Raw genomic sequence first — 71,401 nt, forward strand, 5'->3', positions numbered from 1 at the left:
CCTGTAGACCTGCTATTCAACAACTTAAACCCTATATGGTTGACCGGAGTCCTTTATATTTTTATGATTTCTGTCAATGTGGGAGTAGCTTTTGCTGGGTTTGCCGATCTGCTGTTCTGAGCGAAAGCTGTCTCCACAATACGGATGCTGGAGGAGTGTAAGTGTTTAACTGGTTATAACAACTTAATTAGGTGTGTTTCCAGGGCCCACAGGGGGCTCATGTACTTTATGGAACGCCACGCGACACACGTGTGAAATCACAACAGGTTTCATCCCTGGAAAGGTTTTCCCATTGTTTTGTGACCTTTTTTCTTTTTTTCTTTTTTATTATTTACCAACCCACCACCTTGCAGCACTGCCCCGAGTGGGCGAAGTAAATCCTTTCAATAGCGGTTCCTCCGTATAGCTGCTGAAGTTGTCTACTCCAGGCACTGCGGGCTGTGCTGGAATTTGCCTTGCTTGGCTGCGGAGATTTGGGGAAAGGCCCTGTCCCCCCAGGGATATTAGTAGCAGTGGAATAATATGTGAAGGCTTGCCTGTGTGTGTGTGTGTGTGTGTGTGTGTGTGTGTGTGTGTGTGTGTGTGTGTGTGTGTGTGTGTGTGTGTGTGTGTGTGTGTGTGTGTGTGTGTGTGTGTGTGTGTGTGTGTGTGTGTGTGTGTGTGTGTGTGTGTGTGTGTGTGTGTGTGTGTGTGTGTGTGTGTGTGTGTGTGTGTGCGCCAGTGTGCAGAGTGCTGATATGAATGGACAGATGCTGTTTCTCCATTCAGGAAGCACCATCTGTGAGCTGAGATTAAAACAGTCACTATAGCTGCACTCCCTCCCTGCGCTGGAGTTTTGCCTCGGCGTGTATTGGAGTTTGTCAATATGCATTGTGTGTGTGTGTGTGTGTGTGTGTGTGTGTGTGTGTGTGTGTGTGTGTGTGTGTGTGTGTGTGTGTGTGTGTGTGTGTGTGTGTGTGTGTGTGTGTGTGTGTGTGTGTGTGTGTGTGTGTGTGTGTGTGTTTGTGTGTGTGTGGGTTGTTCAACATTGACCGGGCAGTTTGTGTGTGTGTGTGTGTGTGTGTGTGCGTGTGTGTGAGAGAGAGAGAGAGAGAGAGGATGTGTATGAATATATATGTGTGTGAGAATATGCATGTGTGTGTTTATGCCTGCTTGAGTGTGTATGTGTGTCTGTGTGTGTATGTGATTGTGTGTGTGAAAGAGAGACTACAAAACTCTGCGTGTGTGTGCGCGCGCACACGCGTGCATGCGCATGTGTGTTTGTGCATTTGTGTGTATGTGTGTGTGTTTACCTTTGCATGGCAACCAGCAAGGTGGGCTTGTTGTGTGCATGCTAGAGATGGTGCAGAGATTGAGTCTGTGAGGGAGGGCTGCTAATTCCCTTTTACAGCAGCAGGATTATGGGGCTATTTCTAATCCCAATCCCATATGGGCTGGGCGGAGGTGGCACAGCGATGATGTCACTGCCGGGGCAAGAATAGAAGCAGCAAATCACAGGGGTCCACAGAGTCAACACTCTCTGTGAAGGAGATTATGGCTGACTGGCTGCATGCTTGGCTGGACGTGGGGATAATTATATTGGAAAACCAATAGACTCTATATACTTCACCGTAGGCCTACAACAAATAGCAAGAATAGTATACAGTGCAACGAAATAAAAACTAAACAAAAACTAAGCTTTGGTGACTAAAACTAAGACCAAATATATTGACAATTTCGTCAACAAAACTAAAACGTTAGGGAGGGACTAGTGGAGAAGAGAGTCATTTTATGTTTGGTTGCTCTCAGGTGTTACGTGCTGAAAATAGCAGATCAACAAGCTGAGCTTGTAGATCTGCTATTTTCAGCACGCAACCAAGTGTAAAATCTGTCATTACGATGCCATCAAGCCCTGCCAATGTAAAACATTTTCACTGCACATTCTTGTTTTGAGTGAGTGACACATAGAAACTCTTTGAATCTTTACTTTGAATCACTGTAACATTTCAGATGGAGGAAAACCTTGTAGAACCATCAAAACAGGCTTCTGCAAGTGAAAAACAAATCACTCATCACATGATTGATGCCATGCACTTTTTAAGACATGGCCCCAACAGGAAGAGCGTTTGTCCGTATGTAATAATGTCCCCGAAATGTTGGTGTCCACTCTTGTGGCCGTCCATATCTGGGCACCATCAACATCATCAATATAGCATCAGAGATTCACATGAAAGTCTCCGTCAGGTGAAAACCTCATAAGTGTATTGTCCAAAACTGTTACTTTTCATAATTCAAATTCAAAAGTAGCAAAAGTAGGAGATCTACAAGCTCACTTCGCGCAGTGTTTCGAGCTTGTGGATGTGCTACTTTTGACGCTGTCGTTTCACCAAATGGAGGTTTCTGCCCGACAGCGACGATATACTGTATGATTTGTTTGGGCACTTTCTTTTTTTAAGAGATTGTTGGGGCTTTTTCAGCCTTTATTGATAGGGGATAGTGTAGATACAGGTATACAGTAAACAGGGAGAGAGAGGGGGGGGAGTGACATGCAGCAAAGATCGCCGGGAACAGGATTCAAACCCACAACACACTGTCAGGCTGCACAGAGCCTACAGTATACAGTATGTGGTATGCAGACTATGCACCTAGACCGCTAGGCCAGCCCAGCGGGCGCCCCTGTTTGGGCACTTTCTTCTTTATTTAGATAGGCCTATAGAAGAGTAGAGAGGAAGATGACTGTTGGAGACCTGGATGTGCAACACTGGTCTCCTGCTGTAATCAATCCTGGGCTGTCGCCGCACCTATCCGGCTGGCTACTGGCGCGCCCTAACACCCATGCATTTTACAACCTGTAGAGCCCGTTTTGAAGAGATGTCATTGGGGTTCATGTCATTCTTATTAATTTTAACATAGTATTAACTTTACTCAAAGGTACAGTGATAAAGGCGTAATTTAAGATTCACAATATCAATCAAGAAAAAAGGAAAGGGCTAAAAAATTAAAGAAAAAAAAACTTAAACGACACATTTGTCTTCATTACCTAGTAGCCAGTATATAAAGGATTCTGAGACTTCACACTTCAAAGTAAAGAACCAAACTGACGTAATGAGGGTTTCTCAGTGATACAGGTATAGGGAGGATATTTGAAGAGAGGAGCTGAGAGGAAAGTTTAAGGGGATTAGTATTTTATATATAGGAAGCACAAGTAATGCTGAATGCATGCTCCATCATACAACCACATATAAACCAACATTAACCACTTAAACCCTCTAGACGTAGACCCGAGTTGGGTCTGTACTTATACCGCTTTTACCCTCTGCACCAAATGTCTTCGCAAGTTAAGTATTAGATTGTCTATTTTCAGCTAACGTCTCTCCGCCCAGAATATGGATGCCGGGGTTTAAGTGGTGAATGCTTATTGCCATCTGAGTTCAGTGTCTCAGTTGAGTGTCTCCGCTGACGGACTGGGAATCTTGTTGAAAGGGATCTCCGTCAACAGTGAACGGTGTCAGTGGGTACACTAGTACAGTACAGTTACGTAATAACTGGCCCAGGAGGAACCCTTCTCTCCTCATTAGGGCGAAGGAGCTTTGCGTCTGCCTCTAACGCTATATGACAATCACTGGTGTTCAGGTTGTTGTTCATTAGCGTCACCAGCACAGCAGCCGGTGTGTGGTCTGTGTTGTAAGCACTGGAGGTGAACCTGATGCAACAACATTATTATTATTATAGGATCATACCAAGCTCTGTGTTGTAGGCAGACAGACGCATGCAGGGCGATCTCTCCCAGGATTTGACATTTTACGCTTATGACTCACCTTCTTCTGTTTCATCTGTAGTTTGACATTTTCTTTTTTCTTTCTGCCGGTCTGTGTGTGTGCGCGCGTTTGTGTGTGCGTGCACGCGTGTGTGCGTGTGTGCGTGCGTGCGTGTGTGTGTATGTGTGCGTGTGTTTGTTTGCTTGCTTCTCTCCAACATGGGGCTTATGAGTGGGGGGTAGGGTCACTTGTTCCCAAAGAGGCTCAGTGTGAGAGATTAAAAACTCCATACACACCCACCCACCCACCCACACACACCCACACACACCCACACACACCCACACACACGTACACACACACAAGCACGTGCATGCCTGCACACACGTATGCCGTACATACCCACACATAGGCACATGCATGTAGACACAGGCATACACACACACACACACACACACACACACACACACACACACACACACACACACACACACACACACACACACACACACACACACACACACACACACATGAATTTGGGTTGAACTGGATGCCTGCTGAGCTCTATAAACCCCACCCCATGTGCACGCACACACACATGCACGCACGCACACACACGCACACACACACACACACACACACACACAGAGCATACACACATGGGATAGAGACTTTAAACGGCGTAAACACCCCCCTGTCCCCCAGTGCCAGACAAACAGGAGGATGAAACAGATCTAAACGTTCACCACCTCACTATGGACGCTGCATAAAACTATTGTCCTGGACGCTGTAATAAGAGGGGGCCAGAGAGAAGCGAGAGAGAGAGAGAGAGAGAGAGAGAGAGAGAGAGAGAGATGCTGTACACAACTGAGTGAGTATCAGTGGATGCCAGCAGATCAGATGCCTCCCTCTGTCAGTGATGTGACTCGGATGGACAGAGTCTGAAGAAGAGCATGGGCCGGAAATGTCACTCACTGTAGTTCTTCAATAAAATAAGTTTGGCAGAGGCTCTCTACTCCTGCTCTTTGATCCCGGGTTCACTTCGGGGGCCAGCAGCACCTGTCTTTTTAAAGAGGTCGGACGTGCACCGCTGCTCTCTGATCCAGATGGATGGAGTGCCGGCCCACCTGTCGGAGGGGAGCAGAGGACAGAAGAGGACAGAGAGGATGTGTTCGCGAGAGGAGAGGAAGAGGAGGAGAAGGGCAGCGGAGGAAGAGGGGCTCCTCCTCGGCCAGAAGCAGAAACACCCCGACAACGTTGCCCACCACGGTAGTCCTTTAAACGTCTCGCACAATCCCTCTGTTTTTAATTGCATCACCTTCATCTCCATTCACCAGCAGCATGTTTGGAAGCATGGGGCCGAAATGAATACATTTGTTGGAGAGGCGCTAGACAGTAAAATCCTCAGTGAGACAGTAAAATCCTCAGTGTGAATTTATCTACTTGTATCTGTCTGTCGTTCCATCCGTCCGTTTGTCTGTCTGTCCATTTGTACACACTCTCTGAATTAGATTGAAACTCAAATATCGTCTCTGTGGAAACCTCATACTGTATGTCCAAAGCTGGTATCAGCTCTAGTATGATGTAGGGCAGTGTTTATCAAACGTTTACATTTCAAGGTCTCCCCTTAACTCTGACAGTATACAAATGGAACCAACCGGACCTGTTAGGGTCCATTTGGTTCCATTTGTATACTGTTAAGAGTTACAGACTTGTATGGGTCAATATAGATCCCCATAAAGAAAGTCCCTGGAAATCCACTTTGAGAAACACTGACATAGGGCATTCATTTACAAAAAAACAACAACACAAAAATTCTGAAAATGGAGATAAGAGGTTTCTGGCCGACAGCCATAACAATTTGACAGTGTTGTAGGCTAAGTTTCCACCCTGCTGTTTGATGTTGGGGTGTGGGGTCTGTCTGCTCTGCAGGGACCAGCTGTTCAGTGACCTCTTTACCCTGTTTTCCTCTGCGGGGAGCTGTTATGGGAATGGCCGGGGCAGGGCGGCGGGATTATGTTTAACAACTTGAACCCAGAAAAACAATAAATGTATGGTCCGTGTACTGTAGACCGACCTGCACTGTACACAGACAGGTTCCTCACGCAGGCAGGCCAGAGGAACATCGTTTGTGACCGTTTCTCATCCTAATAATGTTTTGCTCCTGTACCATGCAGGTGGGGGGCATTGTGTGCGGGTAATTGTTGTTTGTTGTTCATCATCGTATCGTTTGCCTTCACACCTTCACACCTGTTTTGACCTACATGTAGGTGCATGAAAGCTTTTTAGACGTGGAACACCTACATACCTTTCAAGCCGAGAACACCTCCGTGTGCAGTTGTTGCTTTACACAGTGGGCTATTTAGAAGGCGTTTTTATAATCGACCTCATGTCTAAATCGGTTAACAGATAACATTTTGAACCCAAGCATCCTTATTGTGGGAGGAGAGGGGGGGACATTAGCCGTAAATAGTAGATCTACAAGCTCACAAGGGGCCCTTGGGAATCCAGTCAACCATAGGGTACGGACATTTTGCTGACAAAAGTCTCCATGTGAAAAACTAGGTGATGTTTACAGTGTCCGCCGTCCGGTGTGCTGTGTGTACTTAACCTCCACTTGATTTATAAAGCATATTCAACATGCCCAGGTGAACCAAAATGCTGTGCAGGTTAGAGCAATACAATGCAAAATGAACAGACATTAGCATAACATACCCATAAAATAGACACAAACGGAACATTAGGACAAGTAAAGGAAAACGTAGGGTGCCAGGCTCAGCTGCCTGTCGCTGAAATCCAGGGAGAAGAAATTTGTCTTTAATAGAGGGTATGCACGTGACATCATCATCATACCCGGAGGTTATGCAGGAAGGCCTGCTGAGTGGCAAAAACTACTTTCTGGCATTGACAGCCCATACATCCAAACAGAAAAGGCCTAAGTGATTGCATTAAATGACGTTAAACTCACTTTTCCACTCGATTTGCCATTCACTTTATGCATGTGCATACCCTCTATAAAGATTTAAAAATAACAGTCGACTGGGCAGTGCTGATGTGTAGGGCCAAGTTATCACTGGTACTTTGTCAAACACTTTTTTGGCTATTTCTGAAACCGTTTAGCCTATAAGTATATGCCCAAACAATATAGCCTCACCAGGTTGAACGTACGTGATTCATGCAGTACTGGTACTGCGATACAAAGCTTTATGTTGCCATTTGAACGGAGCGCTCTGCATGTCTGTGTACATTATCTAGTGAGTGTTCATATTGTATGTTCTACACATTATCAAAGGTTTGCGAACTCCCACAGGTGCTGTGGCTTTCATTATGACTCAAATGGTGTGTGTGTGTGTGTGTGTGTGTGTGTGTGTGTGTGTGTGTGTGTGTGTGTGTGTGTGTGTGTGTGTGTGTGTGTGTGTGTGTGTGTGTGTGTGTGTGTGTGTGTGTGTGTGTGTGTGTGTGTGTGTGTCAGATTTTCATTTTCCACTGTCTTTGTGTGTGTGCCACAGTGCAGTGTGCGTGTGGCCATGTGTGAATGACTGCATCTCTCTCACTCAATTACCAGGTTAACAAGTTCTGTATTATTGAACATTAAAATCTGTTTCTGCATGTCTGCTGTCATATCTCCGTTAATTGTGTTTAATGAAAAGCAAACAATATAGACCTAAGGGCTGTCCACAAGCACTAAACTGTAACTAGAATTACAAAGGTAATGTTTTAATAATCATTCTAAATCAAGTGGATGACAGTACCCCAAATACAACGATAACGTTAAGTGCAGTGGTGAACATGTAGTATGGAGTTAGTCTCTGTGTGTGTGGACAGCCATTTACACACACTTCCTTTTGAGTAACGTGTAAAAAGCATCACATCATCACACATCATTCTTTATCAAACTTCCGGGTCGACAAGAAGTTTAAGGGATCTTTCTTGTTTTTTAGGTTTGGCTGTCACTAACCTTACACAGGGTTCGATGCCATTTAACCATGGACATACAAATATTACCAGAAACAGAGCTAGCTCTAAAATGTATAGTACTAGGAGTCCATTTGGTTCCATTTGTACACACTCAGAGTTATGGGGGTCCTTGAAAACAAAATGTTTTAGAACCACTGTTCTAGTGGAATCCTAATGTGCCACATAGTGTCAAAGTAAATCAGTGTCATATTCTGAAGAAAACCTGGAGACTGACATTCAAGCAAGGACATTATAAATGAAAACAAAATCTCAAATTTGCCAAGGACAAGGACGAGTCTTGCCACGGACACGTTTGTCTGTGTATGCCTGTATCTAGGGATGGAACGATACGCGTGGAGATTTAATTTATCGTGATATCGTCCTCTGTCGCATGCACTGGGATCAATTCATCTTTTATTTGCCGAGCTGCATATCCGGTACCACTTAAAACCTCTATAATTGGTAAAAGGTACTTATAATATACGTACTTGATACAGTCTTTTTTTCCCTCTCTATCAAATGTCTTTGCCAAAAAAATGCCGATCTACAAGCTTTTAGATCGGCAATTCTTTGGCAAATGTTCCGCCCTAGGATAACGGATTTTGATTATCGCAAATCGCAGAGCCTGTACGGAAATATTGATGACCCTAGAGAAGAATTAACCTCGTAAACCGACCAACTTCCGGGAAACGGATTGACATTTCTGGACATCCGGAAGTTAGTGGTTTACGAGGCTTATAGAGAAGAATCGTGAACGCACACACAGGACAATAACAACTGATCTAACCCAGTCTTCTTCTCCTTCCCCCCGTGCAGACGGCAGGAGCTCGACGGCCAGTGGTCTGGACGTGGCGGACCGCCTCACCTACCTGGAGCAGAGGATGCACATGCAGGAGGAGGAGATCCAGATGCTGAAGCTGGCACTGGCCGACGTGCTCAAGAGACTCAACATCTCCGAGGAGCATCAGGCCTCCAGGAAGGGGCCCACAGGCAAAGGTATATGAGGAGAGATGTGTTAGACAATTTTGGTTAGTTAATATCATATCGTTCGATTAATAAATATATATACTGTGCCATGCCACCTGCCACCTTCACCCAGAAGGCCTACTATATTTCCATGCTTACTGTATGTCACTCAGGGATTAAAGCAAAAAAAAATCCCAAGACTGAAATGTATTTTCAGACCATGTCCCAATGCGTGATTTTGCAGCGCACACCAATATTTGGGTTGTTTCCCTGAAGTTCTGAACTGCCTTCACTGAATATGTGTGTGCCAATCCATGCTTCAAGTATCTTCTGAAGTTCTGTTCTATTCTATTGCTACTCTGGACATTTCAAATACTCATATCTTGAAGAAAAGGCTTATGCACACCCAGTTCCTCTCTTAGCAGGTGCGTGGGTAATAGAACATTAGGAGGAGATCTGACTCAAAGACAGACTGACCCGCACACTGCCGCTTGTCCGTTTCAGAGAATGTATTAATAATGTAGCAACATTTCGGTCACCAGACCTTTCTCAAGCTCGTTGCTACAGTCAGTCTGTCTTTGAGTCAGATCTCCTCCTAAATACTCATATCTTGAAATTATAACTGCTTTTTAGTTTGGAGATCATTTGAATAGCGTTTTGCAGATCTGCACTGATCTCAGAAATAGCTCCTATGGAATCCTCAAGACTGAAATCAGTCCCCAGGACTGAGAACTTTAACCCTGTGTCACTGCTAGTGGAAATATACCGAGAGACGACCGTGTCTCTGTCTTGTTGTTATGATCTGGGGGAGGGGCAGGAGCTGAAGCAGATGCATGGACTCCATTTGGTTCCATCTGTACACTGTCTGAGTTATGGGGGTCTGTTGCCCTAGAAATTAAAATGTGTGAGAATCACTGCTATGTGTCTTTCCCCAGCTAACTGTACTCCCCCCCCCCCCCCCTTTCAATCATTCCACTGTTTTATTCATTTTACTCCCTAGGCTTAGCCTTTTCTTATAAATGTGCTATAGCCTATACATTTTTGATATTATTATTATTATATTAAATACAATTTGACTTAACTTGACTTGTGTTGTGTGATGGTCTCACACAGCCAGGCCTGCATCTCTGGCCCTCTCTGCCAGACCCCCCATGTCGACCCCATGCGCTGGTCCCCTGAAGAAGAGCAACACACTGCCCTCTGCTGTCACAACCAGGAACTACAGCGTCTCACCAACACCACCTAAGAGGTAGCACTAACCATAGTGTGTGTGTGTGTGTGTGTGTGTGTGTGTGTGTGTGTGTGTGTGTGTGTGTGTGTGTGTGTGTGTGTGTGTGTGTGTGTGTGTGTGTGTGTGTGTGTGTGTGTGTGTGTGTGTGTGTGTGTGTGTGTGTGTGTGTGTGTGTGTGCCCGTGTATGTGTGCGTGTGCGTGCATGCGCACACATGTTGCAGTGATACGCACATGCATATTGGTACACATACAGATGTGGGGACATAGGTTTATAATTATTTCCTATTAAGCAGAACAATTTACGATTTACAATTTAGGCATTTGGCAGACGCACTTGATCCAGAACACTATAGTGCTGCTTAATGCAGCCCTTATTGATCCAACCATCAATGCAACCATTCCATGTCATTAGTTTGATAGGATATAGTTTCACTGATGCAGAGTGAGTAGACAGTAGTTTGTGTACTGTTTACTTTCCCATTGTATTTTTAATTGTGAAACACTTCTGTTTTTTCTATTGATTTTTTGTATGTTGTGTAGCAATTTGGTCGACCCTGGTGGTTTTAAAATGTGCTCTAGAAATAACATTGACTTGAATATATGGATAGGACTTAAGGCCCACGCATACTCCACTTTTAGGTGATAATGTTATCCCCTTTTAGGTGGAAACGTTATGGCTAAAAGGATAACACAAAAAAAGTCCTGGGGACTTAACATTTTGCCATGTGCTATTTACATTTCTGACAACAGTAATCAATGAATAATATATTCAATTAGCATTAGTGAGGACCAATTATATGAAGATACGTTTGAGAATAGGTTACATTCAGCTTAACCAACTCCATGGCATGATAAATAACTGTTTATTTCGGATCCGTTGAACAAACGAAACGGATAAGAAGTTGTAAAATAGAAAATGGCTTGAAAAGGCGTATAGGGCAGGCTGAAGCCAACCCTATTTAAGCACAAAATAAAATATCAAAACGGAACAAAAGAACTCAGTTTCATACTTTGGTTTAACAGACTAATGTCTAATGTGAAAGAGGCAATAGACAGAAATGTTCTTTTTGCTTTATGCTTCAGTGCAGTGAGCGTGAAGAGCTCTGCAGGAAGTGGGAAGGACAGTCCCAAGACTGTCAAATCACGGCCCACCTCCGCAGCTTCCACCACAAAGAAAACCCCGGAAAGGTAACTGTCTGTCTGTCTGTCTGTCTGTCTGTCTGTCTGTCTGTCTGTCTGTCTCTCAATCAAACTGTCTCACTCTCCATCTGTCTGCCTCTCTGTCTCTCTGTCTGTCTGTCTGTCTGTCTGTCTGTCTGTCTGTCTGTCTGTCTGTCTGTCTGTCTGTCTGTCTGTCTGTCTGTCTGTCTGTCTGTCTGTCTTGTCAGTGATGGATTCTGAGCTACGGTTAATTCATTGGGAGTTTAGAAACATATATAATTTGGAAACAGAATCCAATAAATGTATTGTTCAAAAAGAAAGTAAGAAAGAAAAGGAAGCAAAATAACAGACATGGTTCAGTAGTAGTACATTCAACCGTCCATGACCCTTTCTGATTCAAATTTACAAGAGCTCTCTCTCTCTCTCTCTCTCTCTCTCTCTCTCTCTCTCTCTCTCTCTCTCTCTCTCTCTCTCTCTCCCCCTCCATGTAGCAGCAGTAAGACTAAGGAGCCTGCAGTGAGTGTGGGTAAGAAAACACTTAGTTTATTTCCTCGCAATCATCTTTTTTTTCTCCAGTCAGTAACTGGCAGCGTTCACAGCTTCATAAAAGGACCCTTGGGCAGCAAATGGCAAAAGTGAAATGGGAAACAGCTGCCGTCTACTTCAGCCTGGTGCTGTCAGATAGAAGTCATTTTTCATACAACTGACATTGCCTATTGCAGCTAGCATAAAAAACGACATGTTTCGCATTTATTGTTTCCTGCCGGAAAAATATTTTCACAAACAGAATTCACAAACAGTTTGGCCACACAAAAAGAATTGGGGATGTGCAAATGTGGATTATGAAATGTGACATGTATTTAAATTGTATTCATTGTATTGGCTGCCACACATAAACTAACGTATTATCTGCATGTGTGTGTGTGTGTGTGTGTGTGTGTGTGTGTGTGTGTGTGTGTGTGTGTGTGTGTGTGTGTGTGTGTGTGTGTGTGTGTGTGCGTGCACGCACACGTGCGTGCGTGTGTGCGTGCTTGTGTTTGTTATGTGCAGGATCGAGGCGAGTGACTCAGTGCAAAGGTAGGCCTCCTTCTTGACAGCATATAGGCCTACCTCCTCTGGCTACAACATTCCTTAATAATCCCCCCACCAGTACATGATTACAGGAAACAACCGTGACTCAACCTCCACATCTGTGCAACAATAAAAGGTTATTTGAGAGCATGAAGCATGTGACGTGACCTCCTGTTTCATTCTATTTCTTCATACGTGTCTACATCTCACTGTGACCTCTGTGCCCCCGGTCAACCCATGTGAACCCGCCCGTCACCCCCACCTGTGCTCCAAACATTACCCCCACTGTACCTGCATGTTCCACCTCTCCGCCAAATGACCTCCGCTTTCTCCGCTCGCTCCTCAAAACAACACACCCTCCCTTCTCTGTTCCACACACCCTTCTCCCCTTCATTTTACCTTCACTTAGTGACTATGCAGATTTATCTGAGCCCCCTCACAAGAAGGACTGGGTCTTCTGAGTCCGTCGTCGTGGTCCCCGCCGTGCCCGCCGGCACCGGGCCGGAGAGCGCGGCCGCCGCTCCCCTGGCCAAGGCGGGCGCCAAACCCCAGACGCGGAAAACGGCTCCAACCTTCACCTTGAACCTCCAGAAGACCACGACCAGTAGCCAGAGCACACCGGTGGACACGGCTAGCTACAAAAGCCCCCTCAAGTCCCCCAGCCAGTACTTCCAGATCTGTTACTGATGTTCCCCTCAAGTCCCCCAGACAGTACTTCCAGATCTGTTACTGATGTTCCCCTCAAGTCCCCCAGCCAGTACTTCCAGATCTGTTACTGATGTTCCCCTCAAGTCCCCCAGACAGTACTTCCAGATATGTTACTGATGTTCCCCTCAAGTCCCCCAGACAGTACTTCCAGATCTGTTACTGATTTGCAGCGACAGGTGGCAGGAAGTACTGTAGCGTTACACACACTAACTTAAAGGGGAATTTCAGACGTTTTACCACGTTAATCTGATGATGATGATATCCATGAACGATCCGTAATTCTTTTCCCTCAGTCCACAGCAGCTCTGACCACGAGCGGTGGGATTTATTTCTGAATCTTATTTGTATCCCTCGAATTATTATTATTATTATTTTTCATCTGACTTTCATAATGGCTGAAATGTCTCGGAAGAGTTTCTTGTCTGTGCTGCACCTATAACAAGGCGAACTAATAGTCACCTCCCATCTCCGGTCAGTTCTAACTCGGTAGAAAGTGTTTTTCTTTTCTTCGCCTCTACCACTTGTTAATGGATGGAATAACATCAGATTGCCATAAGAAAAGATTAAGAAATACTTAATTGTGTGCGTGTGTCTCGCACTGAAAATAGCCATTGTTGAGTGTGTGTGATGTATGATGTGATGTTGTTGTGAGCTTGTAGATCTGCTATTTGCGGTGCACGACACTGTATAGGCCACTCTTCAAGGAAGGGTTAGAGAGGGGGTGACACAGGGCCGGGCCCTGCATTCCAATGCACTACGAATTCACTTCCTCGACCACTTAAACCTCAGATGACATTCCTTTAGTAACCGGAAGTCGAGCCACAGAGTAGAAACGATACAGATACGTGATTTTTGTGTAGTCTAGTGGTTCTCAGTCAAAAGTGGGGTCCAGGGACGCCCATGATTCCTTGAGGGGTTAACAAACGGACCCTTACATGTCTGTAACTCTGAGAGTGTACGAATATGAATGGTTCCATTTGTACACTCTCAGAGTTATATGGGGTCTCTCGAGACAGACTGCTGGCTCACACTATGTTTAAATGCTTCCTCCAAGCAGTCCGTGGATGGATTTGTGTAAAGGTGCAACCCATATGCCCTGTACTGTATACAAATGGTGCTAAATATCACTAAAAGTGCAGGTTCTTTGGCTCCTAAACATAAGGTAGCCTCTTTTGATGTTATGACCTATCTAAACCACTTTCAACCTGGTGTCTCTATTTTGGGCATGTCAAGGTGAACATATTCTATGATGTTCAGACGTGAGTGAAAATATTCAAAAATAGCATGCGACGATCGGGCTTAGTAGTTAAATGTGCTTCATAACTCTAGCAACTCCAAAATGGTGCTATACAGAACCTTTAGAGGTGCTTAAACTGAGCTGAAGAGCCAGCAGAGAACCTCTAAAGAACCATACAGCTTCTTACAGTACAGCACCCAACCTCCCTAAAGAACCGCTGCAGTGTGTGTGTGTATACTGATGATGGTACAGTAGAACACACTTTCCATGCAGTTCTCATGCACATCCTCTTTCTTGTCCAATTTTCAGGTGAAGGATCCCCAAATGAATGAAAAGATATTGGGATAGGAACCCCCATCATTTGTGTTATTTGTATTGTTAAACAACAAAAGAAAAAGAAAAAAACGAAATTATTCCACATTTTACACTTTTTGATTATATGCTCTGGTCCGTTTTGTGTGTATCAGGTGGTTTTGTCCAGACAGAATGCCTGATTTGGTTTTGAACTGAACTTTTACCATGGATGTACATTTGTACAGTACGAGTGTGACCATTTTACAGCAGTGTGAAACTTATATTTTTTCTTTATGGTGTGAAACTGAGTGATTGAGATTGGCAATGTTTGAGGCTTTTATAGATTCTGATAATGGCAAGTTTGGGATGTTTTCACTGCATTTCCTGTCATGTTCATTGACTGCAGCATAGATCAGCCATATGCCTGTAGTCTTACCTGTTATTGTGATCCATTATGAGATGTCTGTCTGAACGTAATCCCCTCTGTATGTTATGTCTTTAAATTATATTTAGCATTCGTATTTGTTGTTGGTTGTCAATACATCCCTTGTCCACCGTGCAATGGATTGACCATATTCATACAGCGGCCATTTTGTTCTTACATCGTACTCAGAGGGTGGGGAAACTGAGTATGACATAAGAGCAAAAAATGGCCTTGGTGGGAAACAGTTGGAGTATTGTGTTTTTCATTACTGTGTGAATTTCTCTCTGACCCTTATTCGATTCACACTCAGTTTTCAATTCATTAGCTGGTGATGGTGCATCGAGGCTGTCCAATAAATGTTCCGAAATTAGTCCAAAAAGGCTTGTTGTCATTTGTACTTTTTCAGTAACAAAAACAGAACCCACAGGACGCAGTCACACATCAATCTCCTGTGCTATATGAATGAACAGTGGTGTAAAGTAACTGCGTACATTTACTCAAGTGCTTTACTTCAGTTTTTTACTTTGGACTTTTACTTGTAAGGGTGCATACACACCAAAGTACCTATGAGAGTGGATTCCCCATTCCGCCCATGCATTTCAATGAGAATGGAGCGTTTTTCTGCAGAAATCCTCTACTGGCATGAAACCGCTCCTTTCTCATTGAAATGCATTGGCGGAATGGGGATTCCACTCTCATAGGTACTTTGGTGTGTGTGCAGCCTAACACAAGTATCTACCTTGTGGCATTGCTACTTTTACTTACTAAATTTCCTTTTACATTTAAGTACTTTTTCCACGACTGAACAAACCCAGTCACAGTCACAGAACAATCAGCAGTATGACCGTGACTTAAGCATTCAGCACTGCTGAACAAGGTGACATGCTCTGGTTGTTATCTCGGGTCCATTCCCAGGGATATCTACAGCTAGGCAGCTGCCCAAACACAGGAGACAACAGAGAAAATGACAGATAGAAAATATTATTTCTATTATGGGGCAGGTACATGTCCTGTCCTGTCCTGTCCTGTCCTGTCCTGTCCTGTCCTGTCCTGTCCTGGCATGATATGTAAGCCATTTACCATGAGAGGGAGTGGGTTGTTGGCTGATTTACCACTGTTTCAGGGTTGTGGCACGAGGCGAAGCCACGACCCTCGAATGGTAAATTGCTTTTCTACCACTTCTACCACATAAATGAAAGAACACAGTTGTAACTTGCAAGGTTATTTAGTTACAATCGTTAATTGTTTCAGTGGGCGGGGTCCATAAGCCAACTCAAGGTTGTTGACTGATTTACCACTGTTTTAAGCCAATCAGAATCTAGTATCTGAACATGTGACTACAAAAGGTGGTCTGTTCATCACATACAAGATTAAACCATTCGTTGCTACCCGTATCACGATAGATAAATAGACATGGACAGACAGACTGGTCGATCCCAAAGGACATTCCAGTAATCGGTAATAGACATACACAGGAAAGGTGAGTATGGTATAACAATGCTAACTTGAAACAGAATAAGTAGAATATACAAGCACTAAAAAATGTAATAGAAGTACAACCCACTGACTGTAGGCATGTAATATGTATATAGGCTATATACACAATGCTAAGTAGATGAAATTAAGTAAAATCCAGAAATTATCCACCCCACCATCATAATTAAAGCATTGACCGAGCCCTCACGCGTCAAACTGTCCAAAGGTTATGGCAAATGATAGAATGACATATCGACCAATTAGAAGAGGGGGCACTTCCTGTTTGGTGAAGGAAGTTTAACGCTTCGCCACACGCTGTTTTACGAAAACTCACGCTTTTGATAGCTTTTCATTGTTAAGGTGTCTACACTGTCTTGTGTATGCTGAGCGAATTTGATGTGGATCGGATTATCCGAGGAGTTTGTTAAAGTACAACCCGTTAAAATGTGCCACTGTGGACTCATGTGTGTGCCATAGTGCCATAGTTAATCTGTGTCATACCCATTCTGGAGAAAACATAGAGACTGACATTCAGTAGTTGGACAAAACCAAGTCTTGCCACGGACACATTTGTCCGTACGGACATATTGATGACCCCTGTGTGCAGTGCTCGGGCCCTAAAAATGTTAACAGACTGCTATGTGTGTTGTCTGTTGTCCTGTATGCTTTAATGGTAGTGTAGTGCAGACTATAGAATCATACATGGGCAACTGGCGGCCCAGGGGCCACATGCCTCCCCCACCTTCACTTAATGCGGCCCACAGGTTAATATTGGAATACTGATATATTATTGATTTCAGCGGTTACAATTCCAAACATGCAAACACGATTACTTCAGTCTATATTAGTAGCTTAATGACTAGTAGGCCTACTAGTCTGTTATATGTCATATGTATTTGTATTTAAGTTCATAAAGTTAACATAAGAAGTAAGAACATGTAAATGCATTTGCAATTAAATACACATTTTACTCTTCAGGATTCCAATTCAAAAATAGCTAAAAAATAATTCAGGATTCTAATTCAAAAGATCTTGAATTGGATCTACAAGCTCAAAACATGTCACGTGCGCTTTGAGCTTGTAGATGAGCTATTGTTGACTGTATATGCATTGTGTCCCTCTGGAGTGATATGAGTGTGAAACTATAGTGAAATCATGAAAGTGCCCACACCCCTGCTATAGATGAATTGTTTAGTCAGGGAATTTTAGTTTTTTAAGTTTTTAATAAAACCCTGGGAATAAATTCCTTACCCAACAATTTCTTCACCAATGTGTTGGTAAAGGTGTCTAGTAACATATCTAACAAATATTGAAATTCAACATCCCTAGCAAAATATTTGACAGCTAGGGTAATTCTGGGTCTCATTCACTCGGTACTATAAGGGAAAAAAATCACTCCCAAAAATATGCTTTAAGTAGCATGTTAGGGGTCTAATTAGGTGTTTTTAATTATTCTGAATCCATTGCAAGCATTTGTTTTGCACGAAAAACATTCATTGGGCCAAAATCAGACGCAAAAAAACAATGGTTTAGTGATGAGTCATCACTTTTCACAAGGTGTATGGGGTCCATTTTTGGCCCAAGGAATGTTTTTTGTGCAAAACAAATGCTTGCAATGGATTCAGAATAATTGTGTGATTTTTTTCCCTTATAGTACAGTGTATAGTCAGTGAATGAGACTCAGAATTACCCAAACATTTTCCTAGAGATGTTGAATTTCAATCTTTGTTAGATATGTTACACCTTTACGAACACATTGGTGAAGACATTGTTTGGTAAGGAATTTATTCCCAGATTTGACAGTTATTCTGCTAATTTTCCCTCACTATTTATTATAAAACACACAATGTTTTGAGTAGAGAATAGAGATGGATAAACAGTGGGCCGTAGTAGTACCCAGGACCAACAGTAGGGGGCAGCAATACTCCAAACACCCAAATATACGTCCGGAAACTCCGAGGAAAAAGGACTCCAAACAAGAAAGGGAAAAGGTTGAAGTTGAGCCAGTTGAGTTTGACGTCCAAAATGGCGGCCGAACCAACTCGAGAGTGGAGCGAGGAGCAGCTCAAAAATGACGATTTGGGCAAAAAGGACATCATCAAGTTCATTCAGGACAACGCAGCACACTCGGTATGTTTCGCACTCTTATCATGTTTTACTCGCGTGTTTCCTTGTGGCGCAGTTTTAGCATGCTGCGTGCATGCACTTGCATGACTGGCAGCTGCGCCGAAAATGGCAGATCTGCAAGCTCACAGCGCCTCCCGTCCGACACGTGCTGTGGGCTTGGAGATTTGCTGTTTCCGCAAGGCTTTACGCCGCATTGCTGCACCCCAGCTAGCACGTAGCTAACGGCATGCTGTAATGAGAACAATGCTGCATCATACAGACATGATGTTCTTGTCCTGATGTTCACCCCAGTTAACCCCGGTGTGTCCCTATTTTGGGCATGTCGATGTTTTTGGTGCTGTGTACTTATTGTTCGAAATAAAAATAAAATGTGGACAACGTGTTTAATTTACCACCCCGTTCCCTTTTTTCTCTTCAGTTTCTTGTGGAGCACAAGTTGATGGGAAATATAAAGAATGTTGCCAAAACGGCTACTAAAGATCAACTGATTGAAGCTTACACCGCGTTGTTTGATTGCAAGGTAAGATGCAGATTGTGACAAAAGTGCATGCTTTTTAGTGTTTTTTTTCCTGGCAGATAATGTCAATTGTCATTTTGAGTCTGACCTGTGGTTCTGTGAATTATTTTATTGTCTTGTAGCCTATATTACAGGCCGGAAGTGAGTTTTAAGATATCACTCTTATAATGAGCAATAGAAGCTCAGTGTCACATCGCAATGCGTTGTGTATTTGTAAATATGCTATTTTTTTATGATCTAAATTAAAATTACAGTAACTCCAAAAGGTTTCATGAATGCAAAATCATGTTCCTTGATAAGGGTTATTTAATTGGTTAATTCAAATGACAAATCTTTAAAAAGGAAAACGGTTCAGAAGCTGGTTCATTGAACTGTTGCAAGTTGCAACCTATTCTGTTGCACTGGGTAGGTGTCATACTTCTTAATACCAGGGGTTAACGTTCTCAGTCCTGGGGACTGATTTCAGTCTTGAGGAATCCATAGGGGCTATTTTTGAGATTAGTGCAGATCTGCAAAAACATAAGGGGGAGTAGCAATGAATGACAAAGTCTTCAAAACGCTGTCAAGTGATCTCCAAAGTACTAAAAAGCACGTATAATGTAAAGACATGGGTATTTGAATTGGCCAGACTAGATATAGAATGGAATTGGCCAGACTAGATATAGAATGAATCGTGGATTGGCTTGGCGCGCACACAGTCAGTGAAGGCAGTTCAGAACTTCAGGGAAACACCCCAAATATTGGTGTTTCAAAGATCACATATTGGGATATGGTCTGACAATGTTAAGTCTTGGGATTTATTTTGCCTTTAACCCCTGTAATACACGTCGGAGGTAAAAGTAGTTAAGCACAGCTGATGAAAGTATATGTAAATATATGACTGTGTGCATTGTGTGTCACTTTGCAGAAGTTCAAAGGCACTGATCCAGTTGAAGACGTTTCTGAGCAGCTTAAAGCTGTGAAAGTGGAAGATAAACCCATTGAAGTCAAAGAGGAGGTTTATGAGGTACTGGTCCACGTTTGAGATGGCATGAACTCACGTGCACACATGATGTATAGTCATTATATAACATGGAGCCGGAGGACACATCTTGCGTGTTAATTTAGTGTACAGTGATTCTAGGACCCCCATTTTGGTATGCCCTCTTGGCCATGGACCCCCATAGCACCGACCGTAACAGACCATTTGTACCCTGTACAAGTTACAGATTTGTTAAGGGTCCATTTGATTTCATTTGGCTTGAGACCCCTCTGGAGGACCCTGCTTTAAGAACTACTGCTCGTAAATTCTGTTATCTGACTGTCTGAGCTAAAACCTCAAAATGTAATCTTTACATTGACATTGCTTTTCCCAGGGCCCACCCAGGTTCATCAAGTCGGTGCTGAAGAAAGGCGACAAGACCAACTATCCAAAGAAAGGTGAAACTGTGAGTTGCTGGTACACTGGAAGCTTGGAGGACGGCACCGTGTTCGACACCAACATTCCCTCAAGTATGACAACCTTTACATCTAGCAACTCTTCCTATTCTTTTATACATCTCACACTGTACATTTTATGTGATTGCAATAGGGAACATATTGTTACTGTCACAAAGGAAAATTAAAGATTTATTTTTGGGCTTTTTATGCCTTTATTTGATAGGACAGTAGACTGACAGGAAATGGGGAGAGAGATGGGGAATGACATGTGGAAATGGTCGTCCGGATCGGGAATCGAACCGGTGACGTCAGCAGGCCTAGTATGTGGTATGCGCCTTGACCACTAGGCCAGCGGGCGCCCCGTCACAAAGGAAAATTTCAGGTCATTTGGGACTCAACCTTAGATTCTTTACCCCTTATTTCATGTTTATAATTGTTCTACAGGTCGTGTATTCTTAATTACATTGGGCCTTCTTGATTATGGGCCTCTTAGTGAAATGAAGACTTAAAGAGATGCTTTACATGCAGCATACAGTTGTTGAAGTACTTTGATGTGTTGAACGTGGACAACAACCGATCATAAAAAAAACTGACGCTGAAAATAAAACTCGCCAATCCTTCTGATCTTTGCAGTCTCTTTTCCCTGGTGGCGATGGCCCCTATCCTGTTAATCGTTCTCTACCTTCTTTCACTGTCTGCAGCGGCCAGAAAGAAGAAGCAGAGCAAGCCTCTCAGGTTCAAGATCGGCATGGGACACGTGATCAGAGGAGTAAGTGATTATTTCGGCTGCTCGTCTGGCTTCTCCTCTGGGAAGTTTACAGTTGTTCTGGTTCAAATAGTTGATGCCCGATTTATACGTGTCGTGCACCTAAAATGGCAGACCTACAAGCTCGCAACGCGTCACCGTGTGAGACGACGTGAGCTTGTAGGTCTGCCATTTTAGGTGTGACACCTGTGCGCAATTAATGGTCTTTCGATATGCCCTGCCTTTAGTCATCGCTACCAATTCTTCTCTAACCACTTTGTGTTTCTATTGGCACTCGAACACCTCACACAGTACCTCCTCATCACAGGGTTGTTCATCATTTAGCGAAGCCCTTATTGTTGAATATCTTACTTTTCTGCACTCACTAGCATGTGGCTGCACAGGTGGCTCCTCAGATGAGCAACTTTATCTACCATAAGGGCAGGAAAAAAATAAATGTGGCAGGAAGCTAATGCTATTAAATAATATTTGCTTAATCTGAACATCCTCGTAAAAAGAAAGTGGATGGACGTAACAACAATCCAACTTGCGAGCTTCAATGGTCTGGTTGGTCAGGCTATATCTGCCTTGTCCTGCCCTGGTTCTGCCTTTTTTTTATGTTGAATTTGCTAAAACATAATTTTTGGAGAAATAAAAACATGCTGAGTCACTAATACTGCCACTGAGCAGCTTACTGAAACCAAGTTTTAAATTAGAATTAAACACAGAGAATAATAATACGAAGCAACTGAATTAAAATGGTAGTGGATGGAGTGTCCCACCAAGACACAGCAACCAATGGATGTGAAGAGGGGGCGGGACAACGGGCAACTTGGCAAAGGGTGAATTATCTGAGCAGTCTGCAGCGTCACACGTCGCCCTCTTGGTATTAACCTCTACTCCCCTCCTTTTTACCCAAGCCTCACTTTCAACAATGTTCAAAAGTGAAGGTTGCACACGTTCAGCTGGTTGCTGGTCCTGGACAAAGAGTAACATTTTATTTTTAATGAAAAGAATCTGCACCACTGCAGCTTTACTCCAACAAATATTTTGCTTGCCACAGTTTGGCCTCCAGGTTTCAACAATGCTCACCTTTTCATGATGTCAATAATAATTGTATACATTGTTTTTCGCAGTGGGATGAGGGCATCCTAACGATGAGCCGGGGAGAAACAGCCAGACTGGAGATTGAGCCAGAGTGGGCCTATGGAAAGAAGGGTGTTCCTGACTCAAAGTATCCTTTTGCTCAGTGGTGGAAAGAACTTCAGTACTGTACTTTGATGGTCCAATTTGTTTAAATTGCACATCCTCCCTTAATCAGATATGAACCCTCCATCTTCATAACATTTTGTTTTTGAGTGCCTCAGCTCTAGGAAAAAAAGCACATGCACTCCGGTAGCTGTCTATATTTAGATCTAAATAACAATATTCTGCACATTTCTTTTCATTTAGAAGTAGCTTTGACCATTCTAACTTCTGTGCTGCATTGTACACATTTAGATCTAAATTACAATATTCTGCACATTTCTTTTAGAAGTAGCTTTGACCATTCTTATGTGTTGCATTGTACATAGATTCCCTTTGCCTCCTTAACCTAGATTCCACCAGAATCCCCCCCAACGCAAAACTAATTTTCGAGGTGGAGCTTGTGGCTGTGGATTAGCAGAACAAGCTTCTCCAGCATGCAATACACGAAGGTGGAGGAAAGTTGTCACTAGGTGGTCATGCTTGAAAGATAAAAGAACTTTTTTTATTTTTTATTTTGATATGTTTTGCCAGGTTGCCTGGTTTGTTTCTGCCTTGTCTCATTTATTGTTACAGTATGTTATTATTTGACATGTTAGGCCATGCAAACTTAATTGACTGTTTAACAGATGCACGTAATCACTTGCACTTAAAGTAAATAAAACTTCCTCATAGCACATGGTCCACTGGTTAGTCTCTATAGCTGATGCACCATCCTGTGTAATGTAATGTTTGGGGCCCTGATTGCCTCAACAATCGATTGGCTTCATACATGATCATGCATGCCTTGTATTTCAGTTCTCATGATAGTCAAATTAATGTTTGCACACCTGGGGAACTTCAACACGGGTCATCAGATAAAAAGTCAACCTTGAATGGAGTGAAACTCCCACACAGTCTTCTGGCTAAATCTCAAACTTAATTGCTGACTTTCGGTCAGCAGACCATCAGATGGTCATTCCTGCTCCCCATGTGTCTCTCGGTCCATTGACTATTTTCTGGCCAAAAAGAATCCTTTAAGCAGCCAATAAAATGTGTATGGCCTTGGTTAAAGAAGAGGTAAACTGTGTTTATGATTGTCCTTTCTTGCATGGCCAACATGTGATGCTTGTTAATACTGTACATATGAGGCACTCTGAGAAATGAACCACGTTGTTTTTCCTGCCTTTTGCATGTAGACTGTAAAGACAAATACCTGTTTTTGGGACTTGAATAAAAATTGATTTTATTGCTGAAACGAAGCCACCGGTATCCAATGCTTCTCAAGACTAGAAATGCCATTGAAGAATTAATTTAGCCTGTTTCCCCCCCACCACCACCATATCCAGTTATTACACTGGCCTTCTTGACATTTAGCTGACCAGCCCACTTCCACTGGCCAAGGCTTTGCTACCTAAACAAAAGAATGATTTATATTCTACCCAGACCGCCATGCAACTCTCACCTAGCCTAGCCAAAGATATTTAATTTATGAAGATGGCTCAACTTCATTGGATCCACTAGAGTGCGACATTGTACACAAATCCTACAAATAGACTCCTAAGTGGGCAATCTCTTGCATGTCCTGTTTACTGGTCCTCCCACAAGAGTGTTGGGACAGATAAAGAGCAATAATAAAGTTGATTTTGTTGTGTCGCTGAAAAAAGCCACTTTAGTATGACAATTTTGTTAATATATGATGAGGCTTGTGATGATTGGGTCCAATATTTAGTTCAGTGACTCTTGCTTCTGAACTATTATTTTACGCTGTGTTCACATTAGCGCTCTCATTGTAAATGAATAGACTCCATGCTTCCGCCTCCTAAAAAGGTATCCACCTACGTCACGCAGAAACGGGAAGTACCGGTCTGTTCCGCCCTCTTGCTATCGCCCTCTTGGGCCTAGCACAGATAAACAATCCACCCATGTTAAAACAAGGTGGAGATCTACACTGCAGTTTGTTGGCTGCATTATAGTGTGGCCAAGCCAGGGTAACTCTTACCATGCATAGCCATGAGCCTGAGAGGCATCAACTAGCCTATTATAATGTATATCCCAGTAACCCAACGGTTTACGGTTTGAATCCTGTGTGCTGTGGCTGTTAACTGTTACCTACAGTATAGCTATATCTCACATTATTTCAGAGGAGAGAATTCATTACATTATTGTTATTTGTTTTAAGTCTGATTCAAGCTCTGGTGATCAGACTATCGGTCATATTGGGGTGTGTGTGTGTGTGTGTGTGTGTGTGTACGTTCAATAGAGGTATGTGGTATCTCAAGACTGACACTGTCACCCAGGGCCTAAATAGACTATTTCCATACCATAAGTAGGCTACACCAGTGTTTCTCAACCTTTTTTCTGCATGGGCACACTTTTCATGTCCCAAGAATCCATGGGCACACCAACTTAATACAGGGGTGTAAATATCGTCACTGTCGGGAAGAAACCTTGTATCTCCAAGTTTCAAATGTGCAGTGAAACCAGCAGATCTACAAGCACGCAACGCCTCGCACCACAAGGCGTTGTGTGCTTATAGATCTGCTGTTTTCACAAGTTTAAATCATTTTTAAAATGATAAATACAATACTGGCTTTCAAGCAGTTTCAAGGGGCACACTTGACCCTTCTCAGGGGCACACGAAAGTTCCCCAGGCACAGTGGTTGAGAAACACTGCGCTACAAGGTATCGGAGCTCGCCCTTGCTGCCCAATTGTTCACATCATCTATGTCAGTGAGTGAAAACGAAAACTCAAGTGACTGGTCAAATAGACTATACCTGTTCATTGTATTTGTCTTGTCTGTATTTTATTTAATGCAATTACTTTTCCTCTCATACAGTGCTACATACTGATAAATAGCCCATTCCATTCTGTAATAGACTGTAAGGGCTCAAGGGATCCTCTCTTACTAGTTGGGGGCGTTAGGGATATTTTGCGCTATATTAGTCTAAAAGCGCTACATTTTGCACAGATGTAGCCCAGGGCATGCTCTAATGATTTAGCTATGGCGCACGTGTCGGCGACCTTCGGGGTCGTCACAGCGGCCAAATCAAGTTGGGCTCCCATCAGCTTTAAGTAGGATGTGAGGGGTCTAACTAGGGGTTTGTCATGATGCTGAATCCATTGCAAGCATTTGTTTTGCACAAAAAACATTCCTTGGGCTATAAATGGCCCTAGAAAACGCCCACAAAATGGTGAAAAGTGATGACTCATCACTTTTCATCACTAAACCATCGTTTTCTGGGGCCATTTATAGCCCAAGGAATGTTTTTTGTGCAAAACGAATGCTTGCAATGGATTCATCATCATGACAAACCCAAATGTTTTTCTGGGTATTTTCCTCCTGTATAGAAAGTCGATGGGAGCCCAACTTGATTTGGCCGCTGTGGCGACCCCGAAGGTCGCCGACTCGGGCGCCCTAGCTAAATCATTAGAGCATGCCCTGGGCTACATCTGTGCAAAGTTTTGCGCTTTTAGACTAATATAGCGCGAAATGGCCATGTTATCTCCCTAACGCCCCCGACTATACCACCACCTACATCAGGGTTCCCCAATAGGCGGCCAGTGGGCCATTTGCGGCCCGCGGGGGGCTACTGTCTGGCCCCCACCAACCCCAGTAATAATAAGAGCAGCAACAACACTAGTATATCGTCGTTGTCAGGTGGAAATCTCGTATCTCCAAATTTGTATGTTCTTTTGCAAATCATACAAGGCCGTCGCACAAAAGTAGTGAAAACAGCTGTGTGCTTATAGATCGGCTGTTTTCACTAGTTAAAAGCATTTTTAAAATGATAAATGCAAAACTAACTGTTTTGGGCATACAAGATTTTCACCCGACAACGACGATATCTGAACTGTCGCTGGAGTAGCCGGAACGCCACCGTCGCCCCCTGCAATGTTGTGGCCCTCGGCTTGGTACCCTGGACATAATTCGGCCCTTGGGGAAAACTAATTGGGGAACCCTGACCTACATGATGCACTCAAGTAGCACTGCTGAGTCAACTCAATATTATGACTTTTGAATCAATAATTTACTGAACTCAGGGGTTCCCGGTGGATCACAGAGTAGAGCAAGCGCATTAGCCTATCAGATAAATATGGCAATAGTCCTCGCAGCTGTGACCAGTTCAAAATCAAACCGAGCCTCTTGACTTTACTGCATCTCATGCCCTCTCTCCCGCCTTTCCTTAACCTCGCCTCAACAGGCGTTGGTGTTCGTTCACAACAGGCCGTTTGGAAACCACTACAGCGGCGTAGCTTTGATTTGGTTCCCCCCGTTTGTTTCCCCAATCCCTATTAAAATGCTCGAGTAGCCTAGTGTAGTCTTGCCAGTCGCTACGAGTTGGACTAAAAGATGCATATACCAAACACATTTTTCAAAAGCAGAACTACTCCGCATCAAGGAGTTTATTAGGTAGGCCCTAAAAGTATGTCCTTGAGCGCAGGGGAATTATTTAAACTGAATCCAGTTGATCTTTCCGGCCAAATTGTAGTCTTTGAGTACTACAAGATGACGTGTTACAACCCCGAAAAGTGAAGTGATCCCAGACCAGCCTTTCCTCAACTTCACTGTCTTACAACAACAACAATATATATATATTTTTAATAGAAGAAATAGCTCTATACTCAGTCACCTTTTGGGAGAAGATATGACAATGTTGATAGTAGGTGTTATCAGTAGGCCTATATGCGTATGGTTTGAACGAATGGCTTATTTTTAGAAGCAAACAAAGACAGTGGGGGAGGAGAAGACGTGCAGTGTTGTCGGGAGCTTGGTAAAACCTTCTGTGTGATGTTGTAGCCATTGGTGTTATAATGGTATGCAATAACAAGTTTAGATATATATTTTTCAAGGAATTGTAGTGCGTACTGTTATTATAAATTCACATTTTGACCAAATTGATGACTGACAGTGCCATGAAGTCAGCCAAGACCCCCAATTTAGATATTAATGCTTGTCACTATAATGCTTTTTGCCTCTGCCACATTGTTTATCTTCTAGCTTTTATATGGAAAAAGAGTAGGTTCAGTTAGTTTTCACTTATCTCATTCTCTACTGTTCCCTATAACCTTTTGCAAAGTGACATAAAGAGAAGGAGAATTCTAATCTGACCATTTGTGTATTTTATTCCAAGGGCCCATCACTCATACTTCATATTTTGTATTTTGACAGGGAGAGACATCACTCTCCATCACATGTTGGCAAGGCCCAAACATTTCAGTGCTCAGATTAAACAGTGTGCAAAGGCAATAATAATAATAAATCACAATTATTGTTTAGCAGATTTACCAATATTACAGTGTTATAATGTAAACAAATTAATAAGATAAAGATTATCCTCAACTGATTGTGTTTTACTCCACATATTGTAGCATAACGTTATGATGTGTTCTTGCAAATTGACATGGACATTGCACAAGGCTGTTTTGATACCCCATGAGTGTTTGTTGTAATATAATACCGCCGTTTGTTGAGAAGGTCATCTGTTAAGAGTTTGATTGGTCATATTATTGAGGTAAAAGCTGTTTGTGACATTAATGTGGCCAGAAGGAAACACTGCAGTGAGTCTGGTTTTGAATGAAACGTATACATACACCACGGCTCCTCTCTGCTTACACCCAAGAGGAGTATATAAGAGGAGTATATAATCACATGTTACATTTTGTATATTTTTTGAAGCGGTGAAAACCGCTTCCAATGAGTGGCTTTGTGTGTCCCACGCCCATATATGATCATTTCAGTCCAGAATGAACAGGTTTTTTCAAAAACAAAATGTGTGTTTCATGTCCATATATGGTCATCTCAGTCCAGAATGAACAGGCTTTTTCAAAAACAAAATGTATGTCACCTCATGTCCATATATGATCACTCCAGTCCAGAATGAACAGGTTTTTTCTGTCTCGTACGTCCAGAATATCAGTCCAGAATGAATAGGCTTTTTCAAAAAGCAAAATGTGTGTCCCATGTCCATATATGGCCATTTCAGTTCAGAATGAATAGGTTTTATCTGTCCTGTCCTGTCCTGTCCTGTCCCGTCCGTCCGTCCGTCCGTCCGTCCGTCCGTCCGTCCGTCCGTCCGTATGTGTGTAGTGTCCGTCCCGGTCTGATGATTGGATACTTTGAGGATTGGTCAAGCTTCACATGACAATTCGGCCCTCCAGATAAAATCATTAATTCATTCAGAATATAAAGAATGTATAGATCACAGAGTTCATAACTCTAGAACACATATAATAACAGTTCACGCTTCACTTCGAACCGAGGTTTGATTTTTAATTAAACCGTTATTAGCCAGGGAGGCCTCGTTGAGATATAGAATCTCTTTTACGAGATGCACCTGGCCAAGGGGGCAGCACAATAACAAACAAATGGTCATAGGCCTACAGCATAATTTAATAAATTAAAAACTATATTTAGCTGACACTTTCGCTCTAGGCCCTTAAAAGATGAGATAAAAGCATCATAAGTGATACAATCTTTCAACTTTAAGTCTTTCTGCAAGGTATTCCATCATTTCCATGCAGGGGGGGGGCAGCCTATTTGAAAGCCTTTTACCTAGCTCAGTAGTATGAGCATAATCTGGGCTGGTGGAAAATGGAGTGGTCATTAACACTGACCATCGAACAAGCATCTATTTCAAATCTACAATTACATTTATATATATATTCGTAAGATGTTAAAACAATAAAAAATCCTTTCCTAAAAAATACAATCTCAGTTTGGTTTGCAGCTCATAAACATATGAGTGATATGCCTATACTATCTCAATTTTCTCCTATATGGGGTAATGAACAGTTTATTCCGGCCAGAAACGATGGCCAGAAACGATGGAGGACAATTAATACAAGGTTTAAATTACTCCAATATAAATGGTTAATGAGAACATACATAACTCCTGTCAAACTCCATCATATGTCCGCCAACATTCCAGATATCTGTACCAAGTGTTCAACTGAGAAAGGTACCTTATTTCACTGTATGTGGGAGTGTCTAAGATGCAAATATTTTGGAATGAAGTCATAAAGTGTATGTCAGGAATCTTTAAAATTACCGTTCCACTAAGTGCTAAGCTCTGTATACTTGGAATTCACCCAAGGAACTTTATACATTCAGCAAAGCAAACTAAAATCTTTGACTTTGACTCCAAGCTAGAAGAGCTGTGGCATTATGCTGGAAAAGTGTTGAAGCCCCAACATTGAGGATGTGGCATAGGGAGCTCATGAACTCTATCGGGCTGGAGAGGCTAACCTATGTGGTTAGAGGTAGACAGAGTGACTTTGACCGGCTTTGGGAGATATATATGAACGCCATGGAAACAAGAACCTAAAGGAAATAATGATGTGTGGCTAAAGAGAAAGAGAGAACAGGAGGAGGAAAGGAAAAGAGAAGAGAAGAACGATGTGAACAATGTCATTTGATGGGCATGTGCAGGTGGTATGTGTATGTGTGTGTGAATGTGAGTGAATGTGTGTGATTATATGTATTGTGTTGTGTGTAAAAAAAAAAACAATAAAAATATATTTTTTTAAAAACCCACTGACCTAGGTTTTATGATGGAGTCTCTGGAGGGCAATACAGATTCCTTAAAGGTTATTAAGATTAAAGGTCTTAAAGAAAACAGAGTAAGGAACTGATAACTGAACAGTTAGCATGTCATAAACAAAAACAGAGGTTAAGTCCACAAAAAACTTACAAAAACCATTCCTAATGGCCAATAAGTGTTGTCCAAGGACCTGGTGGTAGGTCTTGCGTTCCACCTCAGCAAATCCATCGCCCAGGGGTCTAGGGTCTAGTGCATTGAAAGGGGATCATTTGAGGCCGATACCAACAATTAGCCACTCCAACCTACTTACTTACTTGCTTTTTAGTAGGGGGCGTTAGGGTCTAGTGCATTGAAAGGGGATCATTTGAGGCCGATACCAACAATTAGCCACTCCAACCTACTTACTTACTTGCTTTTTAGTAGGGGGCGTTAGGGATATTTCACGCTATATTAGTCTAAAAACGCTGGATATTTCACGCTATATTAGTCTAAAAACGCCAAATTTTGCACAGATGTAGCCCCCCAATCATGCAGATCGGTACACAGTATCTCTGTAGCCATTAAACGGGTATTTCTTACATTGATGCTCCTACATATTATCATGTAAGCACCAGTTAAAGTTACTTTCCATCCCTCATATACTGTGTGCACAGTGCACACCCCATAACCCACACACTGCACATCATTTCAGAGCTCATATCTTTGAACGGGTAAGGGCTAGTCCTACTTAAATACCCAGAAAAAACAAATGTTTTTTGTTAGAAAAAACAAATGTTTTTTCTGGATATTTTCCTCCTGTATAGACTGTCGATGGGAGCCCAACTTGATTTGGCCGCTGTGGCGACCCCGAAGGTCGCCGACTCGGGCGCCCTAGCTAAATCATTAGAGCATGCCCTGGGCTACATCTGTGCAGAATTTGGTGCTTTTAGACTAATATAGCGCGAAATGGCCATGTTATCTCCCTAACGCCCCCAACTACGGTCTAACGGTCACCATAGTAACTATCTACAGAGACTCTCAGCCATTAATAAGGATTGATTTTGGGGTTTGTATTGCAAAGTGACATCATCACGGTGTACTTTGTAATACAAACCCCAAATCAATCCTCCACAACACACACACACACACACGCACACACACAAACACATGTGACATGACTGAACATGGTTTCAGTTCAGTTCAGTGTCAATCTGTCAAATCTCATCATTATTAGTGAGTGAGTTAACACACTGCTACCCAGGGACTGGGTGGGTAGCGGGAGAATTCAGTTGGGTCACAGTACTTGCGCGCTCTGCTGGCGGCCTGGCGCAAGTAATAAACAGAAAATAAAAGCCCACACACAATATAGGCTGTCTCAGTGTATAGCTGCGGAGGCGGCCATCACAAGGAGAGGCTTATAGAGGCTGGCATGGTTCAGACAGTGGTTCTCAACTTTTTCAGGCCACGACCCCTCAAATAATCATATTTGAACTGGGGACCCCCCCACCCTGCACAAGCACTTGGAATTGTAGAGGTTGGCATTACATTTAGTTTGACTCAATCTATTCCATGAGGCGTTGTGAGCATGTAGATCGGCTATTTTCACAATTTCTGCCTCGGTACTAAAAAGGTCTTTAAATTGTGACTTTAAAAATGTGCATATACCTGTCCCAACCCACAGGTTGAGAACCTAAGACACCAATTGAATGTAATGAATGAGTTTTAAAAACACTGTGGTCCAGGTAACCAGGACCAGAGTTGAGCTGATATCCAACTCAAGGAGGGGAGCAGTATCGGCCTGCAAAGAGGATGCTCATGGTGGGGTTGTGTCGGATGAAGAAGAGGAAGGGATGGTCAGCAATGAAGCGGAGAGGGTCCTCGGAGCAACAATAGCAAACTCCGTCATAATCGTGTTCGAATGACATATCATCCTCTGTGGCGGCAGCTGCCTCAGTGCCCCCCTCGTTCACTTCCACGACAGCCTTGTGCACCACCTCGGAGAGAAACAGGCTGTTGGCTGGAGAAATGCCAGAGAAGTCACTCTGTTCTTCGTCAAAGGCGTCCTCCATCCCCATCTTGATCAAGATGCATTTCATGTCATAGGTCTCCTCCATCGTGAAACAAGGCAAGCCCAGTTTAACCTTCCTCCGACCCATCATGTCTGGATTGGTCCAGTCAACAAACTTTTCATAAGTTATCTCCTTTTCTAGCTCCTCCAGGCCGGTCGTATTGTCCTCCATTTCAACGGGCAGAAAGATGAGCATGCTGAGGCATTCCCCTGTGTAGTGCAGCTCCAGGACCTGACACTTGACTTCAGGAATGGCAGCAAAAGGGAACGAAGAAGTCTGGTTCATCATATTCACTGGCTTGCTTTCAGTCATGCTGAGTCTGAAGGGAACAATGTTGGTGAAGTATTCATGAAACTCATGAGACTCATCCCACTTGGCTTTGAAGTAGATGGCATTGACCAACACTAGTCTGGAACTACTATCCACAGCACCTGGTGCAAGCAAGTCCTTGATTTTATCTTGTGTCTGTTTCTCCACCCAGCTGTTAATGTTCAGCCTGGCTCCTTCTGCGTTGTGGATGAAGTCCACAGGCTCAAGCTGTGCATCACAATGTTTTCTGGTGGCACTTAAGAACTCCTCAACAAACTGGTAGGACTTCTCTCCATACAGTCGGTTGACCAGTCTGAGGGCGTAGGACTCCCCTAACTTGTTCAGGTCACTCAAAAGCCTAGAAAACTCCATGTGGATGTCATCCTTTAAGTGCAAGACCTGTAATATCTGTGTGGCTGTGTTGCTGCGGGCCCCCAGCAACACCATAGCCAGAGCAGAGGATATGCTGATAGGAGAGTAGAAAACATTGGCGGTGATGTTATTTTTGGACAGCTTTTTAAACAGGGACAGGGAAAATGTGTTACATGCTGCTGACAGGGGTGTTGGTGATGGCATTGTTATGAATGTTGTCCAATGTCCTAAAATGACAGAAGCTATTGCAAGTTGAGAAATTGTGTCATGGAGACTGGAGGGATAACTGTCACCCTTTATATAGTGCTTGTGTGGGTGCTAGTGACGTCTCACTAATGTCACGATGAGTCAGCTATATCCGTGTATGGAGTTCTATAATAGGGTGAAGAAAGAAAATAGGCCTATTCAGGCTGCGTATATATCTTGAACACCAATGTTGTGGCCCTCGGCTTGGTACCCTAGATATAATTCTGCTCTTGCATAGGTGCTTTCTTGGCCCACAGATGATCATCGTGGCTTAAAATCCGAGCTGGGTAGTGCGCGTCAGGAGGGAGGGGGGTTATGGTGGAGGGGCCCTACAAAATTAAATTATTGACCAGGGGCCCTCACGGGGGTTAATCCGTCCCTGTGTGGTCTAATGATCTGACTTTCAGCAGAGAGGTTCCATATTCAAACCCCAGTCTACCTGTAGTTTGATGATGGATTACTTTGCAATGTTCTTTGTAAAGATATGCATGAGTAACTAAAGTCTTTGAAAATGCATTGGGCACCCAAAGTCAACATTGGACTGTCAGAATCCAGAAGATTAGGGTCAAAAGTGACTGAGGTATTGTATGGTGGCCTAATCATTGAACTCTCAGCATTGAGGCCTGAGTTCAAGTCCCAGTTGATCTGTGGTTCAATGCTGGGGTGTTTAACTGTACCAATTAAAAGCTAACATAGGCCTACTAAAGAACACTTCAACATTACTAAGAGATGTGTGACTGAATGGTGCAGCTCATAGATTCCATTTTCAAATCAGCAGCTTAATTTAATTTTAATAATTGAAGACTAACACAGATGAAAGGTAGGCTACTAAAATGATTCTGAAGAATGTGTCTGAGTGGTGGTGTAATGGTCTAAGCATCAGATTTTATGTGCAATCAGTCCTTGCTCAAATCCCACGCCTCCTAATATTCAATGCTGGAGTAAGTGGAGTTTCAACGTAACTTTACTAACTGAAGACAATCATACAAAATAACTCTTGAATAGTAAGATACCATTGCATTAAACAAACTTAGTTATTATAGTGTAGATGTCTAATGTTTACAGAGATTGATTGATTGATTGATTGATTGATTGATTGATTGATTGATTGAAGACTATTAGAAGTTTGCATAGAAAAAGGTACAGTTTCATGACGGATTCCATGATCAAGTCCCAGGCATCATGGTAATTAATTGCTATGTTTGGCATAACATAGAGAAGACAATATCACTTGTTTTCATGAGTTATAGGCTACAGCCATCTAAACACATCAATTTCAATCCAAAAGCCATACCGGTAATTCAATGTTGCACAAAGATGTTGTTATGATGTCTTTTCTACAATAGCCTCCAATACAGACTTTTATTTAGCATTCTCCTCTCTGTCCACTTTTTTGGGGATTTTGGGACTTACTTTTCTCTGGGTGTTTCGCCTTGATGGGACTCACTTTTCTCCGGGTGTTTCGCCTTGATGGGACTCACTTTTCTCTGGGTGTTTCGCCTTGATGGGACTCACTTTTCTCCGGGTGTTTCGCCTTGATGGGACTCACATTTCTCTGGGTGTTTTGCCTTGATTTTGGGACTTACTTTTTTGGGGATTTTTTGCGATTTTGGGACTCACTTTTCTCCGGGTGTTTCGCCTTGATGGGACTCACTTTTCGCCGGGTGTTTCGCCTTGATGGGTGGGACTCACTTTTTTCCAGGTGTTTCGCCTTGATTTTGGGACTCACTTTTTGGGGGATTTTTTGCGATTTTGGGACTCACTTTTCTCCGGGTGTTTCGCCTTGATGGGACTCACTTTTCGCCGGGTGTTTCGCCTTGATGGGACTCACTTTTTTCCAGGTGTTTCGCCTTGATTTTGGGACTCACTTTTTGGGGGATTTGGGACTCACTTTTCTCCGGGTGTTTCGCCTTGATGGGACTGACTTTTCTCCGGGTGTTTCGCCTTGATGGGACTGACTTTTCTCCGGGTGTTTCGCCTTGATGGGACTCACTTTTTTCCAGGTGTTGTTTCACCTTGATTTTGGGACTCACTTTTCTCCGGGTGTTTCGCCTTGATGGGACTGACTTTTCTCCGGGTGTTTCGCCTTGATGGGACTCACTTTTCGCCGGGTGTTTCGCCTTGATGGGACTCACTTTTTTCCAGGTATTCCGCCTTGATTTTGGGACTCACTTTTTGGGGGATTTTGGGACTCACTTTTCTCCGGGTGTTTCGCCTTGATGGGACTCACTTTTTTCCAGGTGTTTTGCCTTGATTTTGGGACTCACTTTTTGGGGGATTTTGGGATTCACTTTTTTCCAGGTGTTTCGCCTTGATTTTGGGACTCACTTTTCTCCGGATGTTTTGCCTTGATGGGACTCACTTTTTTCCAGGTGTTTCGCCTTGATTTTGGGACTCACTTTTTCTTTTTTTTTTACTCTGAGGCAATTATCTTAACCACTGCACCACTGTGGTTCTTATTTAATCTGTTCTCTTCCAAGCTTTCAAGTGAAGCTAGTCAAGGATCTTACCACTGCACCACTGGAATTTTTAATGTGCTTTCTTTCAAGACCACATAAAGGTAAAAGAACTAGATAAAATATGGAGAAAATTGCATGCTAGTTCTGATCCCATAACCTTCTACATAGAAGTCTGCAGCTTAACCACTAATCTACTGAATGTGGTCTTTTCAATTTTTCAGTATTTAATGAAAGATTAAGTTACTATAGCCAGACAAAACATGGGAAATGTTCTTGCTGGTTTCAAATCAATCATCCTGATTGCCTGTATCTTAACCACTGCATCAAAAATCCAGGTAAAAATAGGAAATAAAGAAAGTAAAATAAACAAATGGTTGTGCTTGTGGTAATAGTTCAAACTTGAAAAACCGGCAGGTACTCCACCAAGGGTCATACTGGTTTCTTGTCTTGCATGTTCTTGATTAAAAGATTAGACAAGGGTAAAAGAGGCAGGTAAAACTAAATTAAAGGTCCTTGCTAGGATTGAACCAACAACCTCCTGACAGCAAGTCCAAATTCATAACCACTACTCAAGGTTAACCCTTTATGGTTTCTCTTCCATTATTTTCAATAAAAGATTAGATAAAGGTGCACGAGTAATGTAAAAGATGGCAGATATCTATGCTGGGTTTGAACCAAGGACTTTAAAATTGCAAACTGTGTCTTTACCACTGCACCACCAACTGTAGTTTGTACTTATATTCTTCTCTTGTGTGTTGTTCACTGTAAGATTAGATAAAATGTAAAAGATCCAGTAAAAGTTGTCATCACTGGTTTTGAACTCAGAACCTTCTATATTTAAAGGGCCAGTTCACCTCTTCTTCTTTCGTGTATCATCATCCTTGATGATTTGTTGTTGTTTGGGACAAGATCAACACAATCCTGGGTTATTTTTTGTGTGTTCAATCTGTGTTTTGAATGGGTAGACGTTGTCTCCCACACACTGTGGTGTTCGTATCCCAGGACAGGAAATGTATGGATCGAAGCTTTAAAAAGTTGATTTACCTGAGAGAGGATTGTGCCAATGCATTTCAATAGATTTTTGCAGAAATCCGCAAATGGCAGCAAACCGCTTCATTTCTATTGAAATGCATTGGCAGAATCCACTCTCATAGGTAGAATATTAATTTGGTGTGACCATGCCCTTACTCCTCCTACCTACCTCTAGTAAATTCAGAATACAAGACTGAAGAGTTCTGATGAACAGGTTGTCCTTTACTCAACCCAACATTTGTTGTAGTTTAAGAGTTCCACAGAGTATAATATAGCCTAATATGCAATTGTAATGCCATCCATTTTGGACATTGGTTGGTTAGTGTCCCACGTTATATAGTTTGTGTTCAAAAGGCAGTTTCTATATTAATACATTTTGTTTACCTCTCAAGTGTTATGCTACAAGTAATTGCATTTATTAAATCATTATAAACACAGCTCTTTGTTTTTTTACACTTATTCTGGCTGAATGCACGAGTGGCCTGGGAGTTTAGTTCTCATCAACACCAGATACAAATGGAAATCTAAGTGTCCGCTTGTCAATTCTTCAAGTCGGCCATAACAACCATGACCATACGATTTCTTTAAAACCTAATGCCAGACACCAGATGTAATTCACACAGAATTTCACAGCAGATTAGGGTCCCAAAAATTAAACGGTTCAATTTATACATTGTCACAGATAGAACCTTATTTGGAGTTTTGACCTCAGAGCAGACGTTAACAGTGACGTCAGGTAGCCCTAGAACTGGGAACATTTTAAAACCAGTTTCTAATTAACATTCAGTGTATATAAAGGTTTTCTTCAATAGCATATGCCTCCAATGCCCTCCATAATTGTTCCTAAAACAGTGAGATAAGATGCTGTCAGGCAGACATACTGTAGAATCTGAACAATTTCACAGGTCAAAATGATTTATAGTGGAAACTTTACCGGTTATAATTGTCAAACATTATCTTCCGATCCTAATTTTCTTAGCAAATACCCATTTCCAGTTTAGAACTCCCAATTCCCATAACCACTTGAGTTGACGGCACACTAGGACCTTACACTTTGGAACTAGCTCTAGTCTAGATAAAACAAGTCTGCTAAATGACAAAAAAAATATTTTAATCTTTTTCCAGGCAGACTAAGTTAAACCACAAAAGCATCTGATTCAGCATGTCATTCAAACAAAAGTAACTAAGGTTACAATATTTTGGAACATTGACACTCTTCAAATAAAGATGACATTTAATTGCGTGTGTGTAATTCTGGTAGGTTTAAACGACTTTAGTTACATCGACTAAATTACTCACCAGTACAACAAAACCAGTGCCACATTGACACACCAAACAATCAACTTTTTTGTCCAAACCTTCAAATCTTTATTCTGTAAATGTACAGGAGGATAACATTTAATCCAGTAAAAACTGACTGGATGTGATGGTAAAGCCTCTCCTCTCAGCCATTTAAGCTCTTAGGAGTTGGCGTTGGGTCCCTTCTTCTTGCCGAAGGTGGGCACCACATTCACAAAGCGCCTGTTGTACTGGATGCGACGCTTGGCACGGCCGGTCTTCTTTTTCTTCTTCTCCTGCTTGTCAACCTGGAGGAAGGGACATGGTGGAACAAACATTTAGTTTATTTTTTCACTTCAACTTAAATATGAGACGGGTTAAGACAGGCTGACTTCAGAGTATTAAGGATTGTCCTTTTACCTTGGGCGTCTGTCCCCTCACTTTGCCGGCACGGGCCAGAGAACCGTGGACCTTACCTGGTGAACAGAAAGAGGAAAAGGTTCAAGTGAAAGAGCCAAGTCTAAGTTTGATCACAACAAACTTCACAAAGAAGGCATTTCAAGTATTGTATCATCTGTTCACTATACCGCTGGTTCTTCAAAATCCTTTATTTGAAAACAGCCGATCTACTAGCTTACAACCCACAGTGAAATTGTAGATTCCTTTTAAATGTCAAGTGAATGGATACTGCAAACAGTTACACAATTGCTGAAATACTACATTTTGTACAGCAATATATATACAGTATATATACACAATTTGCTATAAACATTTCAGAAAATGCTCCCATCTAATCGTGACCATAGATAGATTTATTTTTTTATGGACCTTAGTTCTCTTTGTATATTACCTTATTCAAATGCTTGGATTTTGTGTCTGGGATCAATTAAGTGGAATCAAATATGTATAAGAGAATTCTCTTAGCCCATAGCAGTGGTAAACTGCCCACACCAAAATGTTCTTGCACTCTTGTCAATATCAGTTTGTGTAGCAACATGGGTCAGATGAGTATACCGACCTCCCAGCAGCCTAGCGGCCACCTCCAGGGTGCAGTGCTCAGAGATGCCACAGGATGCCAGAAGGCTGTCATCCTCCAGTGGGGAGCCAGCCAGCAACAGCACCTGCTCCTCCACCTGGAGACCCTCAAGAGCCTGGACATGGGTCTGAAAAACACAATGCAAGCAATTATGTGTTACTCTACTTCAACAGTTCTTGAGCACTGATAAAAAGGAAGACATGTCAAGTTTACATCTTAATGTTAATAGAACATGTCCAAGGGTTTCCAACTTCAAATTACTTGGTGTTATGCTGGACACATCTTATAAGAAACCTTAGCATGTCCATAGAAAGTTTGATTCAATCTCCATTATTTCAAAAGCTAAAAGGGCTTTCATAATTTAGGCCATTAATGCTCATGTCTTGTGTAATACTTGAAAGCCTTTCCCTTGCCATTCTGGGTTACCTCTATTCTCTTTGAGTATACCTTAAATTAGCTTAAAATTGTTTTCATGTGTCATCTAACTTGGGACAAAATGTTTTAACACTGGTACAGCTATAGATACAATGTTAACTGTCATTGTGATAGATCAAATCACCTTGATGTCTCTGACTGTCTCCTCTCCGGTCACCTCAAGGGTGTGGGTGTTCTGGGCACGCAGGAAAAGCTGCATCTTGAAGCTGAAACCAAAACAACAATAGTTTCAACCATGTCACGAATCCAGAGGTTTTACTATACTGTATGAATGTGCTACTGGGTAGCTTAACCTATAAAACATTAGTCCATTTATGTCTGGCATTCATTTAAATCAGCAAAGTAACTAGTACCTACAGCTGTCAAATAATAGAAATAAGAGTACACCATTTTCCTCTGCCTGAGATAAGTACAAAGTAGAGTGAATTGGAAATACTTAAAAGTACAAGTTTGTCAAAGCTGCAGTACTTGAGTTTCTGCACTCATTTTCCTCCACTGTTAACCATTGACGTTATCATTATCAAACACCACCGGCTACCTCTGCGGAACTGTATTTTGTAGCAACGTCACGTCCAATGTTACTACAACACATCTTAAATGCACATTGCTCGTCATGGGGACATGCACGTTAAATTAACGTAAATAAACCATCCAACGACCGTTAGAATGATTTTATAAGCTCCAAATTGAACAGAAAACGCAACTCGGCGTGTCTTGTCTGGCAGCTAGCTAGCAATGCTAAACCGTAAACAGCCACATGGGGACACACCGTTCAAACATCACACTAAAATAAGCGTAATATCACCGGACCGAAGCTGAGAATGGCTCGATTATAGCAAATACGTGTATATTATCCGTGTTATCGGGACACTGTATTGTCAAAACGTTCTGTAAAAGTGATATTTTAATTAAATGTGTGCGGGCCTCACCGCGTTCGATGCTAGTCGTTCAGCACGGAGCACGAAAAGGAATGTTCTGGCGTCTCCACTGCGCATGTGCACCGTTCCACTTCTTGTTCGCCGGGTTTAAACCGAGATCCTGCGTCCTTGCTGTCGCATTACTGCCACCCTCTGGAGTTGATTACCATCTACACCAGTGATTCTCAAAAAAACGTTTTCATTTCAAGGACATGTGAACCAAATTGATTATTATAACCAGTGGTGGAAAAAGTACTTGTAGTTATCAATACTATGTAGACATACTCTGTTACAAGTAAAAGTCCGGAATTCAAAATGTACTTGAGTAAAAGTACAAAAGAATTGGCATAAAAATGTACTAGTAGGTTACCAAAAGTAGAAAGTACTCATTATGCAGTGTCCCATTTCAAGTTTTGAAATTATGTATAAAATGTAGACATACTCTACAGAGTATGTCTACATGTAACATGGCAGTATTGATAACTACAAATGAAAGTACTTTTTCCACCACTGGTTATAATCAATTTGGTTGGGCTCAGTGTCCCATTTCAAGTTTTGAAATTATGTATATGTATGTAGTGGTGAGGTTGTAGTGGCCAAAATGTATTACAGGCCAGGGCTGAGGTGGTTAATGTATGTTTTGTAATAATAATCAATCTCTACAACATAACTAGTAGCATAACTAAAGTTGTCAAATAATTGTTGTGTAGAGTAACAATGTTTGCTTCTGAGATGTAGTGGAATAGAAGTTGGAAATACTAAGAAAAGTAAAAAATATATATCTCAAAATTGTACTTAAGTACAGTACTTACACCACTGGAACCAAATTGGTTATAACAATGCTGAGTTAATAAACTAAAGTAAACTAAAATGTCTGTCCTCTACAGGTAGTGTCCAGTTTGTCAGATTTTGGTTTGTCAGAAGAGGTGACCAAATCTGATCAGTTATTTATTTTCTTGCACACTTCTACCGCACTCCAGTATGCCCTTTTCCTGTTAATCCAGCTCTTTCCACTTCCTCCATCATGTTCTGATGCCTTCTGTAGTGCCACTGCCACCTAGTCGTTCCATTTTAATCACATATTGTACATTGATCCTGTCATTTGACTAGTTCAGTTGTGTTCCTTTCTAGCCTTTTCTCTGGAACGCTTGCACACACCAAAACAATTTCAACCACTTTTACACCTGACAATATACATAGGCTATGATAATGTTAATTATGATTCAGTTGAATTAAAAAGGACATAATATGACAATGTATACAAACTAAAGTCCAGTTGGGCGATCCCGAGTATGTAGAGTTCCATTCAGGTGTGATATTTGTAATTTGATCATTACTACCCACTATCCTCCTTGTTCCTCTCACTACACTCTTTATTTTATAGCTCCAGCTTATCAAACATTTTTTCCAAGATCAGAAAACACACTGTAGCTAATTTAGCCCCAAAATGAAGCCAAAAAGAAAAGAACAAGACTGTACTCTACTCAGAAGAGTACACTGAGATAGTAACTGATGGTAACTGAGATCGTCGCACAGTAGTCTACTGTGCAACTAGCTCAGTGGCCATTCTGTACACAATGTTCTCAATTTGCTTAAGGATTACAATTTCCAGTTAAGGTTTCATGCTGCTTTTCATATGTCCTAGCAGTCCTACATTAACTTCCCTTTGCACTGACTGTAGCAATTAATTAAGTAATTGTCGACAAAGACTTAAAACATTACATTAAAAGGTTCTACATTAAAAGAGAACAGGCGACAACAAAAAAATAGAAAATTGTGGAATGATTCAAGTAGGGGACATGCATAGGATATATCATATCAATCTCTTTATTATGAAATTAAGTCAAAATAAAAAAAGAGACACCCTTCAGTTGTGTTTCCTGGAAACAAAACAACCTTGAATTATTAAAAATCTGAAGCAGAAAAACAGGGGCTCAGAAGTACATCCACGAACACCTCCTTTACAAAGTCATAAATCAAACGTTCCATTTCCTCAGAGAGAAAAGAGACCAAACCAAGTCACATCGCTCAAAAAATTTAAAACGTATTTCTGAGGCTCGTTTTCACAGTTGGGGAAATAAACGCTGCATTCAACAGACACATGCTTTAAAGAACACAAAAAGCAGCCGGTGACAGAGATGATGGTGATGACAAGAAGCCATCAATGTGGGTTAAAACTAAAATAGAACATCAGTCAAATCAGAGGTTCTGTGTCGGTCTAGGCAGGACAGAGGGGATGAAACTCTGTTCTATAAGGAGTCAGTCCTTCATGTAGGGGGTGGTGGGTAGTACTGGTTATAGCCAGCATACTGGTTGTATTGACCCCAGGAGTTCTGTCCCCAATTGTTGTATTGTTGCTGTAAAAGAAGCAAGAGGGGAAAGGTTAGAGCAGTGTTTCCCAAACAAAGGGTCAGGACACAATTTTTAACGTTGGAAATGGTGATTAAATATTTTCTTTTATAAAGAAGAAAAACACAAATATATATTATTCAAAGTGGTTAATAAGCAGTCAGTCCTGTTTCTTTCCAACACATCCATTTCCAACAGATTGTCATTCATCTATGCAGAGAGACTCATTGTTCAAACTCCTATCAGTCTAATAAAACAGTATCCTCTTTTAAGTGTGAGACATGACTGACCTGGTACCAGTTGTAGTTGTATGCAGTGCTGTTGGCCTCAGGCACCACCACTCCTGTGGTTGCAGTGGTGTCGTCCACACGCTGTTTCTTAGCCTCAGGCTCACTGGAGCTAAGCAGAGAGAAGTCACAAATCAGTCCAATGAGATACATACAGATCAGCTAATGCAGGACAGGTTCACCAGGAACAATATTTATTTTATTTGTTGGTGGAGCCGAATTCACATCTTCTTGACAATTTATAGTTACAAAATACAGTATAAAAGCAATCTAATCATGCTATTAGATGTGAAAAACAAGCAGAGTGTCAAAGAAAGACAAATGTTGCAGCTCACTAAATATTGCACACAATGGTGAAAATGCCACCCTTCTTTCTTCCTTCCATGTACAAGTTTTGCACTACAAGCTCACCCATTCTCCGCTTTCCTCTTGGTCGACTCAGTTTCTTTCTGAAGTTTCTGGTGATCCTCATATGCTTTCGCAAGTCTGTGTGAGATAGTAAAGGAAACAAGTAAATACTTGAGATCTTTCTCCCTCCTACCCCACCCCACGGACATCACCATCTAGGTGATGAGGGAACTCACATGTTGATATCGCTGCCAAAGTCCTCCAGGAAGTCCACTTTGCGCTGGGAGAAGAGGAGGCGGGACTCCAAAGGTAGCGGGCTGTTGAGGGCGCGGTCGAAACAGGCCAAGATGTCCACCTCGTTTTGCTGCACATCTCCACTGTATTCCAGCTCCAGCAGGTTCAGATACAGCTTTGGACTCGTCTGTAAAGGGAAACATGATTTCAACAATGAGCAAATAAACACGAGTAGCTATTTGGCTACCTTTTTCCACATACTATGCATAGTGTGCAACACACAAATAAACATTGATGTCCAAAATCAGCGCCCCTTAATTTTGAATTGCGAATGGACTGGGGACCCACCAAAAGTTCCTTAAGGACCCCCTATAGAGCATCGCAGTTGAAGCCCCACCCCGTCCTCACTCTGGTGTCGGAAGCGTTTTCCGCATTCATTTCTTCCATAGACATTTCATAAAGTATTTATTTAAACGTTTTTAAGCCTTGGACAAAGCCACCTCGGCTGGAGAGGGATCGTGTCAATATTCACATTTTTTTGAATGCAAAGATTAATTAGAAAGCTGAAAAAAAGGGCAGGGTACAAGACTGTGTACATCATTATTTTTAAAATTGCGGAAACTACACTCCCAGAATGCATAGCGAATGTTGTTGTTGTTTCCTGAAATAAAGCCCTTAAATCACGCTCAGTTTAGTTATCCAGGCCAGCATACGGCCTGAAATGTAGTGATTGTCATCTCTGTGGACGCTCTTATCGTCATCCTTAACATAGTGGATCATATTTGTAAAAGAAAGACGATCGCTCACGGGAGTTCTGCTGACGTGCAATAATCCGCCGGGAAGACAGGGGGCAGTAGCTACTTCCGCGGTAACCGCAAGATACATCAAAGAAGAAGAAGCTAGACCAATCACAGACGTCGATTTCACCGGATGTACATGTTTAGCAGTATGGGAAATGCAGTTCTTCTCCGTGCGATCTTGATTAAAACGTGTTTTTACTAAAACTAGAGTGATTGCATACATACTCGGGGGTTCTACAGGAGCATATAGAACCATTTTACAACCACCAGCCTAGTGGTAAGTGTACATTGAATTGCTACGACTTTGTGGCTGATAATGAAAAACGCTATGGTGAAAATGAATGGGTTGTTTACTTCCGACACCGCACTGCGATGCTCTATTGTCCCTGGTGCCACACCATTAAGAACGGTAAACTTAAGATTTCAGTCTCACCTGGTCTTTCTCGATGGCGTCCAGCAGCACCTTCCTGGCTTTGCTCAGACTTCTCTGCACCTTCATGAGCAGTCTAGCCAGCTTCACAGCGTAGAACGACGTCTCGTTGGTGTTCTTCCCGGACGCCATGGCCTCACTCAGCAGGGTCTCCGCCTCCTCCAGGTTGCCATGGCGACGCTCCAAGCTGACCCTCCTCAGCCGAACCATGGCCAGAGATGGGACAGCCTCCTCTAGGTTCTTCAGGATGCCTCGGGCCTCCTCCACGTTCCCTGAGGGAGGAGAACATGCTTAGGACCACCGACTGAATCTAAGGGAGTGGTTCTCAAACATTTTGATTTCAAGGACCCCCAGTTTGTACACTCTTATGTTACAGACCTGTTAAGAACCCATTTGGTTTCAAACTATCGATCCATCAAGCTGGGGACCCCCTGAAACTCGCAAAAGAACCCATGGGGATCCCCAGAACCCACATTGAGAAATAATTGAACACTCATTCCGACGCTTTTATTCCAAACTAGATATCTCAAACTACTGGCTGGATTGCCATGCAATTAGCTGTGCACCGTATTTGTTTGCACAGGATGAACTCTACTGATTTTCATGATCCCATGGCCTTTCCTTTCCTAACAGTTTATTTAAATCAACAGGCAGAGGAGTGTCCCATTTCAGGCTCTTTCTTCAGCGTTAATTTTGCATTTTTCTGTGTATATGTTGGTCTTGAATGAGGGTGTCTGTTACCCACCTTGTTGCTCCTCAAAGGCTGCCCACAGCAGGTGGATGGTCGGCTTCTTGGGCAGATGGATGGTGCATGCCTTCTTGTAGACATGCCTCACCCCCTCAATGCTGTAGCCCTCTAGATATTTTGCATACTTGAGAGCGAAAAAGAGAAAAGGGAGAGCAAGAGGAGGCAGAGAGAAGAACAGAGGAGAAAGGCGAAGAGAGAAGGAGGCAACAAGCATTTAAAACTCAATTTTCCGGGCGACGGAAAGCTGTGAATTTCTTCATTGACAAGATTCGTTTTTAGAAATTTTCTGTGTAAACCCATCAGCACCTTCATGGAACCAATTAGATAAGTTTCTGTAAGGTAGTGGGAGACGGAGAAGATGCAACGTAGTAGTTGGCAAATGCTGCGGTCAAATCTTGTGTGGCAAGCTGGCCATCCCCTAATACAACAGATACAGTCAAATATCAACGTTACACGCAAAGAGAGAGTGCAGGACGATTTACTGTGTCCATGTGATATCATCGTTGATGAGGGAAGTGCAGGGGAAATCGGTGGGAAGTGTCGGAACGGTTAAAGGTCAAGTTACCTTGATCCAGAACTCTTCATACAGTGCGCAAGCGATGAGGCAGCGTTCAAAGAGAACAACCACACGCTCTGGACTCCCGTTTTCCATCTCAAATTCCAGGTATTCCTTCCAGTTCCTCAGTTGGGCTTTCTCCAGAGCTTTGACATGGAAGTAGGGTCTCTTAATCTGAGAGGGAAAAGACATTTTCAGTCAAAAGTGTTTCAGAAGATCTTTTTTAGGTTCAGCCTACACATGGCGCTTGTTGCGTTCTTCGTTTGGTCAATAAGGGTCGTCTTATCTGCCAGTCCTGTTGGACTTCCTAGTAAATCGTAATAACGGACATATTTGAACCTCAATAACATATTTGTTTATCCAGTTCAGGGTGCATCACTCAAAACAATCCATCTATGGGGCAGCACAGCGCCACGTGGGTGGTGGTCCAGTTGGTTAATATGGGCCCCAAAAGGAAACTAGCTGGTGCCAACTGTACCAATAAGGCAGCACATCTCTTTCCAAGAACTTCAGTTTCAATTAAATACGCTCCCTCATAGGGATAAATCATGCCAGTACATACCTGTTCCTCAAAGGTCCAGCGCTTGCTGACTTCATGCTCATTGTGGTTGAACACCTCCTGTCGAGACTCAATCACCTTGTGGCGCATATTCTCAATCTCTGTCACCCTCTACATTGGAACACAAAACAAAGACAAGGTCAACACCCCAGTGTACCGCCTTCATAAACTCGTATCTCATTCTCCACTTGGATGTACAATCTGCAAATCCTGCTGCCAAGAATTTACATCACCATGAGCTTGCCAGATACAAGAAGCCTGCGGAGGGGCAGGTATGTATGCACCCTGCATATCAGCCTGCTGTGGCCAGCTCTGGGAGAAGATGCTGCTGTCACTGGGCCATGGTCGATCCCAACCATGTTTTAGCCGATTCCCTGACCGGATGCCAACCGTAATCCCCCAGGCATTCATTGGCTTAGCTGCTGACGGAAAAACACCTTCAAACCTCAACAGATCTCCCCCCTCTCTCCATGGAAGAACAGGCAATCACCTGGTTATGCCCTGCTACCGGTATGTTTGAATGCATTTCTCTTTTCAGAGCTGGGGCTCTACCTTTGCTGGGTCAGGGAGGTCCTCCGTACCAGGTGGCAGCTCCTCCTCAGGGGTGGCTTCCTCTCCGTCCTCGCCAACTGCTGCTGTGTTGGCCTTGGACAGCTCCACCCTCAGTTGAACAAACTCCTCCTCAGACAGGAAATGTTTGGGATTGTTGTCCTGCACATGGTCTTTTAACCTGAAAAGAATATTAACATTAATGTCCAAGGCATAACACCGGACTCAATGCAAAAAATATCTAATACGTGTACGTGGGGACAAATCTAAATTGATTTGATCCATAAAATCGATGCCTACATTTTAATGGCAGTATTTTAATGTCACACCACCTGCCTTTTCTGTGTCCTATTTTGAAAGTCATTTGGAAGACCAAATCATCATGAAACCAATGGTGTGTGTCACTTGTTAAGAGTATAGTTGTTAAATGTACATTACATCGATTGTGCATGCAACTGTATGCGTGTTCCTAAATATCTGCTGATGCATGTTAACTTTCTGCTCCAACAACAATGAAAAGCGTACTTCTGAAAGTGTTGTGAATACAGCTGAGTCGGGATGCCCAGGATGCGGTCATAGATGGTGGTGACGTTGGCCAGGTTCCCCAGCTCCATTTCCCAGTTGGCGTAGGCCTCCCACAGTCGGTCTGAGCGGAAGTCTGTACCCGCTGCCAGAACTGCGTGTTCATAGGCACTGAAAAGGGCAAAAGTTAAGAGGGTTAAGCACGAGGCAGACCACACCCATCCCCGAGTTATAGGCTTTTGTTGTCTAATGTTTACCAAAAGGCTGGTAATAAAATGTCAAACTCTTTTGGCCTCCCTTGCTTCTTCTGCATTGATGTGGAAGATAAAATTATCTCCTGAACTGTCAGAGCATACAAGAAGAGCTGCGCCCCCAGAGGATAAGGGACTATGAACCTAAATCTATAATAAGCAAAATGTGCCTTTAAACCAAGCATATGAACCAAAAAGATTATGCATATGTGCAGAGACAAGGCAGGGAGAGAGAAAGGCAGGAGATGAGCAACAGATGATACAAACAATGATCATATCTTAACTCACGCTCGTATGCGTCCCTCAGTCTCGGAGTCAGTGGGGTCAGAGTTATCTTTGATGAAGGTCAGGTAGTGCAGCCACAGATCTACACTGAGAGGGATGGCCTGCAAACCTCGTCTGTAAACCTGGTGATAAATCGACAACAAAAAAGACCAAAGTCTTAAACCGGTCTGCAGCCTCTCTTTGGTTTGTTGTCAGTTTGTGCTCCTAGATATTTTTGTAGCATATACTTACAGGTAATTACTTGTACTACCTTTTCAACTAAATAGACAAAGGCAATAAGCTGCTGTCAAACATTTTAAAAGTGCAAAGTTAAAAGTTGTTTTAATACAGTATATACTAAGATAAGTTCTGGTGAAGATGTAGCTAAAAACGTATACCCTCTGTTTGACAAAGATCAATGGCACTTACTGAAATATTGCATTTAGAAAGATGCTCTGGATACAAGTTCCTAAATTGTACATTTATAATAATTGCCATCACAGAATAACAGCTCCATTGCTGGCTATATGAGGACAGCCCAAAACTGTAGTGTGTACATAGAATACATATTTATAGCATAATCAAAATTTGTATGATGGAAAAATGACAATCTCATATTTACCTCTTCTGCGACCTGTATGTTGTCATGCTTCTTCTCGATGTCGGAGTACTTCTTCCAGTAGCCATAGCAGTAGGGATAGCGGAGGAAGAATTTATCAAATGCCTTCCTCACAGCTATAAGGTTATTCTAGGGGGGAGAGAGGGGGAAAAAACAGTAATACATTAACATTTAGCTTCGGATCCTTCTATGTGATTATATTACTTGATTATTGGACCTATTTTATTCAATAGACCCTGCATTTTTATCAATCTCAAGCCTAGCTCAGATCAAAGACTTCCGACGTGAAAATTACATGAAAGTTGAATTGTGGTGGATTATGAAAAACCGTATACTCACTGTTTGGTGAAGCCTTGTTATCATGTTATCCTTGACCTTGTGATGTGTTCTTACAATCTGAATATTTTACGAGTCAAGACTCAATGGCATGCAAGCCTGTTTATTGTTTTGAGTACAGCCTGGTCCTATGACACAAGCTTCCGTCTTATATTTGTTAACGACTATGTTGTCATCGCTGCTTTCCCCCAGGCCACTGCTCGAATACTGGCTTGTGTGCTTAATATGTTTGTATTTCTAAGATAGAAGTTTATAAAAAAAAAAAAAAAAAAAAGTGTCTCTGACACGCAACATCCTGATTGATCCAGAATTCCTTGACAGCTAGTCTCAAAGTTAACACCAGACAGTCATTCTCACCTCTTGCTCTACATACTGAAGCAGGTAGACCCAACCATTGAAGTCTTCTGGGTTCTCCTCACAGGCCTTGGAGAGCTTTTCAAACTCAGCAGGGACCTCTGGCTCTGCAGGAGCAGGAGGTTCTTGAGGGAGCATGTCCTTTGATGAATCTTCCAACTCCATGCCATCTTCTGCACTCTCTGATGCCTGGCTCCCATCTGGGAGGAATGTCAAGTTGTGCCATTATTAATTTCAGGCAGCATTATGTATTTTTATTACACCTTAGTCTTTTTTGTTGCTGCTTTGGAGAGAGGGGGGAATGATATGTAACACAAGTCCTGCCAGAATCCAACAGGGGACCACCATTATGTGGTCAATGCACCATCCAGTCAGCTGCTGGGCCCGTTTTGCTATAAAAGTGTTTGTTACTTCCTAGTAAAGCAGTAGAGGTTAATATTTGACAGAGGTCATATTTGTCCCCACTTTGTTTCAGGCATATTGACTCTAGTTGCGAGTTTAGCTTAATGTCAAATTGACAAATGTTAAATCCAATAGTGGGATACATTGCAACGTTTAGGGCAATTTTACTTTTTTTTTTACCTATGCTTTACGTAGGGCTTTTGCAAGGACATTGAGTTGACCCACACAACACATAGAAAGTGTTTACGTCCTCAGAAAATAATAAAGTAAAAATCTGTACCATCATCCTCTAACAACCCTCATTTAGCTACCTTGAGTAGAGTCTTCTACTGCAGCCTCAGGCACTGGGGGTCTCTCCTCTGGCATTGGGGGTCTCTCCTCTGGCATTGGGGTAATCTCCTCCGGCTCCGGGATCATCTCCTCCTCGCTCTGTTGCGGAGACTCCACAGCTTCATCTGTTGTGAGTTCCACCGGCATTGAAGGTGGCTCGGGTGAATCCACCGGCACTGAAGGTGGCTCGGGTGAATCCACCGGCACCGAAGGTGGCTCGGGTGAATCCACCGGCACCGAAGGTGGCTCGGGTGAAGGTGGTGTGGGTGAAGGTGGTGTGGGTGACGGTGGCTCGGGGTCTTCTGTGGGCTGTGGTGGCAGAGGAGCTGGCGGCAGTGGAGGCTGCTCATCTTGGAAAAGTTGGGCACTAGCCAGCTGGAATTCCTCCACAGCTTTCTCAACTGATCGCAAATCAGTGGAAACCAGTTGCTGGTCTGCTGGCTCTTCAACCATAGCATCCGAATCCTGGGACTCATCGGAGTCCGACTCCTCCTCTGGCAGGATGGTGGTCAGAGTCTCAGGAGGAACCTGGTCCAGGGACCAATCGGCTGCCTGTGTGAGAACAGGAAGGTCGGGAAGAAAGCCGTCCCCAGCAGCACCCTCCATGCCAGGAGAGTCCCCACTGTCCGGGGAATCCGTGTCCAACATTCCCGTCATGGGTTCGTCTGAGAGGTGCAGGTCTGTCAAAGAAACGATGATGAGGGTAAACTTGACAGTCGTTTTACAATTTCAATTCAATGGAGCTTAATTGGCATGAGACAACATACATTTACATTGCCAAAGCAAGTATACACAAAATGTTAAGAGGGTGGGTCTAAATTGGCAGTAACGTGGAAACAACAACAGTGTTTAAATAACAGTTTGATATTTTTGTCAAAACAAAGATGGTGTGTAATTTATTTGGGCAGAAACAGAAATCCACATGGGTGATCCTAGTTACTAACCAAGTGCCAAGTGGTCATATGGCCAAGAGGTTAAACACAAAGGGGTCTTTCTAGGCAAGTAGCAGCTGTTGCAACAAGTCACTTCGCACTTCCTTTACTGTGGACGTTGAGACTGGGTAGGTGCTAGGCTGCTAGGCTGCTAGCTATAAATAAGATCTGAGCGAGTTGTTATTTATACACAGGCCTGCGGCCCTGAGCTGGCCTCAAAACGTGTGAGGAGGATATAATTAAACAATGCTGCACGTCGTCAGTTAGTTTAAACTTTAAACTAATCTCGTTATTTACCCTTCATCTACTTTTGAATGGTGTCCAACATTAACACAATGCATCATCCGCAGTACGACGGTGTAGCTTGATGACTAGAACAGATCTACAACCCAAGCGTGTACTATTACATGGATGGATGGCTTGATTGATTGAGTACTTTATTATAAGTTTGAATAGGAAAAGGTACAGTCAGTACAGTTCACTGATACAAGGCCAAAAACAAAAAGTGTACAAATAGTAGGCCTACAGTTCACTGATACAAGGTCAACTAAAAGGATAAAGACCACAAGAAAGATTTTAGGCTTGTTTGCATTGGGGTCCCTTTGTACTCAATCCATACAAAAAGATTATGTTCTTGTCGGCCAGCTACAGGCTTAAACAAACACCTGGAAAGACACGCTGGAACGGTCGCGCAACTAAGAAGAACAGGTATATCTGAACTTCCTTATCGGCCATCAATCAACGCGAGGAGGACCTACGTTTGATTCAATTACTGTGTGCTACTGTAGCTAGCGCCTTGCGTTACATAAGGAAAATAACGTTCGCACCGCTTTTTGTTTTTGCCCCCTTTCGTTTGGTAACACTCTATTAACCAAGGTATTGCTATTTTGGTACAGCATATTAAAACCAACAGGCGGCTGAAGACGATGCGAACGTCCTCGTTCCAGTGAATAGTCAGCACCCGATTGGGTGCTGCTCCACGTTAAGCTAGCATTAGCATGCTAGTATCACTAGCATGCTATCATTAAGCTAACCGTTGCGCCTGGTGACAAACAAACAGTGAAACCATTTCAAGCCATTGAAGGGAAAAGCCCATTGTGTGAATACGTGCATTCGTCTCAGAAACGTACCTGTATCTTCCATGAAATTCCGCTCGAGCGAGTGCGTTATCTCCAGTTTAGTTACTTAATATAACCAGCTACAGCCCGAGTGCAACTCTTCATGCTCTCCAGTCTCTACACAACTTGAAGGAGGAAGCCTCGTCGCGTTGCGGGTGCGTTTTTGCCTTTCATTTATCTAGCAGGCATGATATGTAAATGACATAACACGGGCACCCCGGAGTCTACTCTAGTCTCTCTTGATTAGTCTTGAATCATAAGAAGGAAATAAATCCTCACCATCCGTTAGCCAACGTCTACCAATCTCAGAATTGTTGTAAATATGTAGTTTAAGCTATAAAACAATATGTTTTAAGAAAACATATAAAGTAGTGATGTGATGTCTCACATGAAGACATGCCTTGCAAAGGACAAACCAGGTCACAGTAAGTACACTATGTCACGGACAAGGACACGGATGGCATTCTGGGGCGCAGTGTTACTATCATGTAATACTAGTGTTGATTCGTTTAAAACCAAACTATGAATACATGTATCGTTGTTGTTGTTTTTTTGCTAGCACTGGTCTATAGCGTTAGAAGGAGTTCTCCTTCTCCTAACACTGTGGACCGGAGCTATATATTTTGTTTACATGTGATTCATTTTATTTTCCTCACAAATTGGTCTACTTTACACAACATTCACTATGTTTGTAATCTGATTCATACTTGTGTAATTACCTTAAAATATTAGATGCTTGTCTTAATTGAATCAAATGCACTTCAAATGTTAAATATGAAATTGCAAACATGTTTTGTGTTGTCCGTTGGCAGAGCTAACCTAACCTAACGTTTAGAATGTTTATACCTCCATAGTTTAAATATGGAAACATCCACGTCATAGCTGTATGCCTTTATCACCCAGTGGAGACTGGAGACTTAGGTTTGTTTGAATGGAAATGCAGGGGGACATACTTTTCCAAAGCATTGTTAAATCCATTCCATGTGATATAGCCTACGTGTCATATTTGCACTTGTACATTGTAAGGTTTATTAGGTAAGACCTAAATATTATTGGAAGCCCTAATGGCGTCCCTTTTTTCAACTATTCGTTCGATGTGGGGTCGGGCTTTTCTTTGCGGCGCACATTGCCAAATGTTAAGTGCATATCCCATAGCTTGGAGGGACAGTTGCCCTGTGATTGGCGAGTTGGTTGTCGGGCAACCACTGATGACGAGGACAGACACAAATGTTCATAAGGTTCATAATCCAAACTTCTCTTATGTTGATTCATGCATATCCCATTCCCATCCATCTTCAACCGCTTATCCAGAATCAGGTTGCAGGGGTAAGTGTTTCCTCTCTTGAGTAACATTATCCATTTCCCCCTTGGGGATCCCCAAGCGTTCCCAGGCCAGTGTGGAGATGAAATCCATTCCCGGCTCTGGTCTTTGGTCTGCAGGAGGTCTGGTCTGAGACGCTTTTGTATTATTTTAGCTAGTAAAGACCATAGACTGTAAAATATAGGTAAAGACTCAAGAGTAGCTCTTGTCAACCAACTAGCCCAGGGGTTCTCAAACCTTTTTAGGCCGTGACCCCCAAAATAAACATATTTGAGGACCCCCACCCTGACAAGCACTAAATGGAATTGTAGGTCAGGTATTACATTTAATGTGACTCGGTTCCACTCTATAAATATTGTGAAAATATCAGATCTACATGCTCACAACGCCTCACAGTGCGAGGCATTGTGAGCATGTAGATCTGCTGTTTTCACAATGTTTGCCTCTTGCTTACTTAATATTTGACAGTTTGGTATTAAAATGGTCTTGAAAGTCCTTAAATTGTCACTTATGTAGGTTTGGTTACCGTTTTTTTTTTTTACTAATCAACTGGGGACCCCACAAAATAATTTGGGGGCCCCACTTTGGGTCCCGACCGCAAGTTTGAGAACCATTGATCTAGCCAATCAGATAGCGGCCGTCCTCCCAGGCTATGGGATCAGGGCGGAGGAGGAGGCGAGCCGAGCCCAGAGGAAGTGGCGGCAGTTGGAGGTCCGCACCTTTTCCGGTAACACAGTTCAGCCGCGCGCCGCCGCTGTAGAGATCGAACGGCTGGGTGGGAGAGAGACATACACAGAGACAAGGGAGAGAGAGAGAGCGAGCGAGAGAGAGGGAGAGAGACGAGGGGAGAGAAACACAACCAGGGGAACGGGGGGTTGCTGCAGTTGCAGGTATTTGTTCACATCTTTCTCAGTCTGGTGTATTTTGTGGAAAGAAAACGCCGCGAACGTCACCGAGACGTTTATTTTGAGTTTGTTTATCTTTTTAAACCCGTAGAACTGCGCGCGACGACCTAAAGTTGTGTGTTCTGCTGACACCCCTCCCTTTTTTTCCCTTTCTTTTTTTGAACCGCTCTTCTTCTTGTGTTACAGGGGGGGAGAAGGGAGCGCAAAGTCGGATGAATCAATGACCCTTTTGAAGGCAGGACGTCCCACACCGGGCCGGCGCGGATAGGATAGGATACCTACCTACCGGCGTACTGATCGGGACAAAATGAACTGAAACGAACCCGGTTGTGTGTGTGTTTTCTTTTTTTAAAGAATCGACTGTGTGTCTTCTGGTCCAAGTGTGTGTGGACACACACCCGGCAGTCAAAGAGGAAGTCGTAACTCCGGGGGCTCGTAAAGGGCCTATACAGCGCTGTTATAACAGGCTTTTTAAAAACATACACATTACAATATTATAACCGTCTTTGTTTTCACTGAAAACGTCTGGATTCGGGGGAAATATTTGGACCTGAAATGTGGATTTCAGCGTGTACTCGAAGGCTGTTTTGAAATATACGCTATAATAGTTCTTCTTTGGGTCGGGAGAGCCAGTGGATTATGAAAATATTTCCCACACCCTGTCTGGCGTGAAGGCTTCCGTGGTCACGTTCCCTCACCCTCATCAATGGAATGCTAACCGATCGATCAGCCCATACCTCCGCACAAACTTGTGACAGATCAACTGCCTTTTGAATACTGACATCTGTGGCAGGCACGGCAGCCCACCACCAGCACCAGATCACGTGGGCAGTTGTATTAACAAAATAGCAGCTTTTCTTTTTTACTCTCCAAAGATTTTTTTTCTTCTTCTTCTTTTTTTTCCTCCCTTGTAAGGAACTATTTATGAACAGCCAACAACATGGGGAAGATGCTCTCAAAGATTTTTGGCAACAAGGAGATGAGAATATTGATGCTTGGACTTGATGCTGCCGGGAAGACCACCATCCTCTACAAGCTGAAGCTGGGTCAGTCGGTCACCACCATCCCCACGGTGGGCTTCAACGTGGAGACGGTCACCTACAAGAACGTCAAGTTCAACGTGTGGGACGTGGGGGGCCAGGACAAGATCCGGCCTCTGTGGAGACATTACTACACAGGGACCCAGGGCCTCATATTCGTGGTCGACTGTGCCGACCGGGACAGAATAGATGAGGCGCGCCAGGAGCTCCACCGGATCATCAACGACCGCGAGATGAGGGATGCCATTATTCTGATCTTCGCCAACAAGCAGGACCTCCCCGACGCCATGAAACCCCACGAGATCCAGGAGAAGCTTGGCCTGACGCGGATCAGGGACAGGAATTGGTACGTTCAGCCCGCTTGTGCGACAACAGGGGATGGGCTCTATGAAGGCCTGACATGGCTTACCTCAAATTACAAATCCTAATGCTCCCACCCAAATGCCCTGGACTATTTTGTAGGCTACAAGTGAAAAGAAGACAGGAGAGAACACTCTGAAGCAATTGATGAATAACATGACCTCTCTATTGAGTATAGATATAGGAGAGGTGTAATTATTTCAGTTTTCTTTTTGATAATGATGACTTCTCTATAACCCAGATTTCCTTTTAAACAAAAAGTCAATTGTTTTGGCTGGCTTCCTTTCTAGTTTGCTTTGGCTCTGTAGTATTTCTCTTACACCCTGTATAATCAATACTGTCTGAATACGCCATATCATTTCTTTAAGCTTTTTTGTCCCCCTACTTAATTTGTATAATTGGTTTTGGGGAATGTGGGGCTGTGGGTTAGGGCATACATTTACAGTTTTGCAGTCAATAGGTGCTGCCCTGGTTCAGCTTTCATACAGTATTCTCATCATGACCCAGCTTTAATTCCAAAGGATTTGAAAATCCAAGGCCCACGGAGGATATAACCTGTTCATATCTGTGTTGGAAAGCATGGCCTACATGAGTAGCATATCAATCCCATCGTTCAAACTGCCACCGTAGTTTATAAGAATGTGTTTTATGGATCCGACAAGACCTCAATAAGCACTGTTTGTCATTGTTGAGTGTACACTATTACTGAAATTGAGGGAATGTGTTGGTAATTATTTCCTGTGCAGTGATTCCATCCTTGTTGTCTGCAATGGGAGGTGTGTGTGAGAGGCCCTGTGTGGAGCAGGCTCACACAGGCACTGTGATAATGGTTATATCTATTTTTGTTGTATCAGGGTCAGAATCTTATTGCCTCTATTTCTTTCCAAGAGCTTCCATTTACATTTGAGTGTTTGTAGTTTCCGGCGCTGCCTTTTGGAGGGGCCCTGATTTACAAAGACCCCAAAAGACAAAACAGTATGACAAGTATTTACACTGCTGAGTCTGCGCTTTGGGTGGGGTGGATGGGTTTACCAACTAGGCGGTTGAGGAAACAAACACAAACGCCTTTGCCCTTTTGACTAATGTGCACGCTTGACTATATTCTGACTGACTTTTGGACCTCAGCAAGTGTGCACTAAAGTCCCCAACCCCCACCACCTCCACGGTGCTTCAGTAGCTGGGACCTTAATCATATTCTTATATTTTTTTGTGTTCCTTTTTTTCCCCTTGTCCTCCATCAACATCTGCCTGTGAAATTACAGTATGTCATGCAGACAGTCCAACAAACCAGTACTGTTCATAAGTTATAGTCGATAAAGCTTTTCGTTTTATTTTTGTTCTATTTGCTATGCTGAAGAAATAAAAAAAATATCTATATATCCAGATCCAAAATGGAAGTGGAATGTCATTCAACGAGTCTACTACTGTCAGAACATATTTTAGCCATGAAAAGTGCAATTTGTGAGAAGAGGAAGTGAGTCTCAACGCTGTCGTGGTTCAAAGTAAAACTTCAGCTTTGCCTGGTTTCCTTTCTGCTTCAGCGTGTGAGTCACTGCCTGTGAATAAATGATGAGATCTCTAGTTTCGAGGTAGTGATTGTCAGCTTCGCCTACTTTGCCTAAGGTCTCAGTGTATCACTTTGTACATTATAGCGGTTTGTTAAAAACTGTAACTAGCTCTTTTCTCTTGACAAAACTAAGTAAAAACCAAACTTTCTTGTTATGGTATCAAATTGTTCCTTTCAAGATCATTTTGACATATAATCATGTTGAATGATCGCATAATACTTTTTGTATTTATTTGTACAACAACAGATAATCAAAACAGGAACCAAAGTATTCTATGATCAAATGTTCATTCTACGTTTGTAATACAAACCAGTGGACAAGTAAAATGATTTTCAAAGGGTCTGAATCGAAAAAGGGCACTGTTGTTTCAGTATTAATCCCTGTATAACAAAATAACATTTAGATGATTTTCATTCGCTCAGAAGTAGTTCACAGTAGCGTTACATTTGTCAAAGTGTTTTGACAAATGTAACGGTTTTACTGTAACCCACAAAAACAACGTACATTTTAGTGGCAAATCTCTGGGTAAGTGGAATGCATGTGGGTTATTGAGAACTTGTTTGGCTCTGTGATGACGGTGATCTCACTCTGAATGCTCGTGTGACCAGTGCGGTTAGGATGACTCGCACAATAGGACCCAGCTAGCCTGGCTGTTTGCCCTTGGTATACAAGTTGCCTGTGGGCACAAATCTCTGATCAGGTTACCATTTGCAAGCAGTGAGAAAGGAAAATGCCCGGCTGACCTGGCCATCTTTAGTTCTTGAGACTGATTGTAGAGTGGATTATGGCTGTGTGGTGAGTCCATCACATGAAGTGTCAGGAAATGCTTTAAGTTGAGAATACTTGTCACAGAAATTGTTGTTTTAGGAGTGGCTTGTCTGACCGGGTGTAATGACAGCAAATATGCAGCTCTACTTTAGCCTTGATCCTCTCCTAAACAAGTGAATTCAATTGCAATGTTTTTAGATCATTTATTACATTTATAATAAACACTGCCGTCATATAGGGCAGATGCATACTGTAGTGTAGAACTTAATTTATACTTTGATGCAGTGCAGCACTTCTTGCAAAAGACACTTTACGCTGATTTTAAAGTGGAAAATGGGACAGTAATTTAACTTTAGTGACACCTTCTTGCGGTAAAGTATAAAATAAGCAGAACTCCAATTTCAACATCTGTTGTTCCTTGAAATTGTTAGCAAGTTCTGTGACCTTAGAATCAAATACACTTGGTCACAAATTAGGTTTTGTGTTATTCAAAAATGCATGGGTATTAATTGAAATGTGAATTCCCATCATAATTGCTGAAAAGCTAATGTGTGGGAGATTTAACTTGACAGTAGTGTATTACTGTAGTACTGTAGTTACTTCTAGTGTTCAGAACAGTCTCAGCCCTAAAATAATCCTGTCGCGCAAAAGAAGCAAAAATAGACGATCTACATCTACAAGCTCACACGCTGTGAGCTTTTTCTTTTTCTTTTATTTTGAACATGAACAGTATTTATTGAGAATAGTTCCTGAAAAGAGCTTCTAGCATTCAGACATTCAATCCTGTGAAGGAATGAATGTCTGTTCTTTCATTATGTGGAATGGGTCTGTTTGTCATGGGGTGTTTGTTCTGTGGCTGTTGATTTGGAGTTTGACCTTCTGCAGTGCTGAAGTCACACCAGTCATGTGACATGGTCCAGTCTATGGAGGACAAGTGTACAAGACGAGAATTAATTCCACAACCATTGCCATTCCCTCTCTCAGTCTCCACTTCCCAGAAGTCCATAATTGTCCATAATCTTTCTTTCACTAACTGTGTGCTAGTCATAGATAGATGTCAATTTGACTTACATGCAAACTATGAAGACCTGATGGCTGGCTCATTTGTTTCAACAGCAGGTTTGTTTCCTTGTTTCTTTCCACTCAAGACCTCTGGTCCAGGTGAAGAGAAGTGGAAATGCAACAGTGAAATCTATTGGCCTCCTTCCTCTTTTGTGCTGTAATCTCAAAGTAAAACCTGTGAACACTTTCAACAGAAACTCCACTGATCGTGCAGCAGTGAGTTGCCCTGAGTCGTGCTTGTGTAGCCTGGCACAGCTAAACAATCCACCCATGTTAAAACAAGGTCACTATACTGCAGTTAGTTAGCTGCAATATAGTCTGGCCAAGCCAGGCTAGTGCTCGTGCACATCACTGGCCTTTTGTCCAGCTGTCACTACATGCCTCAGCAGATGCTCTGCTCATACTGACCTGTGTAACTGTCAACTGCTGTCATGCTCACCTGTGACCGTGGGATAAAGGGCACAGTTCAAGAGCTGTCTCTCAAGTATATTGCTACTATTTTTGAGATGCAGATGCAAGAAATTAGACGAAATAATGCAATCTAATCGAATCGTTATACACTGACAATACCTGGTTGTTTGGTTCAAATATTTTCAGCATTACTTGTGAAAATGTACAATCCCTCCATCCTGAGATTATCCTTCAGTTTTAATTATCTAGTAATGTATTGCCTTTTGATGGACAGACAGATACATGGGAATATTCCAAAATATAGAAAAATAGAACATTATAAAGTCTGGCCTGGCCATCCACATTAAATCACCTTCACTAAATGTAGACATACAAGTGTCATGTATAGCCTATCACCAGTAACATGGACACATCTGTCGTCCATTAATAGATGTATACAGTATGTACAGACTAATTGACATGATGTGATGTATGTACACTGCCATCCAGCTACACCGTGGGAATACGGGTAAGTATATATAATCAATCTACAGTGAATATGAAATGAAATAGCCTCTGACAGCTACCTGGTCTAACACTTGTGATTAATTCATACATTCATATGTATTCCAGGGGACCAGTTTCCCCATGAGTAATACACTGAATGCATACTGCGGGCTGATTTGAATGAAAGACTGGGCAGAACCCATGCTTCATTTTCGTTTGCATTCTGCGTAGCCCCAAGCGCTTTCATTGTGTGCTGTGAGAGGTGGGGTTGGACTGATCTATTGTACTTGTGCGAAGGGGTTGGATTCAAACAATAGTCTTTAATGGAGCCTATTGGCAGTTCCTCTCTAATTTGTTTACTCAGGCGTTCCTCTTACCTTTTAATCCTACCTCAGTTCCTCCAGTAACAAAGCAAGCGGCACCGCTCACAGCACAAATAGACACTCCAGGTTCTTTAGGATTTAGTTCAATTTCAACAGGTCTGTATACTTGACATTCATTTACTGTAGTTAGTGGCTGCCGTAGATAACCCACTGCTCACCCCTTTCGATGGAACTGCACTAGGGGTGCAACAGTTAATCAAGCTAATCGATTATAAAAAAAAATATCGTTAATCGATTAAAAAACATTTTTATAGTGAAAGAAGAAGCTACAAGCGAGCTTGGAGATCCGTTATTTTCGCACAATGCAAAAAAATCTAATTACATTTCTTCATGTCAATTTGTTGATATATAAAAATAAAACTTTATTGAAGAAAACGTGTTTCTAGAATCTAGATTATTCAATTAATTTAAAAACTAATCAATAGAATAATCGCTGACAGTCCACTGACATTATTGACTACCATACATACAAGCATTTTGGACTTCTAACTCAGACTGCTAATCGTTGTTACTTCATGTAACTATTGCTTCACCTGCTACTAAACCTGGGAGTTAATGATGTGTACTTTTTCTTGCCAGCTAAATGCTGGCCGTGATGTGCCTGCGTGCCATGAAAGAAATCCATATTAAATCAACAGTTTTTCTGAAAGAACTCTCTCTCTCATGCTAAATTAAAGATGAATTAGATGACAAGGACACATGCTGCATCTAAGAAACAGCAAGCCTTTTGAGATATCTTTTTTTTTTATGTTTGTTTCTTTTCCTTCTGCAGCTGGCCCTGTGTTTGCCCATTCTTGTTTCCATAGAGTTGCAGTGTATGGAAATGGAATGCTTGCATGTGGTGAGACACTTTAGGGGCCAAAATGAATCACTGGAAGAGATAATACTTGAACATAGGCTAATCTTTACGTTTAGCTTCTCGTGGATTTTCTTCGTGTAGGTTTTTATAAAGGTGTGTGTTTAAATATTAGTTTGAGGCTGTGGTGTACTTACTACTTACTGTTTGCATAGCATTTATGGAATGCAGAGTTTTGGCAATATTTAGAGAACATTTACACAGATCAACTTCAGTGAGGCTGATATGGACATGAGCTACATTTCTCTAGATGCCTCAGAGTAAACATTTGGCAAGTGTTGACATCTGCTAAGTTCTAAGTTTAATTGCATCGTGTTTATTCACTCTGCAACAGCAATATTTAATCAAGTTTGGTAGTTAAGTTTGTCTGTACCATTACAGTACTGTGTAATTAGACAGGACCAAACAAAGGCAGCTATTCATGATTAAATATAGGAAAGCTGTCATTATCAGTGAAGCAGAAAGTCCTTGTCTGTGTGCGTCAGTGCCTTCTGCTGGCTTGTGTCTGGTCTCTATTTATTTTAGCACGCTGGAAACACTGGGAGATTACCTCTATGAAATCTATCAAATTGAGAAAATCGTTTGTCTTAGGTTCAATGTGGAACAGCACTCGAATGCTCTCAGAAGTGAGCCACGGACCACCATTTAATGAGATTTAGCCTCTCAGACCCACTTAGAATATTTTGTTATCGTTGGATAAGATATTTTCCACATTCCCTTGCTGTATTGAAGCGGTACCATAAACAACAGGCAAATGTTGATCAAAATATCAATTCTTCTACATTCTCTAATTGTGTAGACTTCTTGTAAATAAAGTAATGCAGATGTTTAACAATAATTTACCTCTTGAGAGCGTAAAATGAAACCAAATCCCATCTGGTTTCATTTTACACAGATCTAATAGAGCTCCATTTTACACAGATCTAATAGGGGTAAATTTGGTTAGCAACTCTCCACCATTTAGCTGGGAACCACCTGGAATCCCGTCAAGGACCACTGGTGGTCCCCGGACCACTGGTGGTCCCCGGACCACTGGTTGAGAACCACTGCTCTAGTAAAATAAAAACACCTCAAAATTGTACTTAAGTATACTTAGTTACTTTCCACCACTGTCAGAGTCAGCCGCCTCCACCTGATCTGCATCTGACAGATGACCAACCGTGATAATGTCAGCTCCTACAATCCAACACACTCACAGTTTCTCAATCTCCAGATCTAGTGTGTACTATGTAGTATGTACCATCTATCTCTGTCTGCATGCTGAGGGCTCCTGGAGGTTAGTCACCAGACCCCCTCCCCTCAGTTGCCCAGGGCAACACTTCCTTGCATTTCCGCAGTAGCTGCGGACAGGCTGGTTTTGTGGTTTTCATTACGAATTTGAACCAGTCTAGAGCTTGCCTATACGGCAAAATGTAATCTGGTAATTTACATACACACTCCGAATTCGCCGATACGCTCTAGGACGGATATGCAACCTGGCAAAGGCTATTTGATCCCAGTCTATTCGGACCCAACACTACACCAGGTGATTTAATTTTTTTGTTTCTCTTTTCAATGGTTGATGTTGGTAATAAAACCTGCATTTAGATTAGTCACGTGTGACAAGGGTCCATTGGAGTTTTATATATCTACATATTCTTTCATATTACTTTATTAATCAAATTTATATTTCTTATCAAAATAATCTTTGCTGGGATAATCCTATGATCACAGATCAGATATCAAAGTGATCCCACTGCTGTTTCTTGTTTTGTTTTGAACCACCCCAAAATCCAAATCTGATCCACTCGGAAAGGCATCCAAAGTTTTGAACTCTTGGGCCCCTGGAGTCATGCAGAAAGGATGTTGTCTGTCTGGTGTGGACAGGCAGCCTCAAAGCTGTTCCTCTGAAGTCTCGTCTCACTGGACGGGCCTCAGAGCTGCTGCTCAGAAGTCCTGCCATTTTGGTTGTCATGGATGCCACTTAAATGATCTTGTAAAAGTAGCATGCAGGGTGTCACTCTGCTCCAAGGCAGGCTCATAAGCTCTTGAGAAAACGGTCACACGTTGCATTTCCCTATGTCTGCCTTTTCTGAATGTGTTAACAATTAAAGGGGTGCCACAGACGTGTGTGTGCGTGCGTGTTTGTGTGTCGGTGTGGTTAAAAAAGAAAGAAAATTACAGTTAGAATTACTAAGTTTATGATTGGTTTGGTTTAGGGGTTGGGGTTGGAGTTATGCCTGATTTATAATTAGTTGAGTGCCGGTGTCTACAAGCTCACGTGCGCTTATAGATCAGCTATTTTTGGCTTTAGGGATAGGGTTAATAATGGGCAAATATGCTAAAATTGCATTAATTATATCATACATCCTGTGTGTGTGTGTGTGTGTGTGTGTGTGTGTGTGTGTTTGTGCGTGCGTGCGTGCGTGCCGTCGTGCGTGCGTGTGTGTGCTGTTCCCACTGTTGCAGGAAATGATGCAAGCTGACAGATATAAGAAATGGAGCCTGTACCAGATAATTGAAACTACTGTCCTCCTTTGCCAAGGAAGGACAGAGGATAAATTATGGAACACAATCCATTTTGTTAAGTCTAAACATAGATAAGAGCTTCACAGGAATAGATGAGCCATATAAATACCATGCATGCCATACATTTTTAGTCTGTAAAAGAGAAATGGGAATCCCTGTTTTGTCTTTGTGTAAGCCTGAAAAATAGCTGACGATATCACAATCACTAGAAAACACTAGATCACAAGATTAAGAACCTCAACAACAAAAAAAAGGTTTGTACCGCCTGTACAAAAATTTCACACAGAAGCGCTTGTCTACAACTTCAAATTTGTGATACAATGTTGGAAAATTATCACATTGAATATCTCTATTCAACACTATAGTACCAGCGATGGATGAGGTCACAGATTGGGCTGTAGGTTAATCTATGGGTTATTATAACATTAACATTTTCATGAAGTATAAAATCTACCGAACTAAACTTCTTCCCCAACAATTGGCTCACAATATTAGATGGATCACTAAAGGATATATATCTTTCCCTTCATTTAAATGGTGGGTGGATGTGCGTTCCCCCATGTGACAGGAAGTGACATAGCTTAACTGTATACTGCAGGCTCCCTGTTTAACACGTGACCATTAAAAAGTTCAAGATTGAGCACTTTCATTGTCTGCGATGTCTGAATTTGTCTTATTGTGAACTTTTGTTACCTTAGTGAAAACGAGAAAAGGCATAATCATGAGAAAGAAGCAATTAACCCCTTGAACCCTAAATACTTTGTTGAACATCAAATAGTGTCGCGTAGTCAGACAACTATTCCACAATCTCCGAATACTATAGAGTCTGGAACTACACCTCCTGAAATCAGAGTAACAGGAGTTGGCATTCCCGTTCACGAACATATATTTTAAAATATGCTAAGCAGCAAGTGATTTTGATTTATATTAGGACAAATGTGCGCGACAGTAAAAATGAAACGGAAGTGGAGAAGAGGCTTCACATCCACTTTATCGCTTACTCATGATCAGAGCTTCCGTTCCCCAGACTGTATGACGGGAGCATTTGCAAATTGTGGGAAGGGAGGCAACAGTCTGGCCACGCGAGACTATACAGTACATCAAATAGCTGATCAAACTGATTTACAAGCAAATTAACCAATATACAACATTTCCCTTTTAGAATGGGGGAGAGGGACATTCAGAAATGCTTTGTACTGACCTGGGTTCATTGTTAAATCTGTATAACGCTAGACTTATGCTGTTTAACTGCCAGTTGCCATACTTAATTTAAGTGTGATGAATGAGAGAGGACGGGGTAAGAGGCTGCCAGTCACACTTTGTGTAATTATTAATAGGTCTACATTGGAACACTGACAGACAGGACAGGAAGCCAATTACTCTCTCTCTCTCACACTCTCTCTCTCTCTCTCTCTCTCTCTCTCTCTCTCTCTCTCTCTCTCTCTCTCTGTCAGCATCTTCCTTCCTACACCCCGCCCCACTGCCGTCCACCACCGCCCACTACTCCTACCACGGCCAACATTCCATTACCTCCAAGCACACACACGTGCACACATGCACGCACGCACGCACAAACACACTCATCAACTCAACCCTCATCCTGAAATAACCCCCAACAACACATAATCCAAAAATAGCGTGCTGTACCGTGCACATGCACAAATGCGCACATGTATGCGTGTGAGTGTGCACACACTCAAATACACACACACACACACACAGACACTCTCACTCACTCTCTCTCTCTCGTTCTCTTTCCATTCATCCCTATTAATGACCACTCTGAAATGCCATCTGCTTTAGTGTGTATTGTGAGTGTGTGTGTGTGTGTGTGTGTGTGTGTGTGTGTGTGTGTGTGTGCGTGTGCGTGTGCGTGTGCGTGCGTGCGTGCGTGCGTGCATGTGTGTGTGTGTGCTCGTAGATCTGCTATTTCTGGTGAATGTTCCACCCAAAACAGGGATGCTGGGGTTCAAGTGGTTAAATGTCAAGTATAAAGTTATTTTCAATCTGTCCTATAATGGAAGTATATTCTCTTAAATTTTCTTTGTGACATACTGTATCTCAGTGGGAAAGATTGGCATATTTTCCGTACCGGAATATGACATGAATAATGTAAGGTGCTATAAAGTATCAATGTAATTCAGTGGATGAAAAAGTTATTTACAGGGGTGCCCTGAGCTAAAGAAGTTTAGTAGGTGACCGATTAGGTCAGGGTGTTCCTCAGGGCTCTATGCTTAGCCTATAAGGTGTGTAAGCTCTCAGTGGTGGGAACAGTCAGTGTGCAGAGTAGGGATGGGACTATAATCGTTATTATGGTTTATGGCGATAAAAAACACTCACAATATTCATATTGTGGTTATTTACATTTATCGTTAAATAATCTTGCACTGGGATCAATTCACCTTTTATTTGCTGAGCTGCGTATCCTGTACCATTTAAAGTTGTATCCGTACCAGTGCAACCCATACAGAAAGATATAGAATGAATATGTATATAATAATCATCATAATCATAACGTACAGCTAACAGCTGACCATGAACCCTTGCAAGAAATCTACCGGCAAATTACACAGTTTATGTGTTTTGAAATACTGGAATGAGAAGAAAAGCAGGACAAATGTCAGTGCAGTAACTCTTTTCTGTGATGTCTACAGGAGTGAAGTAACTGCCAGTCATGGAAAGGATTAACATTCTTCCTTCTGCTCCTCACATAATCTATCATCCCCTTTTTCATCTTGCTCAACAAACAATATAGCTACTAATATATGTACAGTATTGCTAGAAAAGGCTGTGCTTGGCCTGTGCGGTGGCTTGACCAGTTGGCAGGCATGTATGTGTCCCTAAATTTGTATGTGTCCCACTTCATTACAGTGTCATATACAGCAGTGGCTCTCAACCTGCGTGTCACTCAAGTCAACAGTTATCTCTCAAGACAGATTCAGAATCTGACAGCAGTTCCCGTTACAAAGTGTAGAGTTAGGAATGTTAGGAATGTAAACAATGAAACACGTGTGACCGGAAGCAATCTGGCAAGCCATCGTCAAAGAAAGGAGAACGCCCACTCGGTCTGTCCCTCTTCCTTTGAGTGTTTCAGTTTCAGTGGCTACTAGCTACAGACTCTGTCTCGAGAGAATGGACCGGAAGTGGAGCCATGAAGGAGATGGCTGACCATGGCTGACTTCCGGTCTACAAGTGGAAGTGGGAGGTGCCACCATAGGCAAATTTTAAAATGTTACCCTTTTTTGGACAATGGCCCCAGATTGCTCAACCAATATACAGTATTATATACTGTACATGTATACAGGGTGTCTGCACATTTCTAAAGTGACAATTTAATGAAAAATAGAGTAATAATATTGAGACCATTACTTCTTCAAAAGACTACACTATAAAAATTGTCAAAATGGTCAATTATTACATAAGAAAGGGGCAAAGATTTTGAGAATAGCCGATCCACAAGCTAACACTGCCTCGCATTGCGTTTGGCTATTTTTACAATATTTATCTTTGGAACCGAGTCAAACAAATTGTAATGCCTAAACTCAAACGATTATTTTGGGGGGCTCACAGCCTGTAAAATGTGGGAACCCTTTGTTGTCTGTCCTTGATCTCCATCAACTCTCTTCAACATATCATCTAGTAAGAAAGCTATTATATTAACCACTTGTAATGGTGTCCCTATTTTGGGCATGTGAAACTTTTAGAAAAGTTACAAACGTTTCAGACATTTTTGAGAGAGCTTGTAGATCTGATACTTTACCTATTTTTCATATGAAGAATCATATTATAATGCTTTAAGTGACATTAGAAAAGTCCTCCTATAATGCTATAAATGCTATAAATCCATGCTTTGTAAAACTTAGCATCATGTGTGCTCAGGGGTGTCGCACCAAATTTTGGGCCCTGGGTACAAGGATTGACTGCGGGCCCCCTGTGAATGTTCTTCATAGGGGAGTGGGTGTAACCCGTTTAGACTAGTGGGAATGCATTATTTTGTGCTTTAACTATTGAAAAATAGCAGATGTACAAGCTCGCTGCGAGCTTGTAGATCTGCTATTTTTGAAAAATCGTGAAAATTCTTTGAATATCTTTTGAAAAACCTATGTTTCCCATCTCAAATTATTTAGTTCCAGGGACCCCCCAGAAGCAAAATTTGAGTTGCAAATGTTCGCTTAAAATACTCAAAGATTTGTACACATTTTCACGAGCAGATATACAAGCTCGCAGCGCGGCACTCAGTCAAATAGTTAAGGCCCCTCCACCTTGGGCCCTAGTAACTCAGTCCCACTTTTCCCCCCCTTGTGACACCCCTGTGTGTGCTGTCTGTTTGTGCATCCCTCTGTTTGTGTGTGCATGTCAGGGACGCAGTCCAGAGAATGGGGTGACACATGGTATAGTGACGGGTGGGTTGCGCAACTAACCTGTTTGTGGAAGCAATTAGGCGTCCCAGTGGGAAGCGTGCTGTCACCAGTGGAGCCTGTTGTGTCTGAGGGCCCAGGGAGGACAGAAATATGTTGAGCCATCTGCTGTGTCATGTCTGCCTCGTGCAGGCCACTGCCTTCCTACCAGGTAGAAGGAACATTCTCTTAAAGGAGTAGTTCACCCCCAAAATGTTTTTTTTCCCCATATTGATTACTCACGCCACAGAGACTTGAGTTCAATAATATTTTTAGTTTTTGGTCACACTCCTAACACAATAATTTGATTACAATACATTTTCCCCCATTGATTCCGGATGGGGACCCGAATGCATTTGGGTCCCCATCCAATCAATGGGGGTAAATTTACTATAATCAATTTTTTGTCTTAGGAATGCAACAAATACAAAAAAATATTATCACGTCTCCATGGTGTGAGTAATCAATAGAAAAAAAGTCATTTTGGAGGTGAACTACTCCTTTAAGGCTGGCAATCTATACTATAATTTTGCGAATGTCTGTCTGAGTGAGTGTCTGTCTGTATGAAACAGCGTTTCTCCTCGGTGGCTGGAGCAATTGATCTGAAATCGCATCACCATCAGCATATGAACACACCTGACATAACTGTGAAGCCCGTTTGTCACTTTCACAAATCGTATGCTGTATAATAGCATTTTTATGGTGTATCTATGTCTATTTAGCCTACAGTACCTTTTGTGACCACACATGTTAAGGGAGGGGCGCTGTTGTTCAGGCCATGCACAATCACACACAAACCCACACACACACACACACAGGCGGTGTGTGTGCAGGCGGGCAGGCGGGCGGGCGGGCGGGCGGGCGGGGGGGGGGGGGGGTTCTGGCCCTGTTACAGATGTTGTCCAAAAATCATGCAGATCGGTAGACAGTATCTCTGTAGCCGTTAAATGGAACGGGTATTTCTTACATTGATGCTCCTACATATTAGCATGCAAGCACCAGTTAAAGTTACTTTCCATCCCTCATATACTGTGTGCACAGTGCACATCCCATAACCCACACACTGCACATCATTTCGGAGCTCATATCTTTGAACGGGTAAGGGCTAGTTAACCAAAAAGATATAAAAAACTGTTACTGTATTTAGAACCAATAACTGACTTAATCTTGCTCATGTAGGTTCATCGAATAATTCAAATATTTATTTACAAAACGATTGAATTCTGATGTGCTATATCATTAAAAGAAATAAAACGTTCAATAGTTAAAGGACAGAAGTTTGACATAATCGTGAAATTTATTTGAAGTTATATCGCCCAGCCCTACTAATTGATACTTTTTTTTGTATCTCTGCCTCACCAGCTTGTATGAAGCCTGAAATAATAATGACACTAGTGGAGTTGGGAAGGCCAGATAACAGAAATACCTTACTTTTGTTTGCTATTGTCTCCATGGCGATTCTGACAAAGTCTCAGCAGTGGACGGTCAGGGGGTTGGGGTGCATCTCACTGGGTTTAATGATATGAAGCCTAGCGATATTCTGTGGCGAACATTCTCAAAAATAACCGATCTACAAGCTAACATTGTTATTCTCAAATCTTTTGCCCCTTTCTTATGTAATAATAATTGACCATTTTGACAATTCTTATAGTATTGTCTAGTCTTTGGTTACTTTTGACGTAGTAATGGTCTCTATTTTTCATTAAATTGTCATTTTAGAAATGTGCAGATACCCTGTATACACTGTATATTGGTTTGTTTACCGGTAAGCAACCTGGGGCCATCGTCCAAAAAAGGCCTATTGTCGTTGAAGAATTAGAGGGAGATAGTGGGCCTAGTACAGAGCCCTGGGGGACCCCATTCAACTACTGTAAGTATGAAGGGTTAAATTGTTATATTGTCACTTTGGATTTCATACAAAAACAAACTATCAAAATGTACACAGATCCATGTTCCATAACATTTTACAGATTTGATTCCCTCCGCCTAATTGAGGAGGTCAAATGATTTCAGACAGTTTATATACGTATCAGTTACACAATGAGCAATGTGACAGGAATGAATCGGAACAAGACGAAGTGATGCCTTGCATGCACTTCCTCCCTGTTGCTATTAGATAACCGAGAACAGGAATAGAGAGCATTTGGTGCATGTGTGGAGCAGCAGGCCCTCAAACTAAATACTCAACGCATAAATCTAGAGCTGTGACATCATTTCCGTACAGTATCTCCCTCTTTATCTGTGTGTGTGTGTGTGTGGGCGTGCGTGTTGTGCATGTGTGTGTGTGTGTGTGTGTGTGTGTGTGTGTGTGTGTGTGTGTGTGTGTGTGTGTGCGTGCGTGCGTGCGTGCGTGCGTGCGTGCGTGCGTGCGTGCGTACGTGCGCGTGCGTGCGTGCCTGCGTGTGTGTGTGTGTGTGTGTGTGTCTGTGCGTGTGTGAGTGAGAGAGAGAGAGAAGAGTGGAAGAATGTGTGCACGTGTACATAATGTGTTCCAGTGTTCATCATCTGTGTGTACTTTGCATCGACGGGCACTTCCAAAACAAATGATGGTCTCACTCTCCCCTGTTTTCCCTTGGCCTGCAATATAGACATTCACTAGCTGCATAGTAATGGAAGGAGTAACACATTCCACATCTTCACAATGACGCTCTGAGTCATAATATGTGTGATAAACTGATCACCAAATATGGTTCCTGGATAGTGTTTATGATGAGTTCTTTACTGCACTGCGGGCTACAACGATCATACTCCATGTTAACTAGCATTGAAACAAGCACGGCAGTAAAATGTGTGTTAATTTAACTCTGCAAGTGGGAAAATTGACACGGAAGGTCCAATGTCCACTGTCACACCATAGCAATCCAGATTCTGCTGTGCAAGATATACTGTAGCTTTGAAAGAGTTGCAGCAAATGCACATTTCTAAATGTGATGTGAACTCTGTTGCTGAGTTGAGATACTCTAACTGTATCTTAACAAGTCTGTATATGTGCATTCTGAAGTAGCATAGCCTCAGAGGAAAATTTGTAAAGTGTTGCTGCCTCCTGTTCTTGAACTTATGAACTATGAACTATAAGGGCTTGGAGCGCAAAGGTTGTAAGTGACATTTTCTGAATTTTACAGCTTTTCTTTGATTGTAGTTATTTAATTCAAAACAACATAAAATGAATATTTTAGAATAAATTCCTTGTAGCCTAATCTGTATAGATTGCTTAAATATGTTGTTTGTAATTACATTCTACTAGTAAGACGCCTCAGGGCGACATGCAAGGTGGCCAGTGATGTATATCGGACCAGTTACCCATATATGGAGACCCCTGCATGATAGTCAACAATGTGATGTCAGAACATGCCCATATATGGGCATTCCCAGATATGCG

General features: G+C 42.3%; 5 protein-coding genes across 6 annotated transcripts; 2 read left to right on the forward strand and 3 right to left on the reverse strand.

Annotated features, from left to right (window-relative positions):
* Nucleotides 1-18,262: 18,262 nt before the first annotated feature.
* Nucleotides 18,263-23,550, forward strand: LOC308301268 (peptidyl-prolyl cis-trans isomerase FKBP3-like). Its single transcript, XM_080745191.1, has 7 exons — nucleotides 18,263-18,390; nucleotides 18,806-18,907; nucleotides 19,812-19,910; nucleotides 20,260-20,395; nucleotides 21,025-21,092; nucleotides 22,205-22,302; nucleotides 22,677-23,550. The coding sequence occupies exons 1-7, from the start codon at nucleotides 18,286-18,288 to the stop codon at nucleotides 22,729-22,731; spliced, it is 663 nt and encodes a 220-aa protein (XP_080601317.1). The 5' UTR covers nucleotides 18,263-18,285; the 3' UTR covers nucleotides 22,732-23,550.
* An 8,041-nt stretch (nucleotides 23,551-31,591) lies between these two features.
* On the reverse strand, nucleotides 31,592-32,770 carry LOC308300994 (leukocyte elastase inhibitor-like; the record flags this gene model as incomplete). The annotated part of the gene is made up of 1 exon (XM_080744890.1): nucleotides 31,592-32,770. The coding sequence occupies one exon, from the start codon at nucleotides 32,768-32,770 to the stop codon at nucleotides 31,592-31,594; it is 1,179 nt and encodes a 392-aa protein (XP_080601016.1).
* Nucleotides 32,771-37,393: 4,623 nt separating this feature from the next.
* faua (FAU ubiquitin like and ribosomal protein S30 fusion a) lies at nucleotides 37,394-40,039 on the reverse strand. Its single transcript, XM_080744485.1, has 5 exons — nucleotides 39,982-40,039; nucleotides 39,177-39,258; nucleotides 38,600-38,744; nucleotides 38,002-38,057; nucleotides 37,394-37,889 (listed from the first exon to the last, which is right to left on the reverse strand). The coding sequence occupies exons 2-5, from the start codon at nucleotides 39,249-39,251 to the stop codon at nucleotides 37,764-37,766; spliced, it is 402 nt and encodes a 133-aa protein (XP_080600611.1). The 5' UTR covers nucleotides 39,252-39,258; nucleotides 39,982-40,039; the 3' UTR covers nucleotides 37,394-37,763.
* A 1,734-nt stretch (nucleotides 40,040-41,773) lies between these two features.
* prpf39 (PRP39 pre-mRNA processing factor 39 homolog (yeast)) lies at nucleotides 41,774-52,083 on the reverse strand. The gene is made up of 15 exons (XM_080744644.1): nucleotides 51,970-52,083; nucleotides 49,889-50,587; nucleotides 49,179-49,375; nucleotides 48,489-48,614; nucleotides 47,891-48,009; nucleotides 47,355-47,522; nucleotides 46,833-47,010; nucleotides 46,284-46,391; nucleotides 45,731-45,895; nucleotides 45,163-45,289; nucleotides 44,421-44,689; nucleotides 43,190-43,374; nucleotides 43,017-43,091; nucleotides 42,609-42,717; nucleotides 41,774-42,326 (listed from the first exon to the last, which is right to left on the reverse strand). The coding sequence occupies exons 1-15, from the start codon at nucleotides 51,980-51,982 to the stop codon at nucleotides 42,237-42,239; spliced, it is 2,628 nt and encodes an 875-aa protein (XP_080600770.1). The 5' UTR covers nucleotides 51,983-52,083; the 3' UTR covers nucleotides 41,774-42,236.
* On the forward strand, nucleotides 50,482-56,943 carry LOC308300745 (ADP-ribosylation factor 6-like). 2 transcript variants are annotated; one of them, XM_080744646.1, is made up of 2 exons: nucleotides 50,482-50,610; nucleotides 54,370-56,943. In XM_080744646.1, exon 2 carries the CDS (start codon nucleotides 55,124-55,126, stop codon nucleotides 55,649-55,651), a length of 528 nt encoding a protein of 175 aa, XP_080600772.1. In that variant the 5' UTR covers nucleotides 50,482-50,610; nucleotides 54,370-55,123; the 3' UTR covers nucleotides 55,652-56,943. The 2 variants fall into 2 exon arrangements, with proteins under 2 accessions (XP_080600772.1, XP_080600771.1); XM_080744645.1 differs by lacking the exon at nucleotides 50,482-50,610 and adding an exon at nucleotides 54,089-54,168.
* The last annotated feature ends 14,458 nt before the right edge of the window (nucleotides 56,944-71,401 follow it).

Source organism: Nannobrachium achirus, assembly GCF_963921795.1.
Source record: "Nannobrachium achirus genome assembly, chromosome: 16".
Taxonomy (NCBI): domain Eukaryota; kingdom Metazoa; phylum Chordata; class Actinopteri; order Myctophiformes; family Myctophidae; genus Nannobrachium; species Nannobrachium achirus.

Excerpts from the sequence above, each read along its gene's own strand:
- LOC308301268 (XM_080745191.1), top strand. The coding sequence starts at position 18,286 with ATGGCGGCCGAACCAACTCGAGAGTGGAGCGAGGAGCAGCTCAAAAAT. Across the intron at positions 21,093-22,204 it reads TGGGACACGTGATCAGAGGA|TGGGATGAGGGCATCCTAAC; the intron begins GTAAGTGATTAT and ends TGTTTTTCGCAG. Across the intron at positions 22,303-22,676 it reads AAGGGTGTTCCTGACTCAAA|AATCCCCCCCAACGCAAAAC; the intron begins GTATCCTTTTGC and ends AGATTCCACCAG.
- faua (XM_080744485.1), bottom strand. The coding sequence starts at position 39,251 with ATGCAGCTTTTCCTGCGTGCCCAGAACACCCACACCCTTGAGGTGACC. Across the intron at positions 38,745-39,176 it reads AGACAGTCAGAGACATCAAG|ACCCATGTCCAGGCTCTTGA; the intron begins GTGATTTGATCT and ends TGTGTTTTTCAG. Across the intron at positions 38,058-38,599 it reads GGCCGCTAGGCTGCTGGGAG|GTAAGGTCCACGGTTCTCTG; the intron begins GTCGGTATACTC and ends TCTGTTCACCAG.
- prpf39 (XM_080744644.1), bottom strand. Across the intron at positions 48,615-49,178 it reads TTCAGTATGTAGAGCAAGAG|AATAACCTTATAGCTGTGAG; the intron begins GTGAGAATGACT and ends TCTCCCCCCTAG. Across the intron at positions 47,011-47,354 it reads TATTCACAACACTTTCAGAA|GTTAAAAGACCATGTGCAGG; the intron begins GTACGCTTTTCA and ends TATTCTTTTCAG.
- LOC308300745 (XM_080744646.1), top strand. The coding sequence starts at position 55,124 with ATGGGGAAGATGCTCTCAAAGATTTTTGGCAACAAGGAGATGAGAATA.